The sequence below is a fragment of the Leptidea sinapis genome, chromosome 33, assembly GCF_905404315.1.
Source record: "Leptidea sinapis chromosome 33, ilLepSina1.1, whole genome shotgun sequence".
NCBI lineage: Eukaryota > Metazoa > Arthropoda > Insecta > Lepidoptera > Pieridae > Leptidea > Leptidea sinapis.
Window position 1 is genome coordinate 8,248,879 of NC_066297.1, and position 59,764 is coordinate 8,308,642.

The window sequence follows — 59,764 nt, forward strand, 5'->3', positions numbered from 1 at the left end:
TATTGTCAGATCTGGACCAATGGGACCACACGGAAAGCACCAGCTTTCAAATAAAAAATGAATTATCAAAATCGGTTCACCCAGTCGAAACTTTGAGGTAACAAACATAAAAAAAAGAGCATACCGACGAATTGAGAACCTCCTCCTTTTTTGAAGTCGGTTAAAAAACCCCAATTCTATTAATTTATTTAAATAAAACATACACGTGTTCATTATATTCATTTATTTAAAGTAAGTATAACAAAAATATCTTATAGAAATACAATAATTAAAACAATTTTAAATATTTACCTTAAAATGTAATTAATATTGGAATACGTTACATGGCATTTTGCCATTTGAGAGATAACTTAAAAACTAAAAATGTGTACGATATAAAAAGTGATACATAGCGCAGCTTCGCAGGTACATGAATGAAATGGGTGTGTGGGCGGGGAAAAAATAAAATGGCCGCAGGAAGAGGTGTCCAAGATTTTATAATTGGGTACGTAATTTCTACTTTTTTTCAATGTGCCTATGTCCTGAAAATCAATATTTATATGTTCTCACTGCTTGATATACGTTTTTTAACAGGATGTACAAACAACTTAAAATAGTCAAAAATTTCATTGTACGTGCGGGAATAAAGCTATTTCGAATAACTTTATAAGCACAACAATAATTGCTCATATTAAAAAACAATTGATAAAAAGTAAAAACATTTCTCCCTGCAAGATGGGAACACCTTAGATCATTTATCCGTCTAGAAAGACTGCGACAACTGGGAAAACGTCGAAAAACATTGAGGTTGACAGTTAACCTCTTTTTTGAGCTATGCTCACTAACACAAAGTGACATACAAATCGCGAGTGTAAGACGTGGCTTGTCACACACACTAAAATAATAAACCCTGCCCTGTTTTCACCGGTTGTCTATCAGCTAGAGGCTCTATCTAGATGTATAAATTATATAAGGGGTAAACTATAATGTTGACAATATAGACAGCGCCCACTCATTCAACACGTTTGCAAAGCGTTGGGAGTCCCACTGTCCCGACGGGACGAGACAGTCGGGAAAACTATTGACAATCTTGCAGTATCAGCAGGGATTTCTTGAATAAGTCTTGTTGGTTGCGTGCATGTTTTATTTCCAATTCGGCCAGATCAATCAAACTGCAACAAAACAAATAGAATATCACAAAAAAATTCAAACTTACGCAATACGCGAGGGAAATTTTAATATTTAAGAGTATCTATGAATAATTTTAAATATTTTACTTAAAAAATGGCTTTGTCGTACATTCTAATACACCACAGCTGAATATCTAAGCGATCGCACAGCCTGGGACTAGATTTTTTTATGACAATAAGGCACGAGACGAGCAGGACGTTCAGCTGATGGTAATTGATACGCCCTGCCCATTATAATGAAGTGCCGCTCAGGATTCTTGACAAAGCCGAAAATTCAGAGTGGCGCCACAATTACTCTCGTCTCCTTGAGACATACGATAAAGTCTCATTTGCCCAGTAATTTCACTAGCGCCCTGCAGACCGAAACACAATAATACTTACACATTACTGCTTCACGGCAGAAATAAACGCCGTTGTGGATAGTCTTGCCGACATCCTGTGCAAAGGAGCCTCCCACTGGTAAATATTGATTATTTTATAATATATATAGCAATACAATGACACTACAACATCGTATTTTTTTATTCAAAAGAGCGCAAAAAAAGAATGCTGGGAGTGTTTTTGCGCCTTTTCTTCTCTCTCAGAGCACCATTTGATCCATTGGCTGATCTGATAAATTAGCTAGAGTTAAGGGCTTCTTCAAATGTCTTGGTAATCAATTTAACAATAAAATACCAGATAGTATGCTAGGGCTCAATGAGCACAAATTCAAGAAATATATTAAATCTTCTTTCACAAAGAAAGCTTACTACAGTATAGTAAATTATTTAGAGGATAATGGTGCATGGTTCATGTCTGGTTCTGCGTAAGCCATCTAAAATTGTATAATATTATATTTAAGTAAGTAAGTAAGTAAGTAAGATCTTTATTTGTTGACGAGGGTAATACATTATGGATACATTATTTAAATACATTTTAGCTCTCCAAGTGGTGCCCGTTATTGATCATACAAATATTTGACATATAGATATTAAAATGAAATCATAATAATTATTATAAAACAAAATTTATTACATCATGAAATAAAGTTAAATTGAATTAATTGCATCATGAAGTTAAAAATAAGAGCGACCATATCATTATTAAGAAAAATTATTATAAATGTCATAGTTAAAATACTTATTTGTCAATGTTAATGTTAATGTTAAACAGGCTAAGTTGTTATATGATTAAAAAGATGGGCTGGGAGTTTATCAGTTCTTCTCTCCATGTCAAAGCCCCTTCACAAACTGATGTAGCTTTATGACGTATACCAATTGTTGTTGTGATATGTTATGTTATTGACACTCTCTATAATATTAATATAATATTGACACACTTTTTACACAAATTATCTTGCCCCAAATTAAGCATATAGAGCCTGTGTTATGGGTTACAAGACAACGATATATTTAATACAATATACATACTTACTTAAACATACATAAATATATTTAAACATCCATGACTCAGAAACAAACATCCATATCATATAAATGGTTGCACCTACCGGGATTTGAACCCGGAACCTCTAGCTAACCACTCGGCTATACAGATCGTCATGGTACATAATTTAATTTCTTTTTCTATTTCTATTTTTGGTAAGTTCTTCCGCGGTGATCACACATCATCAAGTCAGACGTATGTATCTATACATACTTGTTGGTCCTCCTCTTCCATATAAGCTGTCATCGTAGTTACCTTTTCTTGAAGGCAGCGACACGCCTGGTGCGGAAGTCTATCAGCTCTTCCCTGGCGCGAGCTGACAGCTGCTCGAAACGAGCGCACGCCTCCGTCTGAGCTTGTTCTGCCTACAAACCATTTATAAATTACATACGATCATCCATACACTTACAATATATGTACTAGAGTATAGGCGACTTGACAGCCCAATAATAATATCATTTATTTCAGGCTACATAATATAGCCTATATAATGTTAGTAAAATCTTATTCTAAGGTTACTAACACAGTAAATACCTTAATCATTTTTTTATTTTATTGACTTGACACGATGCTTCTTCATAAAATCACTAATAATCAAAGGGATACTTCATTATTACCAAAAATAAATTTCAATTGTAAAATCCCTAAACGTAGTTTGTACCAACAACATATTTAAAGATAGTCGTATCCGTACTAACCTAGCATATCACTCCTGCATCAATCGTATTTATCGCCAATTTAATACAGTTTCTAAAAATAATCAGCAACTCAATTTATTTAATTCCACATCAACCTGCTTTCGTCGTAATGTCATTGACTCCCTGCGTAAGGGAGCTAATTTGTAGAAATTACTATTATTTTTGTTACACTACTTTAAATAATCTGTATGTCTCTAAATCTTTAGTATATGCCAGTTATTGATATTTTTGCTATGTGTCTTTTCGTTTTAAGTCTCCTTGTTGATATTTTTACATTGTGCATAAATATTGTTGGTTTGTCGAATAAAGTAAAATATTAAAAAAAATATTTAGGAAAATCCTACAAACAAATTGTTAGTTTGAAACAAATTGTTAAAATTATTTGTACAATCCAACAGACAGTTTACGACTTGTCAATCAGAATCGGTTACAACAATAATGGATTCGCTTACCTTTTCTATCACTGCAACTCCGTTAGTCACTCGTTTTGTTGAAGTGAAACTTCTTTAGAAATTAGAATCTTTGTGATTTGAAAATCGATGAAACGAAAAAGCGAGACGATAGAGACACAGGTAAATGTTTAGTATTCAGCCAGCGAGAGAATGAGATAGATAACATTACACGTTCTCGGTCTCTGAGAACAAGTACTCACGATGCGACTGTATATTTTTTCAATACTTTTCAATGATTATTTTAAATCAGGAACTTTCCAGAAGTTTCACTTCTCCCGTCTCCCTATACGCTAGTAAGTAAGCTACTATAAGTCTATGGGACAACTTCTTATTTTTATAGAATTCTATAAATAAATAAATGTCACTGTATGTTCTATTCTCAATTATACCCTTATTATAATCCGTATAAATTATTATTTTAAACAAATTTAAAAAAATATTTACCTCTTGTACTTCCAACGGCTTGTTTGAACAAAAATTTATTTAACAATTAACTTAACTTATTATTCCACATGAAAACCTTATTCTTATAACAATTTCATTTTACGTAATTAAAAATACAAATCTATGAATAAGTACTATTCGAGCACACATTTACTGACCAAACCTGATTTCTTTAAGGCCATTAATATGCTATGGCCATTCTAGTTAGCCTATCGCTAATCACTGGCCAATCTATGTAGTACATCGTAGGATATGTGACTGGTCAAAGTATTTTATCTGAAAATAAATGATTGGCCAAACTAGTTTATCGTAGGATAGGTGACTGGCCAAACTAATTATTCATAAGATATGTGACTGGCCAAGCTAGTTTATCGTAAGATAGATATGTGACTAGTCTAAGTAGTTTATCTCAGGATATATCACTGGCCAAAATAGTTTATCCTAGGATATGTAACTGGCCAAACTAGTTTATCCTAGGATATGAGACTGGCCAAAATAGTTTGTTGTAAGATATGCGACTGGTGTAAGTGGTTTACCTAATCTCATGGTCACTCAGAGAGCAATGGAGGGCTATGCTCGAATTTCCCTGCGAGATAGAATCAGAAGGAGAACCAAAATCACCGACATGGCCCGGATGATTGCGAAACTGAAGTGACTGAAGGACAGATGACCGTCGGGGCAGTAAAGTCGTCGAATGACGACCGGGAAGACGCAGTGTTGGTAGGCCCCCCACAAGATGGACAGATGAACTGGTCTAGATGGCCTGAACAGATTGGAAGAGGGCAGCGCAGGACCGATCGCTACAGTCATCTTTGAGGGAGGCCTTTGTCCAGCGGTGGACATCTCTCAGCTAAAGTGATGATTAAAAACCAGTAAAAACTAATTCTAAGGTAGCCAAAAATCGGGTTGGCCTGTAATTATGTAATTCCTGTGTGTAATAATTCTATAGACTATACGTACAGCATGCACATCCTTGTTCTTGGCGCGTGCTTTTTCCAGGTTTTTGTTGGCCGTCTCGTACGCCGCGAGGCATCTAAACACACATGTTAATTGTTACTTAAGGGCTATATTTCACCGGGACACCGCGGTGGCGCATCCAGTCGCCGCTACCAACAAAATGTATACAGCTCTATAGGGAGTTCCTCACCTGGTGTCCTTTTTTTATGGAAAAAGGAGGACAAACGAGCGTACGGGTTACCTGGTGTTAAGTGATCACAGCCGCCCACATTCTCTTGCAACACCAGAGGAATCAGGAGCGTTGCAGGCCTTTAAGGTAGGTGAAGGTACCCATGTCGTATCGTCCCGGAAACACCGCACCAGGAAGCTCATCCACAGCTTTGTAGTTCGTGGAAGAAAGCTCCATAAAAAGCACACTGTGGAGGACCACCACACATCCGTTTGATAGCTTACGCAATCAGTCGCACCATCATGGTGTCCCGGTGAAATATAATAATAATATTGACACACTTATATAAATTATCTTGCTCTAAACTAGGCACTGTATTGTCTCAGTGAATCAAACCTGTGCAGATTGTGCTGCGAAGTCGCTGAAGACTCCATACACATCCTTCTGGAATGCGAAGCCATTGCCAGAATCAGGCTGGAGTGTCGTAAAATACCTTCACTTAAAGGACGTCCCCTGCCTGGATCCTCTGATTATCCTACGCCTTTTAAAAGTAATAGGTCTCGAGGATATAATTTAAATCTCGGCACAGTAACACGCTTCCTAGTTAGGAGCCTCGATTCTCTTCCTTAACTTTTCAGTTGAGGGTAGGCGCGCTAGCGCAAGCAGGAGGCACAATTGATCCTAGGATTTAAGTGCATTTTAATCCCCAAATCATAATTAAAAGAAAGTAAAACAAAGTGTACCTTTTAGATGCCGCTAGCAAACCTAGCGGCGTGAATGATCTAATACTAATAGTCATTTCTTTAACCTATATAAATAAAGTGGTTTTGATTTTATTTGCTTATTGTTTACGATTCATAAGAAACATAATAGTTTAATGGTTAAATGTATGCACTTTTATAATAAAGTCCCAGCCACTGTTTAGACATTATCTATAAATAAATTTAAATGTTTAATTAAAAAATGGCTCCGTCGTAAATACTAGTACTCTACAGGTGAATATCTAATTGAACGGACAACCTGGGATTATGAATATTTTATAGCAATAATAAAAATGACAGTACAATATTGTTTATTTTATTAAGAAAGAGCGCAAAAACAGAATGCTGGCAGAGTTCTTCTCAGAGCGCCATTTGTATCCGAAGCGGTGGTAGTGTTAGGAGTGACATCAAAAACAATTCTAAAGGAATAAATTTTGATAAAAATGACTTTTATACCTTTTTGACGTTCTATATAGGTACATATAAGAACATATCCTTCGTGGTCTGATAGCGGAACGACAAAAGTGTGTTTAAAGACAATGTAATCACACTTTTCTCCTTAGTCGTGTGTCAACTGTCACTGTCTGCATCAAATCTAACTAAATGAACTGAATAAATGTTTTACATTGCTGCTTATTGACCAAGAATATTTTAAACAACTGAAGTAAATGCAGCAATGTATTTATATAGCAGTCGAAGCTTATTATGATGTAATTTCTGGCATGTTCCATATTTCGGCTTTGTTTTTATATGACGCGTACGTGATTTGTCTATGTGTATGTATAGAACGTCTGTAGTGAATTTAATCCATATTATGTTATAATACTAACCCATATCTTACCCATTTAACACTACTAATATTAAAAGTTAGTCTGTGACTAATCAATGACATCCGAGTCTATGTTAAGTAGTTAATCGGTGGTTGACAGATGTCAGGGAATTGCCTATGTCGTGCTTTAAATAGTCGACTTCCAGGAGGTCTACTCGCAAAATCGACAAAGTTATATTCGGAACGATACGATAATACCCCGAATATATCGCACCTACCCTACTCTAACAAATGTTCATATTCCATATCGTTTATCGTAACAAAATCGTAACCATAGACAAATATTTTGATTCTTTTACGATGTTAGAGTGAATGAATTGTGCGCAAACCTTGAAAACCTAAATATTATGTGTGCTATGTCGCTGTTAAGTGTGAAAAGTCAAAACATAGTTTAGACGCTAAGGACCATGCCAGACTCTGCACCACCATTTTGGTAGACAGACCATAAAATTATTATGCTGTAATGTATGTATGCGTAATAAACAAACACTCTCCTCATCACGGCGAGGCTAAATTTAAAATGTTCATGTGTGCTAGTTTTACAGATGTGTTAGTGAGTTAGTGAAGTGCGTAGTATTTTGCTTTTGGTCAATCCCTATGACAAATATTGATAAACGGCGTCATATTCACGTACTTACACATTGTTTTATTTTCTAACACATACTTCCTTAAATGATTATAATCTTAAGTAAATAGAGTGCTTACTGCGTATATAAAATGTAATATTTAGTATTTTAGTGCATATGTTCTACGAAAATAAACATCACGAAAGTTGTATAGAAGTATCAGTATTTATCTGTGAAATTAAGATATAGAAAATGTAGAAAAAAAGACGATAGCAATAAGAATAATTATTTGAAATATGCAAGAACACTTAAATATTGTATTGCCACATCAAAAAAATTGAGTAATACCCATTATGTAGCAAACAGTAAAAACATATGCTATGCGACGTGGAGAATTATTAAAAATGAAACAAAAAGTAACAATAGTGACACTTGTATAGAATCAGTTATAGTAAATAATAATGAGATTAATAACACTAAAGATATAGCAAACAGTTTTAATGATTATTGGATAAATTTGACTAACAGCAGTGATAAATGTCTGACAAAGCGAAAGTTGAAACCTTGTATAAATCAAAATAAAACTGGAAGTAGTATTTTTCTCAATCCAGTAACGGAAAACGAAACATTAAAAATAATACAATTGTTGAGGAATACTAAAGCAGTAGGCTATGATGAAATTCTCACAAAAATTATTAAAATATGCAAAGATGAACTAGTACCAGTTATAACATACCTAATCAATTTGTCGTTTGAAACTGGTGAATTCCCAGACGCACTAAAATTATCGGTGGTCAAGCCACTACATAAAAAAGACGATAAAAAACAACTTAATAACTACCGCCCAATCGCACTCGTATCTATTTTTTCAAAAGTCTTTGAGAAAGCAATGTATGGTCGTTTAACAATTTTTTTTACAAAAAATAATATAATAAACAAGCAACAATTTGGCTTTCAAAAAAACAAGTCGACAACATTAGCTGCATTTAAACTGGTTAACAAAATAGCAGAAAATATAGATTCAAAAAAACCAACGTGTGTAATATTTTTTGATATGAGCAAGGCTTTTGACTTCGTATCACACACCATCTTGTTGGATAAGTTGGAGCAAAATGGCGTTAGAGGACCAGCTCTTAACTGGATGGAGTCCTACTTAAAAGACCGTAAGCAATGTGTGGAGATCAATTCTATCGACGAAAAGGCTACCATAATTGCCCAACAATCAAACTTTAAATTAAATAGATTTGGTGTTCCGCAAGGAAGCGTCCTTGGACCATTATTATTTTTAATTTATATTAATGACCTGCCTAGTGTGACAAAAAATGACTGTTATTTATTTGCCGATGATATATCAATAATTATGACATGTAATAATAAAAATGAGATTGATATTTATGAAAGTGAAATTAATAATGAAATTAATACAGTGGTAAATTGGCTAGAGGATAATAATCTTCAAGTTAATATTAAAAAAACCTCATTTATGCAATTTAGTTTAAGTAACCGCTCTAATAACTATAGCCTTAAGATAAATTATACAAATACCCAAATAGAAGAAGCTTTGCATGTTCAATTTTTAGGAGTACTTCTAGATAAAAATCTAAAATGGAAAGAGCATGTAGACATGGTATGCCAAAAAATTGATAGATATGTTTATGTGTTATATAGATTGCGTAAAACGGCTTTACAAAGTACAGTCCTGGCAGCTTATCATGGTTATGTCGCATCAGTACTTCGATATGGACTAATCTTGTGGGGAAACTCTAGCGAGGCTAATAGGGCTTTCATGGCCCAAAAGAGATGCTTAAGAGCTATGACAGGAGCTTTTTACTTTGATTCGTGTGAACCACTGTTTAAAGAATTACGTATTCTTCCATTTCCCTGTATGTATATATACGAAATATGTATCTTTGTCAAACAACATGACCATTTATTTACAAAAGCAAGAGATATTTATCCGAGAAATACAAGAAACGGTGACAGACTGGTGATTGCACACAAATTTCATAATGCATCCTACGGAAAATGTAGCTATGTCATGTGTATAAAAATATTTAATAAACTCCCTCCAAGCTTACGCGTATTACCCGTCCAACGATTTAAAAAGGATCTTTTTACATGGCTTATAGATAAATGTTTTTATTCCATAAATGAAATGTTGACACATTAGGTTAAATTAAATTGACTTTAAAATATATATTAATTCTAGTCTTTAAATAATGACATTTAAAATAATAATTATAATTTAAATTAACCTAAGTGCTTAAAATATAGAGTTTGTTAATCAATTATAATAATAACTAGAATTTTGTTAATAGTAATTTTGCATGCCAGAAATGGCCGATAACATTGATACATTAAAACTACTTACACCCATTGTTACATGTTTTCTAGCAAAATAAAGAATTTATTATTATTATTATTATTAATGTTTCTTTAGTTGGATTATTGCTTTAAGTAACAACACAATCTAATACAGAACGCGACACCATTATAGTAAAATACAGAACAATAAAATGAAAACGGTAAAAACACTAAAATTACAACGCGGTCCCATTTGTCAGGAGACTAATGGAGACTAAATTGTTTCAAAACGGTTTCATGGTCTTCATCTATTCCATCTCTTTTTTACACCTAGGTTTTTATGTAAGGATCTTAATATCTCACTATCACACAGGGTTCGTCTGTTACGGTAGTTTATGTTCCAGACTCAGAGGCGGGTAGCGCGGTCTTCGTATTCGTGTTCGCGTAGAGAACACTAATTAAGTTATTCAAGTCATACCTGAGTCTTCTAACAAGCACCGCCTTCGCCGCGTGGGTATCTCTCATGTAGTATCTGAGAGTATCGGCCAACTTCAAGTCCTGATCTGACGCCATGCGACCCTCGATTTTCTGCAAACATTCATAAGGTCATCACCTATAACGTTAGTTCCCAAAGTGGTCAAGATAGACCCTCAAGGACGGGACACTAGACACAAAAATTGGCATCTGTAGAGACTTTTGTTGTAGATAAAAGAGACAACTTAGAACTATTAGTATTGAAATTTGAAATTTAATAATGTTTAAAAACAATTAAATTACTAATTTCAATTTATTTTTTTTAAACTTATTTTCAATTATATACATAGGCTGCACTAAAAGTATCGGGAATGGAATATTTCCACTGTTCCTGTCATATTAAAATCTTTGTAATTGTAAACTCCTTAGTTTTAAAAATCGAATACCATTTATAAATTTAAAAAAAGATTCTCGGTCTTGTCACAAGGTCTTGTCAAACTTGTTTAGTCGTTGAGAAAATGGAATTGACTCGAGAAAATTCTAGAGCGATGATTTATTATGACTTTCGAAGTGGTTTAACACAAAAACAGTGTGTTGACCGGATGATTTCTGCATTTGGTGATGAAGTCCCATCCATAACCACAATTTATCGCTGGTTTGCTGAACTTCAAAGTGGACGTGTCAAGCTCAGTGATGATAACCGTCAAGGTCGTCCAAAAACTGCAGTCACCAAAGAAAACATTGATGCTGTGCGTAAGCTGATTGAGGAAGATCGACATGTGACATACCACGAAATTAAGGCAACTTTAGACATTGGCATGAGACAAATACAAATAATCTTGCATGAACAATTAGGTGTAAAAAAGTTGTTTTCCCGATGCATACCGCATTTGCTCTGTGAAGAGCAAAAAGCGGCTCGCGTTACTTAGTGCATCAGAACTCTCGAAAGATTCCACGCAGGATCCACAAATGCTGTATACAATATCGTATCAGGTGACGAATCCTGGATATACGCGTACGAACCCGAAACAAAAAACCAGTCACGAGTTTGGGTGTTCGAAAATAAGTTAAAGCCAACAAAATATGTTCGTTCACGGAGTGTTGCAAAAAAAATGGTGGCCACGTTTGTCTCCAAAAGCGGCCATGTTGCGACTATTCCTCTTGAGGGACAAAGAACGGTTAATGCAGAATGGTATGCTAGCATTTGTTTGCCACAGGTCGTTTCTGAACTCCGTAAAGAGAACTGCAACCGCCGCATCATCCTCCATCACGAGAATGCGAGTTCTCACACCGCGCACAGAACAAAAGTTTTAAGAGCAAGAAAACATAGAATTATTAGACCATCCGCCGTACAGCCCCGACCTAAGCCCTAATGATTTCTATACTTTCCCTAAAATAAAGAATAAATTGCGTGGTCAGAGATTTTTATCACCTGAAGAAGCTGTGGACGCCTACAATTTGGAGACCCCAACTTCCGAATAGAATAGTTGCTTCAATGATTAGTTCCATCGTATGGAAAAATGTGTCAAATTTTGCGAAGAATACTTCGTAAAGCAATAAATACATTTTTAAATAGTAATGTTGTGTCACTTCCTTGATTCCCGAAATGTTCAGTGCCGCCCTCGTATAAAGTGAACAAAAACACTATTTCAACAATGCACAGCATATACACAGCACTAAAGTCGCACAATACGTCAGCTGTATAACTACAGATATGCTGCTGTAAGCATTTCGGTGACGCGAACTCACAAGATTTTTCCCCTACAAAAAAATGCCCAACGCGGCTAAAGGAGTTTTCACTTCATAAATGGGGGGTTTACAATTAGTCAGCGGTAACACTTTTTAGCAGTCCCACGAGATAGTCGGACCAAATACGATCTGCTCTGAACATCAACTTCCATGATGCCCTTCATAAGGCTATGGATCGCAGCAGATTGAGGGGAGAAACTGATGCAGCGGGGGAGTCACGACCCTCGGTAATGAGGAAAACGACGCGAGGAGGAGGATCACTTTTTAGATTTTTATACATTTTGGCATCCACTCACAGCACAATCAATTAGTTAATTCACCAATCATTTCTCACTTCTTTTTAAACTATTAATTAGTGGTCGGAACTTAGAACTCAGCCGAAACGCAAATATTTATTTATTTATTTATTTATTAAAGCACACCACATCATATACAATACAATTTTCTTAATCTAATGTTACAATTAGTAGTTCTAAAGTATACGACAATTATGGTGAACATAAAAATTACCAAAAATACTCCCTAAATACTTCTGAAAAATAGAACTAATACTATCTAAACTATAATAAAAACAAAAAAATAAAAAATGAAAGTACAAATTATAACTTTAACTCATTAAAATAATGAAAATAATGAAGACGAAAAAAAAGAAAAACTACTTATTTGACAAATGCGATTGAGTACGAGCTAAGTGTTTAACAACACTTTCTTTAAACCTGACCAGCCCACCACCGAATATATCAAGTTCTGAATTGGTATCGTTTAACTTATTGTACTCGCGAAATAAAATTTTATAGTCCGACAACTTCGTGCGCGACCGTCTCACGGGCTGACAGACGGTGGGGGGACGGGGTACTAAGAAGTCAGCGGGTAACGGCAGTCTCACGCGTTGACGTGGCCCTCAATTGGTCCGGCAAAGCTAGAGAACTGGCTCCGGATAATTATTAATACTAAACGGCCACATTATCTTTGGACCTCGCTGGAACGTGAAGCCCGTTCGTCTTACACCCCCTCGCAGGCGTCCTGTTGCGTCAGTACAGTTTGCAGTTTAACTACCATTAGGTACATGTGATATTTTCGTGCTATGCTTTGTTTTTGAAGTTTTCATTGTTACGTTTTGACTTTTATCTACACCCATGCTTTAAATCCTCTATTAAAGTTTCTGAAACAGTTAGCTTATTGCCAACATTAAAACACCCAATGTTCTAATAAGCATTACATCATCCAAACGAGTGTTGTAATGTTGTACTGAATTTCATAACAACACTTCATTTTTTTTCGATCCCCTCATGCGCAAAGAGTTTCAACAGACAGCCACATTCTTATTGCTCGATGCGTGGTATCTGTATGAATTTCAAAAAAAGAACATTTTCATTTACGCGCGTTCCACACTACCAGAACGTCGCGCGCCGTAAAAAAAAAATAGGTTATTCGAATCCCCGCCATTTTTCTTCGATATATTTATTGTTTTGTTTACAAAAAATGAGCGATTCATTTTAAACGCTGCAAAAGAACATTATATTCGAGTGAATTTTAATTATTGCACTACACAAAATGTAAATTACTACTAAAATAAATAATTCTTTCATTAACACTTAGTTTATTTGTATATAATCAGTAATGAATGATATTAGGTTACTACTAGGACTGGCTGTTTTAATGTTTGCAGTAAGCTGTTTCAGAATCTTTTAGAGGATTCATATTCTGGGTGTAGATAAAGTCTTGTATGCAACTGTTGATAATTAGGTATTAAAACACTCACGTGATACTATTATCACACTCGGCTGCGCCTTGTGTTATAAACCCACATTCATGTTTTAATACCCCTTATTACACAACAGTTGCATAAATAACTATTATTTAATAGTTTTTTAGTATCTGTAGTTCTGTGTCGCTAGATTTTTTCATTGATTTTTTATCATTATAATAATAATAATACTCAGCATCATAACACAACACCTTAACATCAATCTGTAATTATGACAAAATAAATCATAGTTTATTTATTAATAATAATATCCTAGTGATGCTTGTTTTGCACACCGTAACAAAGTGACAATGTGACGTCGCCGCTTCTTCTCTCGCAGAGAGCCATTTGTTTCCGAAGCGGTAGTAGTATCTAGTATATTAGAACTGATATTAAAAAGAATTCTAAAGGAATCAATTTTGAGAAAATAAATGACTTTTATGCCTTTCAATGCAACGGGGTTGTAGTTGTGTGTTTGAGCCACTCACCCGACACTTGTCGAAGGTGTCTGCGGCTCTGGTGAGGAACCTCTCGGCAGATGGCGCCTCTCTCGTGGCCAGCTGAGTGATACACGACGACAGCTTAATATGAGCATCTGCTACTTCTGTTGACAAGTTCAAAAGGCGATAAAATTCCAACAACATACTTCTACACTTACGGCCGTTCCCAATATTCAGTCCCTCTCCGGTTGTGGCCTACTTGAGATAAAAATCGTTACTATCGTTGACTTTTCTGTCCCAATAAACTTCTCGATGGTAACTCACCTAATCCATACACGCTGTCTGTCAATGGGAGGACGTATAGCTTACCAACGGTAGAAGTCCCAATATAAGGCGATAAGAATGACTTATCGGGTATACTGGGACAGCTTCAGATTATTAACAGCTAATTACTGACAGTAGATGGTAATAATTTATCTCTATCTGTAGATAGTATATTAGGAATGTCCGTTAGATAATTTAAAAGTGACAACAGGCCAGGTTTATTTCTTTAGTGTGCATGACAACTACGTCTTACCCTAATCAGGAAATGTATACCATATTCCACTTCTTGCTTTGTGGAAAGCTTTACTCAGAGGAACTGCATCTTGTTCGATGACTGATCGCACCAGTGGGTTAGCCTTGTCTCTGGTGTATTATGTTAATCAGCATTGCATCCGAACAGCTTACATTTTTTATGATAATAAGGAATGAGACGAGCACGACGTTCAGCTGATGGTAATTGATACGCCCTGCCCATTACAATGCAATGCCGCTCAGGATTCTTGCAAAACCCAAAAATACTGAGTGGCACTACAATTGCGCTCGTCACCTTGAGTCTTAAGATGTTAAATCTCATTTGCTTAGTAATTTCACTAGCTACGGCGCCTTTCAGACCGAAACACAGCAATGCTTACATATTACTGCTTCACGGCTCTGGGCCTTCCCAAACATCTTTATTCCCCGGGCAAGCACAGGGCAAAAACCTACCTTTATGCTTCGCTGTCATTCGGTCAACCTTAGTGACTGCTTCTTTGAGATGCGAGTAGTACTCCTGCAGGAATGAGGTCTCTTGCTCAAAGAAATCATTCACATCCCGAACAGTTGCACCCAGAAATATTTCATCCGTCGTTGTGGTCATGGAACGAACCTGCAATGGTATAGAACCATAAATAATAAAAATAGACTATAATTGATATGATTTGTCAATGTGAGCGTTAGCTTATTGTTAGATAGTTTAATATTTAAAATACTAAGGAGATAATTCCAAGCGTACCTCGCAGTTCTCGGCTTGTATTGTCAAAATCGTTTACAATAACAATAGATTCGCTTTTCTTTTCTATCTTGCTGTATCTCCATTAAAGAATTTCACTCTCGCACCAGTTTACCAGTGGGAGGCTCCTTTGCACAGGATGCCGGCTAGATTATGAGTACAACAGCGCCTACTTCTGCCGTGAGGAAGTAATGTGTAAGCATTACTGTGTTTCGGTCTGATGGGCGCCGTAGCTAGTGAAATTACTGGGCAAATGAGACTTAACATCTTATGTCTCAAGGTGATGTGCGCAGTTGTAGTTTTTTGGTTTTGCAAGAATCCTGAGCGGCACTGAATTGTAATGGGCAGGGCATATCAATTACCATCAGCTGAACGTCCTGCTCGTCTCAATTTCATAAAAAAATACGCTTTGGTCTATGATACTGACAATACATATAGGTACCTCAGTTCCAAAAAGTATCAATTCAGAAATGGGTTCTAAAAGAAAACAACTCGAGTCGTTACTGTATGAAACGAAAATATCCGAGACTTATGAAGATATATACTCGAAGTACCGACTTAACTGCATTCACTTAACTCCTTGTTTCTTTGTGGTAATGGTGGGTTCAAATCAAAAAGAACTGATGAATGTCAAAAGTTTTCCTTTTTATATTTACCGCCACTTCGGCTAGGGTTGAGCTTTAATGAGAAGAAGTGGCACGAAACCCATTGCCACTCTTTTAAATCAACATTTTCAGCTCCATCTTTTTACAAATCATTTCTGTTATGTAAAGTGATGCATCAAAAATACTCAATGCCTTACACAAGTAAAAAAAACAACTGCAAAGTACGTAAAGTGTTAATGAGTACCCACAGTAGATACATCAATCCACACATACCGTAAATAAATATTAAAATTAGAATTTATGAAAATTTATTGAATTAGGCGTTACTTAGCGGGAAACCATAATTATACAAATGATTTAAGTTTTTAGTCTCGTGCCAGATTTTGGCGAGACAACACGTCCTGAGGATGATGAGGTGTCGAATTGTTTAAAAAACAAATATTGGCGGAATTAACACTAAAGAAAACTTAAATCATTTGTATAATTCGAACTTATATAAATGTATTATTAAGTATAATATAGTGTAGGCTGAAGAGTATATTATGACTAAGCAAAATTGTATTCAATAAATGTCAGCCTTTACTGAACATGTGCATGTAGATGCACGTCCGTTTATGTATAAATTTTTTATGTATAATAGATAACATTCTTAAATAAACTAACGAATCTTTCTTACCATGTCGCTAGATCAGATTTTGTTATCCTCGATTTGTTAATATGAATCTAATAACTATTTACTATGTAATTAGCTAGTAAATATCTGCGAAAACTTGTAATAGCCTTTTATGTAAATATTTTCCTAACTATTATTGTATTTAGATGTAAGTTTTCCAATTACAATAAAATAAAATAAATAAGTACCGCCATATCCCCAACATCTGGATATATGGTACTCCACATTACGGTGTTCAAGGAGCTTTCTTCCTCGTACTACAAAACTGTGGAATGAACTTCCTTGTGCGGTGTTTCCGGGATGGGTACCTTCCTTAAAGACCGGCAACGCTCGTGCGATTACTCTGGTGTTGCAAGAGATAGTGGGCGGCGGTGATCACCTAACACCAGGTGACACCCGTACGCTCGTTTGTCCTCCCTTTCCATAAAAAAAGGTGACCAACGCGGCTAAAGACGATTTCACTTCAAAAATGGTTGTTATACAATTAGTCAGCGTAATCACTTTTTTGATTCATTTATTTTTTGACATCCACTCACATAACAATTAGTTAATTAACTAATCAGTTCTCACTTTTAAATAAAACTATTAATTGGTGGATGGAACTTGAAACTCAGCCGCAACACAAAATAGATTTATAGTCCGACAACTTCGTGCGCGACCGTCCCACGGTGTGACAGACGGTGGGGGGACGGGGTACTAAGAAGTCAGCGAGTAACGAGGGTCTGTATAATGAGCTTCCTTGTGCGGTGTTTCCGGGACGATACGACATGGGTACCTTCAAAAAAAGCGCGTAGACCTTCCTTAAAGGCCGGCAACGCTCTTGTGATTGACAAAAAAAAATTACTTACCAGCCCACCAAGGAGGTCCATTTTCCCTCTGGGCTTCGCGCACAAGTCCTGCTCATACTCAAGAAACACGCGGAGGTGCGAATCTTGTTTGAACACCGGGTGTGTTGCCAAACGCTGAAGAAACACCTCGTGCATAGCCACTGTCTTCTTGAATGTCGCCAGGTATTCACTGCAACATCATTACCTGTTACCTACACTCTTACTTTTAAAGTCAAATAAACCTTTTTCAGTTAGGCTTTAACTTAAATAATCTATACTAATATTATAAAGCTGCAGTGTTTGTTTGTTTGTTTGAACGCGCTAATCTCTGGTACTACTAGTCCGATTTGAATGATTCTTTCAGTGTTGGGTAGTCCATTTATCGAGGAAGGCTATAGGCTATGTTTTTTTTTTCAAAATTAGGGATCCGTAATAAAATTGCTATTTTGTAACACAAGGTGTAAAATCGAAAACCTATTTTTTTTTGCGTGCGCTGCAAAAACTATTGACAATAGAACAAAATGATGTACAGGCTATAATATAGGCAATATTTTATTACTTATAAAACTATCGCGTGAATTATACTTTATATGGCAAAACAACGTTTGCCGGGTCAGCTAGTAATCTATATAATTATATAAAAATGAATTGCTGTTCGTTAGTCTCGCTAAAACTCGAGAACGGCTGGACCGATTTGACTAATTTTGGTCTTGAATTATTCATGGAAGTCCAGAGAAGGTTTAAAAGGTTAATAAATATGAAAATGCTCGAAAGTAAATAAAAATAACAAAAATTTTGATTTTCCTTTGATGTGAAGTGATACATAATTTCTATGAGAGAATTTATTGACGCACGGTGTGACAGTTCTGCTGTGAAACAATTTCATTATAACAACAGGGTGCATATTTTACGAAGTAATTCTTGATGTTATGATATTATATTATTGACAAATTCATAAAAAAACATTATTTTATTTATTATATACAGAACAACGTCTGTCGGGTCAGCTAGTCATAAATCTCGTGAGAAGAACATACAAGAAACTCAACGGCTCAACTCAACAACTTTCTTTTCAATCAAATAGAGTATTTTACAATGGCTGTAATATACATAATAAATTAGTTTGTAATTCTGTATTTGTTAAACTGACCCGACAGATGTTGTTCTGTACATAATAAATAAAATACTGATTTTCATGAATTTGTCATATATTTTATTTAAAATCAATAGAATGTCTTGAAACTTGTTATAATGAAATTGTTTTAAATAATATATTTTCTCATAGAAAATATGTCCATACGAAACAAATATTGAAAATAAAAATAATTATGGGTCCCAAATCGAAATAAACACTACCATCTCTCTCAAGTTGGACTAAACTGCACTCTATGAAGTAATCCCCATTAATATCCGTTCATTAATTTTGGAGTCCATCGCGGACAAACAACTTGTAAACATTAAGATAATAAAAATATAAATTGTATATATATAAAATATCCTATATTGGATGCAGCGACCTTTCAAACCCGTGGATTGGATCGTCTAAACAGCCGTTGGGTTTTTATTTTTGGTTACTTCCCCCTTCTCTTTTTCCATCTCACTGGTACCAGTTCTTCAGTCTATTTCCACTTACTACTGTTACAACATAATTTTCACAAAATCTGTTGCAGGAAAAAACTCACTCTTCCAACTCCTCCTTCATCTTCAGAAACTCTTCTCGTGTGAGAGCGCCCTCTCCTTCTCCCAGTCTCTGTAGTTTCTCCCTCGACGCGTCGAAGTCTGGTCGAGGTGGTGCGGGCGGTATCTGAAGTATTTAGATTAAATTAAAAAAATATGAAAATACCTGAAGTTGTGACAGTCGTCCTGTATTTCATACATCTACTATTTAAACCATTATTACATATTTTTTTTCAATGGAAAAGGAGGACAAACAAACGTACGGGTCACCTGGTGTTAAGTGATCACCGCCGCCCACATTGCAACACCAGAGGAATCACAGGAGCATTGCCGGCCTTTAAGGAAGGTGTACGCGCTTTTTTTGAAGGTACCCATGTCGTATCGTCCCGGAAACACCGCAAAAGGAAGCTCATTCCACTGCTTTGTAGTACGTGGAAGAAATCTCGAAAGTGAGGATGATATCTTAACTTGTGGCGTGTCGTGCGAAGATTGTATTCAGCGGCAGGAATCAGGTTAAACAGCTCTTCGAAACACAAACATTTGAGAGCTCAGACGGCATTGGACAGGACATATTACCGGAGACAGCAGAAAAAAACATAAATACATACAGACATAAATTGTAACAGAATGGCAACCACGAGATGGAAAAAAGAAACAGGGCAGACAAGACATGAGATGGGAAGATGATATATAGAAAATTACTGCTACTTGGACTAGAACAGCAAATTACACTTCTTCGCACGACACGCCACAAGTTAGCATATCATCCGCGCCATCTGGATGTGTCGCTGTCCTCCACAGTGCGGTTTTCAAGGAGCTTTCTTCCACGTACTACAAAACTGTGGAATGAACTTCCTTGTGCGGTGTTTCCGGGACGATACGACATGGGTACCTTCAAAAAAAGCGCGTACACCTTCCTTAAAGGCCAGCAAAGCTCCTGTGATTAATCTGGTGTTGCAAGATAATGTGGGCGGCGGTGATCACTTAACACCGGTGACCCGTACGCTCGTTTGTCCTCCTTATCCATAAAAAAAATGACAGTAAAATATGGAAGAAACTGGAGGAGGCCTTTGTGTCACAGGACACACTGTTAAATTAAAATATAGTAAATATATATATATTTACTATATTTATAAGTATATGTATACAAATATATTGTAAATAGCAGCAATAAAGGAATAATAATAAAATATTTAAGTCGAATTCGGTATGGAATGTGTAAACAAAAACAGCTGATGTCTCGGTCTGTCATTATGGACTGTTTAACAATAATCAGAAAATCAACAATCTTATCTATTCACTAGCTGACCCGGCAAACGTTCTTTTGCCATATAAAGTATAATTCACGGGATAGTTTTATAAGTAATAAAATATTGCCTATAGCCTGTACATCATTTTGTTCTATTGTCAATAGTTTTTGCAGCGCACGCAAAAATAGGTGTTCGATTTTACACCTTGTGTTACAAAATAGCAATTTTATTACGGATCCCTAATTTTGAAATTAAAAACATAGCCTATAGCCTTCCTCGATAAATGGACTACCCAACACTGAAAGAATCATTCAAATCGGACCAGTAGTACCAGAGATTAGCGCGTTCAAACAAACAAACAAACACTGCAGTTTATAATATTATTAGTATAGATGATTCATCTAGACTAGACTCTAGACAGTATATTGCTATTCGCCAGCAATTTACAGAAAATGACAACAAAATTTATATGTAACTTTTTCTTCTCAATCTATGACAATTTAATTGCTTTTTAGAAGGGAGGTAACATGAATATGTCTGCACAATGTCCGAACATAACACAACCCGAGACAACAAAATTATGGGTAGGTTGCTTTTAGTGCTCGGCCGACGGTCAGCGCTGACGTCGGTCAAGCGTAGCAATAGCAATGAAAACATATGAGCGCATACAGTCAAGTGCTGATGAAAATCATCGGTCCGGGCTATGGCGATAATATGCTGCAATTGTACACGCGCAATCAAATTTGCTGTCAGCTGAGCGCTAAACGCAACAGGGTCAGCGAGTACGGATACGCGCTACGTTCGACCGACGACGTAAGCAGTGACCGTGGGTCGAGCACTAAATGCAGCCTTTCAGGAAACTTACAATATAGCCAGCATACTCCTCATTCTCCTCGTATCTATCGTGTAGCCAGACAAATTCCTCATGCTGCCGTACAACCAGCAGCTCAGACTTCTGAAACTCTGGTAGTGTTGTCTTTGTGTGCACAGTGAATTTCACTTTTTCTTTTTCACTTAGAGCATCTGATATATCTACCTGTAAAGGAAAAAATATATATATTTTTAATTGCAGTTGTATTTTCTAAGGAATATACTATCTACGATAAAGAAAATGGTTGGTATTTTAGCCAACCCTTCGGATTATTCCAGTGCCTGTACCAATGTGATACTTCAGGGCATGGATTATCATATCAAGCTCTGTAGTACAGATTGGTGGCAGATGACACTCCTGATTCGCAATGTGAGTAAAAATAGCTGCTGAATGCAAAATACAGGCGTATGGAATCTGGGTTGTGGTCCTGGGCACAAAGGCTCCTAACTGCAAATTTTAAAGAGGAAATAAAACCATGCCTCAAGATTCTTTTCAGCCCTTGGTTCAGACTTCCAATGTACAGTGACAACAGGGATGAATGTCGGTTGGTTTCAGTTACTAAGAGAAGCTTTCGACAACACTCAGAAAAAGCATGTTTCGAAAGGCCCATTTAAAGCTTAAAGAATCTCGAGGCACATTTGAATCTTCTGTTCTTTGCAGTTAGCTGCAGCATTAAAGAACTCACAAAACCGTAATGTGGCATTGATAGGTACTACAGAGCTTGGTAAAAATATCAAAGCCCGGTAATATCAAATCGGCTACCACTCCAAAGTGATATTAAAAATAAATAATCATCAATTATTTATTTAAATTAGATTATATTAATATATAACATTGCATTTATTATTACAGAAATAAACATGTTAATCCCAATATTTACACATCAAAATCATTCCTTAACCATATAAGTATAGGTCTGACAATACTTAAAGTTAAGACTTCCTTAGAACTATTAAAGAATCTTTAGGTGATCATAGGAGTGAACATTTTTAATGCTAAGTACCTATTTAAGTATTCCTTATACAACTATGAGTATGGCAGTTAAGTCTTTAAATTTTAAAATGAAGGCACAAGGAAAATATACAATAAATAAGGAAAAATAAAGCTATGATATAATTAAATAATAGTAATAAAAACTATACAACTCTTAGGGCCATATTTCACAGGGACCCCACTGTGGTGCAACCAGTTGCCGCAACCAACATACATACCATTCTATAGAGAGTTACACAACTGGTGTCTTTTTTGTTACACAACCGATTTGGTGGCACAACCAGCTCTGACGCGTCATGACTCTGGTGTATAGTTTGGTAGCTTACAAGACCATGACTAGGGGATTCTGATGCACCTAAATCCAAGGATCTATTGTGCCCTATGGACACCACCCTGGCACAACTGTTTGCGCAACCGTGCTGTCCAGGTGAAATATAGCCTTAAAAGTCAATCTTACCACCAAACTATTGTCAGCCAGAGGCATGTTGTCTGTTGGTTTTTTCTTCTCCACATTGGAGTCTCCTGATGAGGTCGTCGAAACTTGGGCTGTGAGAGGATCATTGCTGCCATCTTCAATACAATCCTAGAGTACCCAAATAAGGCTATAATTATTTGAACTAAGTTTGATGACGGCGTTTAAAAATATGACGTAAGTTGGTCAAGTTGTTGGTGGTTGGTAAGAAAAAAGAAATAGAACGCCAGGTATTCAGCACAATGTTACAAAAAACAAAAACTACAAGTTATGGATAATATCCCCCTAATATGGATAATGTGGATCTAAGAGCTGTTACGCTCAATTTCACAAATTTAATATGGTATCGTCGGTATTTGTTTCAGTTTCTACAAAGTATAATAAAGTGTTACGCCCCCCGGTAAGTATGTAAATGATTTAATTAAAGATTTCTTACCATCATTTTCGTAGTGGGCTGTTGTAATAGGAAATCAAATAGTATACATATGACACAATTGTGTGGAAGAAAAATAGGAACAAGTATCAACGGAAATTCCACAATATTTTATAAACTACAACCACAAAATACAAAATATCTGAACTCACGATAACAAATAAAATTGGAAATCATCAACATCAATGATCAAAGAGAATTTAAACACTACGTTCAATCAAGTATCAACATCAAGCATCAATCAGAAATGTCAATTGACAATTTGACAGCATTAACAGTGATTGACAGAAAACTGTAGGGCAATTCTATCAAATAACTAGGAAATCTAGGAATAAATGACTGCTTGTCTTAGATGGAATGCTATTGACGTACACAGGTAGTGTTCCAATTAGAGCATAATACGACTCAGTGCCGCACAATGCAGAATTGTGCTGATACTTAATTGGAATATGAATTAGTTTTAAAATGCACTAGCAGAGTGCGTGTGTACTAAGTTCAGTGTTAAAAAAAATATTCATAGAGTTAGCAATCTAATAAGAAAATAAGATGTTGTCGTTTTCATTTTGATAAATATATTCATTTCCACGAAAACATTTAAGATGTCTGCTTCATTAAATGATTCAATCATGCCATTGCAATGTTAACAAAAGTATATTTCTGTTCAATAAATTTGTGTATACTTTAGAATTCTAAAATGAAATTGTATTCACATTCTAAATGTGGTATAAATATTATAAAGCTGCAGTGTTTGTTTGTTTGTTTGAACGCGCTAATCTCTGGTTCTACTGGTCGAAAAATCGAAAACCTATTTTTGCGTGCGCTGCAAATACTATTGACAATAGAACAAAATGATGTACAGGCAATAATATAGGCAATATTTTATTACTTATAAAACTATCGCGTGAATTATACTTTATATGGCAAAACAACGTTTGCCGGGTCAGCTAGTGTGGTATATAAAATTAAATAGTCAATGTTTGTACCTTCATTAGTTTCAGTTTTATTTATTTAGAGCATTGGTAACAAGATCATCAGCTCAAACCAAAATACAATAAACGAAGAATATTTAAATCATTTTTCGGTAAATTTGTACCTTTATCCTTACTTACATATTTTTTTAACACAGTCTGAATAGAGTTTTATTTTTTCTAAAAAACCACGGCGAAACGAAAGCTTTTTAAATTTTTTCAACAAAAAGAACAATAAACAATATACCCCAAAAAAAAGCGTAGCGTAGCGTAGCGTAGCGTAGCGTAGCGTAGCGTAGCGTAGCGTAGCGTGCCGCTCCCGCGGCACCCTCCTTCCTTTTTCCTTTTCTTTTCTTTTTTCCTTTTCTTTATTCCTTTTCTTTTTTCCTTTTTCAATGCCTTGCTTAGATTGTTGGTTAGTAATAATAAATAAAGTATCGATAAACTAGAATTGTGGGGTATGCCCTATTTACGACTTTATTTATTTTCGTCATTTTATATGTGTATTTGTAATTTTTTATTCAGTTTAACGCGAGCTTTCGGAATGTGTGTCCGATGTCTGGAGTGCTTTACGCAGCCCGCGATTGTTTCAAGTTATTGTTGGAAAAGTTAAAGTTGTATTTATTAAAGTTCAAGTGAAATGTTTCAATCAGTTTTCATTTCTTCGCTAATAATTATGTTATTGTTAAGAGTCCTATTACGAATCGTCAACGCTCGCTTATAGTGTCCGAGCGCTAGTGTTCGTTTGCAATACACTAAATTTCGTGCGGTGCGTTGATGGTTCACAAAACAATTTTGATACAAAATTAAAATTTTTGTAAGACATTTTTAACTTTATTTTTTAAAACGGCTTTGGGTATGAGATGGGACAAAATTGCGAACCCACTACAATCACCTCCAAATGGTCCGAAACTAGTCGGCACCCAAAACGATAAACCGTGAGTTAAGCCGTGTTAATTAAATAAAATTTTGATATTAGTCTGAATATGATAATATATATATTTTTTAATTCAGAGTCTGAACACTATTAGGCAGGCAATCAGGGGTAATAAATGAAAACACCCAAAAAGAGTCCACAAATTAAAAATACATATATATAATATAAAAAATATATAATTGTATATAACTATAAAAAAAATATCCTCTTATATAAAAAAAAAAATAAAGTCTGAGAAAAAAAATTACAAAAATATCTCTCGCAATGGCATTGATCGTGCTTTACGGGGATCAATCCACTTGGGAAGTACACAGTTATAGTAAACTGTTTTCAACTTCGGTAACATTTTGTCACGCCAAAATAAATCATTTTTACAAACTTTAACGACTTTCATCGGGTAGTCATCCCCAGTCCACACCGCGAACAAACAGACATTGTCATGATTCCGATCTAAAATAACTTCAGAGCGATCATTCAATTTGAAGCATTTCAGCTCCTTTTGTCGAATAGCTTCTTTAAAATCTAATCCAAACGCGGAGAAGGGGCACTTTATTTCCACCAAACCATCTTCAAACAATCCACCCGGAGTGGCTCCTACGAAAAAAGTTTCTTGTCAATGAACAATCCACACTTGTCAATAATAATGTTCTCTTGAATGCTTAGTTTTGCCAATGCTTTGGATTCATTTTCTTTTCCATGTTTCACTGCAGGTACGCGATCATGGCTATAACTGTTTAAAACATTCTTCACAAGAGGTGCAGAGTCCTGGTTTGGCCGTCTTTTGCAAATTTTACTAAATATTGACGCAGTTATAATACATCTACGCAATTCTAGCCATAAAGCAGTTTCGTCCTGCAAAATAGTGCTCCTTTCTATTTCTTGCCGGTTTAAAGCTTGTCGTTTCAAATGATCTAAGAAAATCCTTTTTGCTAGTTCATATTGGTCACTGTCCATATCTGGACGTTCACAGTTTTGACCGTAGTTTGAGACTGTACTAGCAAAATTAAGCTTTCTGCGATGATGGGACTTTGTCAGGTGTTTTAAATTTTGAGTATGTCTTGCTTCTTCAACGCATTTCAGATACTTTCCTGGACTTTGGTCGAAGACAGACTTATATAATGTGTACTGTCGTTTCCTAGTGTTGAAGGCTACTACTGCTGCATAACATCTCACACTATAGGAGTCTTTAAGAGAAAAATTTACTCTTTTGCCACCCACCATTTTGGCCACGATACTGTTGAACTGTTCAGCACGATTATTTGTGAAGGTGTGTAAAAGGCTTCATGAGTAGAAGGCAAGTTGAGAGACATTCTTTTGCAACTTTAACATCAAAGTCGCTGCCGTCGAGACATGATTTGGCTCTTGTTTTCGCTCTTCCTTACAGTAGTAGCTCTTACAAAGATTTTGGTCTCCAAACATACGCCGTGGACTGTTTAAAATGTCTTCTTGTAATTTTTTTATTTTATCTGATAAAGTGCCAACTTCCGATTTCCTATATTTGATAGCAGATCGTATTGCAGTTCGTAGTCTGGTCAGGCACTCTCCCGTCAACAGACATATCCTTCTGTAGCTACAAATTCCTGCCACTATAATTTCGTATGAGATCGTTAGTGCATTCTATTTTCTGAACGGGAATATCTGGATATGGCCTACTTTCTAAAATATTTTTATAAGTACTAGCGTCCCCATCAGTAATCAATGAGTTATATATCAGACCTCTTTTTTCCACCGACTGCTTAAAACCTTCTACTAATATAGCTGTGTTCCATAGAAGTCGACAAACCCGTATGATTTTTAGTGCACTTATGTGCTCGAAGTTCTTCTTTTTTCGCGTTAGCACGTGCGCAAATTAGACAATATTTGTTTCGAACTCCTACGTGTAAGTTTTACCTCTATGTTCGCCAATTATTGCCTCAACACCAGAAAGAGCCGAATAATTACTTTTATACGACCTCTTGCTCCAACAAGCATCTGCTTCCCCAGGTATCATACGAATACCCGCGTTGCTGATATCACCCCGTAATATGGCTGCATCCTTCTCTTCTTTGGCAGCGTCTTTCATCGTTTTTTCGGCACCAAATTTCCACATTTCAGATAGAGAATCATGTGTTTTGCTGAATATACGAAATGGTACTGTGGGCGATATATATATTTTTTTATTTATTCGTTTCCAATCAACATGTATTAAACTTTACAAAATTAACCTACTTAAAGTATATCATGATTAGCATATACAGCAATTAAATGGAAATACTTATGATGGCGTGATATATAACTTAAATATATGTAGAATTCTGCAATGAAAAAGTAGATTATTGTATGTTACTCTCACGACTTAGGCAAATACATGTAAGCGTGTTAACTAATAAAAAATATATTAAAAATTTAAAACACACATAAGATTATATCCTAAAATTATAACATAAAATGAGCCAAAACATTTATTTAATATGATGTAAAAAAATACTTAGGGGATCAAATTATTTCGATCGGAGTAAGTACACTAGTCGATAATAATAGCGATCTCCGGACGACTGCGCGCGAAAATTGCGTGGATCAAACCTCGACAAGCGCTCGCGCCAGACTGAGGAGCTAATTGAATTGATGCGGAATATATAGTACTTTAATTTTATTTATTGTAATTTTGTCTTATTATATTGACAAACGAAAACCAATTAAATATATTCAATAGAGATCGAAGTTTTATATTATATTAGTTTATTTGATAAAATTGTGTTTATTTGAAATATAATATATATATAATAGATTGACGCTGAATCAAGACATTTATGGCCTAGATTAGTTTCTCTTTATGATTTTTTCCTTGAAAACTCATGGAATTTAAAGAAATTCTAGAACTCCAATAAACAAGTAAAACATTCAACTTTTGATATAGTAATTATAGTTTTTATAAGAATTAAATGTTACGATGTGAATTAGAGCTTCAAAGTTCCATCGGCGGCGGTTTTTCTTGCAAACTGAGTTCTTAAAATATTTATAGTAGATTACATGAAAACAAAAATGAAAATGTGTAACTTACAAGAGGAAGAATCGTATTATCGTTATTCATAATCATATAATTAAAATATCTTACTGCTGCTGAGAATTACAGCGTCAAAAATCCTGACTCTTAAGAGCTTGTTTTCGAGAAGAGAAGTAACAGCCAATTCGCCGCCGGCCGTGAGCTACGTTATCGTTCCTCGGGGTCAAAGTACGTAGTCTAAACTGACTGTTTTCTTTTTCCTAATTCAATATTGATAATTATTTTCTTTGAAAATTTATTTTTTATTATTTAGGGATTTTAATTTAATTATTAATTTTACTATACTTCTGTGGACCAGTATGATTTGTATTTTCATTTATTTCATATAAGCTGTTTTCATACTGTATAATTGGAATACATTTTGTAATATTTGGGAAGTGATATTAAGTATTATGAAAGATAAGATATTTGATAATTTTTTAATGTTTAAATTGCATAAAAGTGATTCTAACGCGAATTAGTATAATATTAAGTCACGCCAGCACCTTGTTAAAGCCCCGACGACATATACTTTGTCGTGCAATCGTTTTCATAAAACACCAACCCTAAAAAATAGTAATTTTGACAAATTCACACACTTCATTAGTACCATAACACATAAACACAAACATACAACTTATGCACATTTGTATCATCGCACTCACCTGCAAACCTAAAGTCCAACGGACGAACAAGTTACTTATATTAAATTATTAATCATCTCGCCTTCCTAGCACGCAGTCTAGCCGGCCACATTATATCTGGACCTTGCTGAAACGTATCTCCTTAAGAATAATGTATAATAGGTAATAATGGTAAAAGCGAAATGGAAGTGTCATGTCCAATTTACTCCCTCGCGCTAATCCTGGTGTGTATGCTTGCAGTTTTATTACCAAGCGTTACATCAGGTGACCCGTACGCTCGTTTGTCCTCCTCTTCCATTAAAAAATACTATACGCCTCGTTGGTCAGAATTATCTTAGAATACTGTACCTATACCGTTTTGAACATCCATTCAGACAGGATTAGTCTGCTCAGCGCAGATTTATGTGATTGCAGCATAAAAATCTTTTTCGATATTATGTATTAAAGAGCCTACCCAGGTTCGGTGCTTGTCCCGCAGTAATTTATATTTACTAGTAAAATATCAGTCCTTTGTCAAACATGTAGTTTGTCTAGCATTGAGGCATCGCTCCGACGTAGCTGCTGATCGTGTACATATTTATCAAGTAGGTATGTAGGCAAGACAATTTATTAGTATAATTTATTGTGCATAGTAGTAAGTGGTTTACAGATTTGTGTATTATGTTAATTCTTAATTAAACCTGTCTGTATATGAAATATTATGTAAAACATTTAAAAAACTTATTTAAAGGGTGATGTTTAGTTAAAAACAACTAAAATTGTTAGCGGTCTAATTAAACAATTCTTCTTCAATTCAACTGATTTAGCTAGCCTATACATAAACTTGCATCCCTTTCCATTAAATGAAATAAAAAAGCACGAGTAATGTCATAAGAAGGTTACATTATTAAAATAAATTATTTTATTTTAAACTCTATGTGCGTCAAGTTAAGTTCCACTTTTATTTGAAAATTAAGCGACAATTCTAGAAAAAATCTGATGTTTTTAATATTGACCGGTAAAGTTGTTAACAATTTATTTACAATTAAAGCCGAACGATTTTTACTACATTTTACCAGGTATGTATGTGCTTTTTTTACTTTACTTTAAAAATTTTGAGATATTATTATTTAATCAAATATCATTGGTAATGTCAGTTTGTAATAATAAACTTCATCATCATCAGCCGGAAGACGTCCACTGCTGGACAAAGGCCTCCCCCAAAGATTTCCACGACGATCGGTCCTGCGCTGCCCTCATCCAACGTATTACGGCGATCTTGACCAGATCGTCGGTCCATCTTGTGGCGGGCCTACCAAAACTGCGTTTTCCGGTACGTGGTCGCCTTTCGAGGACTTTACTGCCCCAGCGGCCATCTGTCCGTCGAACTATGTGCCCTGCCTACTGCCACTTCTGTTTAACAATCGTTTGGACTATGTCGGTTACTTTGGTTCTCCTATGGATTTCCTCATTTCTGATTCGATCTCGCTGGGAAAGTCTGAGCACAGCCCTCTCCATTGCCCTCTGAGCGACCATGAGCTTTCTCATAAAGCCTATAGTTAGCGACCACAACTGCATACCATACTGGCAACTGGCAACACACACTGGTTGAAAAGCTTCTTCTTCAAACTTAGTCAGAATACCTTATGAACTTCATAATACACTTTTTGAATTCGGGCTACAGCTAAGGCTAAGCCTCAGGTGCATTTAAAGTTATATCAATAATAAATGATTATTTATAGTTCAGATTCATAATAGAGATTTCAACTGCAACCCTGTTTAATGTGCACATCAATCAGCAACCATCCTAATTTTTCGGTCTTTATAATTAGATCATTGTGGAATTTCATGAAAGTATCCCTTCAAAACATAGTAATTTAAATAATTAATAAACATAGTGCTTTGGAAGTCATTTGAAAATTTACTATACAAAATATGGTGTTTTTTATTAAAACATAATATTTTCAGGGAATAGTTTAAAACTTAGGTCCTCTAAATCCCACAATTGGTCTTTACTAGTTTTCCTACTAACGCAGCACAGAGTAGGGATGGATACATATGTATTAACTTCTACCAACCCACCTATAGTATTGTACAGCGGTTTTAATGCTAGCAGCGATCCTATATAGCACTTTTACACAAATATGCTCATATATTTTAGTTAAAATAATAAAAATTGTGGTAAACATTAGTTTTAAATATGAAATTATGTACTAAATATCCATAATTGATTCTAAAATGTTAAAAAAATGCAATAACACATAACCACAAATACTATTGGACAGCTGTTTTAATGCCGCGACACTAGATGGCGCTTTTACAAAAAATATGCTCATATTTAGTTAAAATAATTAAAACTGTTGTTAATTATCGTAAACATTAGTTTTAAATGTAAAATTATGTACTACATATTCATAATTGTTTCTTAAATATTAAAAAAAAATCAATAACAGAAAGGATTTGGTCAGAAACGTGACGATTTCTGAATCGCGCTAACAATGTTTATCGCTGTGATAAGTATATATTCTTTACTCACTATTACTTTAGTGTACTAGCTTCGGCAGTACATATACTAAAATTGGAACGATACAGAGAAGATTAGCATGGCCCCTGCGCAAGGATGACACGCAAAATCGTGAAGCGTTCCACATTTTTTTGACAAATTTACCTTAAATATCCAAAATATTATTAAAATAATAATTATTACCTAATGTTGAGCTCCTATTGAATACTGCAGTACCATTCGTCTTTGCATCTTTATGATTGAATACCCTGGTAATAGTTATAAAAATCCTTCGATCATTTAATACGTCTAAATAGACTATGACAGCTGTGGAATCGTCAAAAAAATTGTGTCTAGAACTCACCTCTATTTACAGCAATTCACGCAGACTAACATAAAGTGTCATACAAAAAGGTTGAGCTTTAAACTAAACTCATTGCCATTCTTCTTTTCTTAAAACAATATATACAGCGTCGTACTTTAACAAATAATTTAATTACAATCCATGTAAAACTGATGCAGTAAAAATTCTCAAGGACTTACATGAGTCACTTAAAGAAATAAATATAAATGTATATAAAAAACACAAGATTTATCAAGTATAGTAGATTTTTCTTTATGAAAATAAGGGACGAGACGAGGAGGACGTTCAGCTGATGGTAATTGATACGCCCTACCCATTACAATGCAGTGCCACTCCGTATTCTTGAAAAACCCAAGCGGCACTACAATTGCGCTCGTCACCTTGAGACAGAAGATGTTAAGTCTCATTTGCCCAGTAAATTCACTAGCTACGGCGCCGTTCAGACCGAAACACAGTAATGTTTACACATTACTACTTAACGGCAGAAATAGACGCCGTTGTGGTACCCATAATCTAGCCGGCTTCCTGTGCAAAGGAGCCTTCCACTGGTAAAATAACAAGATGCATCTAAAACAACAAGAAGTTTTACACAAGGCAAGAAAAAACTTGCCAAATTATCCTCTATATTTATGATGAAAAACAGATAAATTTTTAATTATTAGATACTACTTCTGACAAAATAATTTTCAGATATTACTCATCAAAAATGTCGAAATCGGCTCTAGTCATTTTGGCACAAGGTGCAGAAGAAATGGAGACGGTCATTACAGTGGATATGTTGCGTAGAGGAGGTGTAAGTACCTAGTTAATCATAATATTTAAAACTTGATGTATGGATAGATTTTAATGGGATAGATTTTTGGGTGCAATGACATTGTACAATTTTTGTCACACTATATTTGATTGCATAGAACAATAAACTTAATTACGCAGTCCCACACCATAGCACATAGGCGGGCGGTCACGCCCCACTACACAGATTGGTCTACACACATGACAGACTTTTTAATGACCTTGACATTTTCTTTTCAACAAAACCAAAATAAAAAAGCAAGTAAATGACATTTTAAGTGAACAGGATTAATATATATACTAGTGGACCCAACAGACGTTGTCCTGTACACACGTCTTAAATTTGAAAAATCGGTCTAGCCGTTAGGAGGAGTTCACTAACATACACATGAGCAGGAGAATTATATTATATGGACGGAATCGAGAATCTAAACCAATCTCAAATTCACTGAAACAAACAAAAAAATCATCAAAATCGGTCCAGCCGTTTAGGAGGTAGTTTAATTGTGAATCATAACCATTCACGAATCCACCTGAAGACACACACCAATCTCAAATTCACTGGAACACACAAAAATATCATCAAAATCGGTCCAGCCGTTTAAGAGGTAGTTCAATTGTGAATCTAAACCATCCTCGAATCCCCTTGAACTCACACAAAAAATTTCATCAAAATCGGTCCAGCCGTCTAGGAGGAGTTCAGTGACTTTTTATATAAAATCCCATTAGGTAACTCTTTTGTTTAAATGTAATGTTTTTTTGTAAATAACTTAGTTTTAAGACATCTGATTTTATATTTCTTTCCTCTTTTTGTATGTAAATATTACTTTAATTAATGTTAAACTTTGTTATTCATCATGTAAAGATACTAGTAACTATTAAATTAACCCGTGGATACCGGTATGGGTTCTCACTAAAATTAATTTTATATCTACTATACTTTGAAATTGTAAAATGTATTGTGTGAATTGTTTGTTGTCCCAAAGAAATAAAATAAATAAAAATAAAAAAATTACATAACTATGGATAGATAAGATCTTGTCGTTAAACGGTGATAGCAGTATATCCGTAACTAGAGACACGTTATTGAAAACGGCCGTAAGTTCCATTATTAGTTAAAGTCCAATGTTATCTGTCGATAGTTTATTGAAATGTAAGTAAGCGTAAAAGGATAGATTTGTCTATCTCTAGTAAACTTAGTGAGGATAGACAGGTTATTGAAAACGGCCGTTAAGGTATCAGGATCATCAAGCTCAACATGGTTTACTTTTTTTTATTACCTAGATGTGGGAAAAAAATAGATGCAGTGTGTCTTTTAGTTCTAATGTAGGCCATACACGCTACGGTCTACCGGAGAGGTCAGGTCTATTCCCACACACATTCCGGTCTACCTGCGCAGGCATAACCTGCACAGATTACCTCTCCGGTAGACCGTAGCGTGTATGGCCTACATAAAACGAAACATTAATACGGACGTTTGGGCGCGGGCTCTAGCCATGCTGAGCGTCAGATTTTAGCGTTACTCGAAACCGTCAGATTTAGTACCGTTACACGATTTATACAAATATATATGTATAGGTATATAGTATACTTAAACGTAAACAGTTTTCAGTATAGAATGACGGTTTGGAGAACTATGAGTTCAAGTTCTAAAGGCTGATGCATCGAATATACGATAATTTATATTTATACAGTTAATTCTTTTTTACTTTTTATGAAATAATATTATTTAAACACGTCTCATATTACTGTATGCAGCATATTATGTATATTACAACCATTGTTAAATACTGTATTTGATTGATAAGAGTGACCGTTGAGAATCTTATATGTTCTTCTCACGAGATATTTATTAATATATTATGGTAAATTCAGTCATTTAACGAAATATTAACTGTGACGAAAAGCGCTTATTTTAAGCACAATAAAGAATAAATTTTATATGACTTTGACTATTTATTGTATAAAACTTTATTTTTACATAGATTACTTAAAATCTTAGTGTTTCTTATTTATTGACAATAGTTTTTTACCACGCCTTCTTGCGTTCTAGTGTTAGCTGTGATAGCAGACTGCAAGTGTTGTCGTACCGCTAGAAGCGTCGCTTATTACTGATACAATTTCAAATTTGGAGCTCCTCCGGTTTATCTTAATATATATATATATAAATTACGTGACACGTTGTTTGTCCGCGATGGACTCCTAAACTAATGAATGGATTTTAATGGGGATTACTTCATGGAGTGCAGTTTGGTCCAACTTCAGAGATAGGATAGTTTTTATTTCGATTTGGGACCAATAATTATTTTTATTTCTAATATTTGTTTTGTATAGAGATATTTTCTATGAGAGAATTTATTGACGCACGATTTGACAGTTTTGCTGTGAAACAATTTCATTATAGCAACAGGGAGCATATCTTACGAAATAATTCTTGATGTTACGCAATTATTTACAAATTCATAAAAAAGATTATTTTATACAAAGAACAACGTCTGCCGAGTCAGCAAGTATTATTATAAAGCTTAGCTTCTTTCGGGCGTCCTTTTAACGGCACTGATGGCGCGCTAACATATTACCCTAAAATTTTTAAATGGTTCTTTACAAAAAATGCGTTTGACGTAGTGCTGGGATTAAGTGATTTTGCTGTGAACTCATCAATTTCCAGTGGCTATAGAAAAATTAATAAAAATATACCAGTCCTAAAAATAATATTTGTCACAAAATTTGTTGAAACTAACAAGCCTACAGATAACGCGCGAGTTGATTGCAGAGTTCAAGAATGCGATAGTGTTTTGACCTAATTATAATTGATGGCTATGATCATGTGTCGATAAATTTATACAATGTTTCAAGTTTAGCATTTTAACCTATTAAACTAAATCGCTAATTTTTGTTCTGCCTTTCATCAACACATGTCTAAAACATTTTTCGCCATTTATCTTGGCGATTAATAAAACTCGTTATTTTTGGTACGGAACCTGATGGGCTCGAATCAGCGATTATTAAAAGTTCGCTGGGATGCTGGGATGGTTTGGACATGTCGCGAGAATGAATGAAGAACGATTGACGAAGAAAGTGTATAAGGCCAGTGTGAATGAAAGTGTTGGAAGGGGTAGACCTAGGCGGACGTTTCAAGATCAAATCAGGGACGTCTTGAAAAAAGGCCAGGTCAAGAGTTCCCTAAACCGGAGAGCATGTATGAAAGGAATAATGAAAGTGGGCGAAGCGAAACAAGTATGTAAGGATCGTAGCAAGTGGAAAGAAGTGGTCTTCGCTTACCCCTACGGGAAAGAGGCGTGATTTTATGTATGTATGTAAAAGTTCGCAATTTTAGTATTAACGCGATAACACGGTAAGCGACGGCTACGGCAAAGCACTACATTGCAGGCGCGTGAGGCGAGACGTGTGTAAAGCGGGGGAGATGCTCGCGCTCTCTACCCCAGGGCCCGACTGCATTCAACTCGCGCGCTAACTGTATAATATAGAAGCATTTTTGTAGAACGATCAACAATATATATATATAAAAATGAATTGCTGTTCTGTACATAATTTCTATGAGAGAATTTATTGACGCACGGTTTGACAGTTCTGCTGTGAATCAATTTCATTACGACAGCAGGGTGCATATTTTACGAAGTAATTGTTGATGTTATGATATATTATTGACAAATTCATATAAAAACATTATTTTATTTATTATATACAGTACAACGTCTGTCGGGTCAGCTAGTTATTTATATTTTCAGGTGGCTGTGACATTGGCTGGATTGGATGGCAACTCTCCCGTGCTCTGCTCGAGACAAGTCACCTTAGTCCCCGATAAGTCACTCTCTGATGCCTTAGCTGATACACCACAGTATGATGCAGTCAGTAATTTGCAGACATTTTATTACTTAAGTTAAAATTAGAGGAGTTTATTAGCAGTACATATAAATATTATCCATAGACTACACTTATTTACACTTCATATCTATGCTAATATAACGAGGTAAAGTTTGTAAGGTTTTAGGTGGTGATCTCTGGATCTGCTGAGCCTATTTATAATTAGAAATCCACTTTATGTGTGACACACACCTAATGTGGATTTTTTTATATATATTTTCCCAAAAACTGGACAGTCATATTCGTGGTAATTAGATTTGTAAAGCCATAGTTAGAATGGTCGAACGAAAATGTTTCCTACGAATGCTGCCTCAACAATGAGAGACGTCTTATTAACATTCTTTAATTTATTTAAAGCATTGGTAACAAGACCATTAGCTCAAACCAAAATAAAATAAAATTATTTAACACAGATTGACGCCAAAATGAGGAAACACAATGAATATTTATAGAAAAATAACAGGTTCCAAATTTAAACAATATAATTGATCTGGGAAAGTCTTTTCGCATAGGTATACGTAAGTATATGTATAATAAGTAAAAACTGGTAATAAGATCTCTTCAGCTGTTCTATTTATCTGGCTGGATTTGATGACCTTAACCTTCTAAGGTTAACTTTTCAAAAAAATAAACATAAAATTAATAAAATATTGTCGCGTAGCAACGCTTCCCCGTATATGACGAGAGTTGCCAAACGTCATATCGTGCAGCAACGTACATGACGAGAGTTGTCAAACTTCAACACATTGATAATTTCAACAGCTCCGTCAGCAATACTCGTAGCTCTAGCGTAAAAGTGTTTACTTTAGACGCTGTAGACCCAAGTTCGATACACCTACCAGTGTATGGAATTTTTTGGGTTTTGTTAAGTTAATGGAAATTTCTAGTAAGTTCAGGATCAAATCGAACAGAAAAAAAGGGATGAAAAATGTGTAAGCAGGATAAAAATAGTTAAAAGAATTTTCTAGTACAATTTAAATTAAAAGATGGAATGGGAGAATCATTTTGAAAATAGAACAAATCCGGGGGTATATTAGCCGTACTAAGCGTGGCCTACGGCAGTTCTAGGTCTGTAGTTGTATTATTTCCAATCCCTGACCCACTCTCGTGTCAATATTGTTTCAATCTATTTTTCATTTGTTTTCTGTTTCCGTCAAAATGAGTGAATCTTATAAAGAAATTCGATACGTTTTAAAATTATATTACAAAAAAGGATAAAATACAAGGCAAGTCAAAAGAAAAAACTTATGTAAGTCTTAGGCGTTTTTGATCCGATAGTTTGGATGTCTAAGATGCACCTCGATCTGGTTACGGATAAAATGGACGCCGTAAGTTCTCAGAATATCATAGTTGAAGACCTAGGAATTGATCAGAATACAGTTTTTCCATATTTGAATCAAGCCTTTAAATGTATGATTTAAATCACCTTACAATAAATTTGCAGGTTATATTGCCCGGAGGTCTGGAAGGATCTGACCGTTTATCCAAATCAACAGTTGTTGGATCTCTGCTGAAAGAGCATGAAAAGTCGGGAAAAATTGTGGCTGCTATCTGTGCCGGTGAATATATATTATACTAGCTTTTCGTGCGCGTGCAATATTTACTTTGGGCACCATTTTTATTTCTAACCGACTTCAAAAAAGGAGAAGGTTCTCAATACGTCGGTATGTTCTTTTGTTTTAATATACTCACTTTGCAAATAATACACTACAAATGGCTGTGGTTAAAACATTTTTATAAGCTACGAAATATAAAACTATGAATGTGTGGGGATGAAGAAGGGCTTTCATAGCCCTTCTTCATCCCCACACTAAGGTCAAGGTCATTCAGGTCTAAATTTTAAAAATGCTTGAACAAATATTTATTTATTTCTTATGCTGTGCCTAAATACAAATTTTATAGTGTTATCTTCGATAATAATGAACTTCCACCCCTATTTCAACTCCGCCAAGCCTTTGATTCGCGATAAAAGGTAACCTATGTCATTTCTCAAATCTCTGTACTAAATTTCATCAAAATCGGTTAAGTGGTTTAGGCGTGAAAGCGTAACAAACAAACTTACATTCACATTAATTATAATATTAGTAGGGATTAATTAATCTATAGCTTTGCCAGCATTTTTTTGCTAGGTGTCTTTGAGGATCGCTGTCATATACGCGGCTACTTCACCCCAGTTTTCCGTGCGAGTGTTGTCTTACTGTCCTAGTCCTCACATTCGTGTATTATCGTTTGTGATGTTTTAATCGAACAAGTTTTAATTATAAATCAATATTTCTAGCTCCTACTGCGTTCGTCGCGCACGGCGTCGGTAAGGGTAAGAAAATAACGTCTTATCCGACAACTAAGGACCAAATAACGGGAGATTATCAGTACATTGAGGGGGAGAGAGTCGTCGTTGATGGCAACATTGTGACAAGCAGGGTAAGTTGTAGAGTTGCAAGGAAACACTTTTATAATATTTTGTTTAGCTTGCCCATACCATTGTATGGGACAGTCGCTGAAATGAAACTACTAAAAATGTTTTTATTCATTATGGTATAAAATAGTAAATATTAGCATTGTTTAAATTTATCGACACACTCATGATTATCGTCATCAATTGTAATTAGGTCACATCACTATCGCATTCCTGAACTCTGCATTCAACTCGCGCGTTATCTGTACATTATTAAATGTAGAAAATTTATTGAAGTAGCCGTTACTTTGCGGAAATCCATAACTATACAAATGATTTGAGTTTTCTTTAGTGTTAGTTCCGCCAATATTTGTCTTTAAACAATTCGACACGTGTTTCGCCACACTTCCTACACGAGGCATCCTCAGGACGTGTTGTCTCGCCGAAATCTGGCACGAGGTCTCGTGTAGAGGCGAAACACGTGTCGATTTGTTAAAAGACAAATATTGGCGGAATTAACAGTTAAGAAAACTCAAATCATTTGTATAATTATTAACTGTGTATCCATTAGTTAGGTGGGGTTTTTATCTAAGCTATGTTTTAATTTTGCGTAAGTTATGGGTGAAGTGGTACATTATAAAAATATGTGAAGTATTATTGTTTTTTTTTTCAGGGCCCCGGTACAGCATATTGGTTTGGTTTGAAGTTGATAGAGATGCTGTCGGGCAAATCTTCAGCTGACCAGGTCGAAAAGGGCATGATTATATCCGGATACTAAATATTAATCTCGTTGTTATCAATAAGTAAAGCATAATGTTATGTGGAATTAAATTTCATATTAAGAGTTAGTGTTTTTTTGCACTCATCTGACACACAGTCAATAAATAATTTTGTATTCTTTATATTGTGGCTTTTGAAAAAAATTTAACACAATTTAGCCAATGTCAGGTTGAGGTAGGCTACAAAGTAATGAGTAATGGTACGGTTTTGAAGAGTATTCCACCTTTAACAGATATGACCAGTGCAGGGGTGCTCAAGCTTGAACTGCTGGCGATCTACCTCAAAATTGTTAGACTACGAACGATCGGCTCTGAGAGGCTTCAAGTATGTGTGATGAAGGATTGTCGTCTAGGTAGAGTGTCACGATGACATAGATATTAGTTTTGCGCAAAATATGCATTTTTTTTGCTCTTAAATGTCAATGAAAAACCTCATAATTATTATTCATAATTGCGAGTTTATTGGTTCTTACAAAACAAACACGTTCTAAAGTTCTAAGCTTAACTAAATAGTGACTTTGGATGTTGAAGCGTGACACTGCATGTCCTGAGCATACTTTTCATAAGATGGTACGTAATTACCGATTTTAGTTTATTATACCGGATTTTTTTCTCGAGATCGACTCAAAAAGCACTCGCGATCGACCGTTTGAGCACCCCTGGACCAGTGTATATACTTAGTCTGGCCATAAATACTGAAACAAAGAAAGAAAATCTATTGCAAATAACTTTTATAACTTACCAGTTATCAATAGAACTAATAGAAGCACGCACTCTTTCCATGGGAAAATTCTTCACTGTCAATCGTACGGATTTAGGTACTCCAAATTATCATGGCAAATAGAGTAAGCCGTACCTAATCTCTAAAACTGACCATAAATTATAATCCAGCGGATTAAGATCGGGACTAGACGAAGGCCAGTCTTCAGGTCTAATGAAGACTGGTCGTAAGACTGCGTAGACCAAGCTTTATGACCCGGCGCCGAGTCTTGCTGGAAGGACCATTCTTGGTTACTGAACATGGTGTTGTTAAGGGGCTTCACTACCTTCTCAAGAATGGTATCTTGATACACTTGTGCCGATGTTTTGATACCTTTTTCACAAAGGAATGGCTCAGGTGTAATTTGTCCGCGCCATAAAACCATATTCCTTATATTCTTCTGATACCTATCCTTCCCTACACGACCTAGTTCATCTTGTGGAGGGCTGGCCAGAGAATCTCCTCCGGCGCAAGACTCAGCTAGTTTTGACCACTCGCGTGAACACACTGCCTGTCTGTCTACGTTGACACACGAAGAAGACACCGCTAATATCAAGTTATTCGCGACCTAGTGAACATACCTACCGCACCGCGAGTGAATTAAGTCATTCGACAATACAGCTTGTGCCGTGATCAAAATACAGTCCACACCAACACCGCTTTCAAGAATAGAACAGAGAAATACCAGATAGGTCGTTCCTTACATGTCCTTTAATTCCCTTCTTAACACAAAACCGCTCCGCCATCACGTGGTAATCGCCACAGCCTCAATACATGCGCATACATACCACATTGTGGTACACGATATTTACTACACAATATACATCGTTTTTTTTTATTTTTATTCTAAACTATGAAATTATCATACATGTGTTGTTCAATAAGAAAATGTCACACGGATTATACTAATGTTAGTGTTAGGGTGTAACTTAAAACTTAATCTCTTTTTTCCTAATATATTTGCATAAAATATTTACAAATGGAGTACCAACCAAGGGAAAGGAGATACTTAAAGAATGTTGGACTGGGAATTTCATGTGTTATAAAATTGTAAACGAAAGAATGCATTGAACAACTAAAGAATATATGTTCAATATTTCCCTCATCTAGGCCACAAACACCTACACACATCATCCGAATCCTAAGTTTTGCCATTGAAACATTATATTCAATTGAATATATAACAGTAACTATTTAGATTTGAAAGGGCGATATCTCAAGTCAATTTCCTAATATGCAAATATTTAGGTTGAGCAGGTTATCAACTGTAAAGTAGATCCTGTAGATGAAGTCACAACCTGAGAAATGAACACACACACACACACACACACATACTCACGCCTTGTTCCCGTCGGGGTAGGCAGAGACAATAGAATGCCATTTGCTTCTATCCTTACAAACCTCACGCGCTTCCTCTACATTCATTACTCTTTTCATACATGCTCGCCGGTTGCAGGTGCTTCGGACCTCTCCTTTTCTCAAAACGTCCCCAATTTGATCGACGAATGTTCTACGAGGTCTCCCGCGACCGGCTTGCCCACACACACTTGCCTTATATATTTGCTGCGTCATTCTTTCTTCACTCATTCGCTCCACGTGTCCAAACCATTTAAGCATTCCTTTTTCAGTCCTTGTCACAACATCCTCTTTCAAACCACAGCGCGCTCGTATTACCGCATTCGGAATTCTATCAGTCAGTCTTACCCCACACATACTACGCAGTGATCGCATCTCAACTGCGTTAATTCTGCTTTTATGCTTCTTCTGCCATACCCAACTCTCACTTCCATACATTAACGTGGCGACAAGCACTCCATTATGTAGAAGTAGAAATGAACAAAGACAAAGATTTCTGAATATACCGTCAATCGAACGGTAGGCTCAGTGGAAGAGCCCTAGCATGGCACGCGAGAGGTCGCGGGTTCTTGTCCTGCATCGTTCATTTTGTTTTCAAATTTAACTTGAGTAATCAATCCTAGAAGTGAGGGTTATCATTTCAAAAAAATAACAAATTGTTTAACAATATTAATTATGTTATTTTCATTTCTGGTACAAATACCAATATTTTGCCATAATATATCTACTTGAATACCAACTCCTTTTGAAATATTAATGAAACAAAATAAATAAAAATGAGTACATTTTATTTGGATACACAATCACTGTATGTTCATAAATTAAGTCTACAACAAAAATAAATGCAAAAACAAGAGATTCATAGAGATACCAGTAACTGAAAAGTAATATACTTATGTATCTAAGGTAAATTATACATCTAGATAGAGATAGACAACCGATGAAAACAGGCCAGGTTTATTATTTTAGTGTGCGTGACAAGCAACGTCTTACACTCGCGATTTGTATGTCACTTTGTGTACATTGCTCAAAATAGAGGTTAACGGTCAACCCCATTTTTTTTTCGACGTTTCCACAGGTGTCGTCACAGTCTCGTATAAACGATCTAAGATATTTATTGTTAAACCATTTTCTCATCACTCCTTAATCTCAATAATATAGAAAGAAAACATTATTTGATTATTTATTTGTTCAATACTAAAGAGATCTAAATATTATAAACGCTTGTAATTCTTATTTACCATAATATAATAATAATATAATATTGACACACTTTTTACACAAATTATCTTGCTCCAAGTTAAGCATTTTATGTAGCCTGTTTTATGGGTTACAAGACAACGATATATTTAATACAATATACTTACTTAAACATACATATATTCATATAAACATACATAAATATATTTAAAAATCCATGACTCGGAAACAAACATCCATATTCATCATATAAATGCTTGCACCTACCGGGATTCGAACCCGGGACCTCTAGCTTAGTAGGTAGGATCGCTAACCACTCGGCTATACAGGTTGTACTGTAATATATTTTGGAAAATTACGAAACGCTATTATATCCCGACGTTTCGCTAAATTTACAGTAGCATGGTCACGGGAATCGTCGGAAATAACGTTTAAATTCAGTTATTACAAGGTTTTAATAATTTTAAATATTTTATATGCAAAAGGCGTAGTACTTTTCTTATGACTGTAAATATGAGTATAATCCATTTTTTTTTATGTCTACTTAAATTAAGCGAAATTCATAAATTATAAAATACTCATTATAATGACTTCTATACAACCAGTAAAAATAATAACTTTAGCACTACAATTATATAATATTGCTGAGAGATTGCCACATACATAATATCATAGTACCTGGACGACCGAGCTTTGCTCGGCTTTTTAAGAAAGTACAAAATTTTAACAAAAAACAAACTAATAGAATATCTTGATTCTCGAACCGGGGTCTTCTACTTTCCGGTTCGCCCAGCTATTATAGTCTGGAATATAGTGGCGAAATTTACCATTGTATTCTAATATTATTGTAGCAGTTTCTCATTAAAACACGGATAAAACATTTTTTTTTTAAATTGAAACCTTGCTAGATCGATTCGAAACTTCCGGTATACTAAATTTCATTAAAATCGTTGGAGCCGTTTCCGAGATTCAAATTATATATATACAAGAATTGCTCGTTTAAAGATATAAGATAATACGCGATTTATGCTGAAAAGTATCGATTCCTTTTATGACTTTGACCACATAAAATATCTGATTAGAGGGAAAATACAATGTAAAATACACTTAGATTAAGGATTGGTCTCCGCTGCGCTAAATCTAGATACCGAACGCACTATTAGATATTTGTGTGTGTGTGACACTCAATGGCATCTTTCAAATTTTGTAACATGTGCTTGGTGTTATTTTACATTGAAATAAATAAATAAAATCAAAATCAGTTTATTCTCACGTAGGTCACGGAAATGACACTTATTGTCAGAAAAAAATAAAATATTTTTCTCATCTACCGCTACTTCGTAGAGGGTTGAGCTAATGAGAAGAAGTAGCAAGAAACTCACTCTTTTATATCAAGATTTACATTTACATCGATTTACAAATCATTTACAATATAATATGTAAAATGTAAAATGATGCAACAAACACACTCAAACGTCAAATAGTCAATGTCTTACACGAGTAAGTCAAAAAAGTTAATGTAAATGAATACAAGAGTTGAGTACAGTAGCTGCATCATCCACATACACCATAAATAAGTAAAGGTATTCTGTGAGCATTTTATAAGCGATTATAAATAAATAAATATGTATATATCCATACATATATATACACACAATAACTTTTAAGAATCTGAAACCGAGTCTCCGGCAACAGGATCATCCTGCCACCACAAGCAGCGCCCGTTCACCTGATGAGCCAGTCATCGCCTCCCTCAACCATATTTTAGGGAAGGGGACGACCCGTCCCATGTACAATAAAATACTTACTGATGATATGTGATCCCAGTGTCTTTCTTATTTCTTTTAATATTATTTTAACAATTTACTACGCAACCCAGCATTTCAGTTTCAAGTAGGGGAGCGGGGGGCACGTTGTTACAGGGGTAAGAAGTTACACGCATTTTTTACCGGGATTTTCAACTCTTTGGTAGACGTAAGTGGACTCATTTGTTTCCTTATAACATCGTGCGTTGCAAAAAAACAATCAGTGACCCGCCGAGCGGCAAACTGTTAGGTTGTGTGCACGTGTCTCGATTTCCATCAAGTACGTAACAAAATCTTTTACGAAATTTTTGATTCCTGCCGTCTATATTTGTTATTCTCTAAATTCTTTTCACCTCGAACGTTCATAATGTATCGAGTTTTAATTTGTAATAGCGTTTTATTCTGCTATTGATATCCATTAATGGCGGCTTTAATTTTAATTAAAAAACACACCATGGGGCAGGTTGTTACAATTTTTCGGGGTAGGTTGTTACATGTAACAACTTGCCTCAGACCTTGTATTACCGTTCATCTCATTGACTATCATTTAGAAATTACTACGCTGTACTTAAAAATTAGAATAAATGGAAAGAAATTGAAGCTTTCGTTCCGACGGGCGCATTCTTGCTTTTTAAAACAATGGTTCATCTTTCAATTATTTTTTAAATTCTAAATACTCATTGTTTTTTTTTTAGAATGAGAAACTATAAAAGAAAAACGGAAAGAGGTACAACTAGTCAAGAAGTTTATGAATCTGCTGCGGCAGAAGTACTGCAGAATAAAACGAGCATTCGTAAAGCAAGCAAAATGTTTAATTTGTGTCCGATGTCCTTATCCAGGTATGTCAGAAAAAACAAAAACAACGAATCTTGTTCATTGGGTTACGTTAAACCTAAATTGGTATTCTCACAAGAAGCCGAACATAAATTAGCTTCTTATCTAATCAAAAGTTCAGAAATATATTTTGGTTTACTACCAACTGAAGTCCGAAAACTAGCTTATCAATGTGCAGTAAAACTCGAATTAAAAAATATTCCCCCCAGTTGGATCCAAAATAATATGGCTGGGCCGGACTGGTTTAAAAGTTTTATGCACAGAAATCCTCAACTATCTCTGAGAACACCAGAAGCTACATCTTTGAGTAGAGCAACGTCATTCAACAGAACCAACGTTAAAGACTTTTTTGACAAACTGCAATTGTTATTCCAAAAATATGAATTCACTGCTTCGCGCATATGGAACGTTGATGAAACAGGTGTCACAACGGTACAGAAGCCTAAAAAAATAGTTGCTGCTCGTGGTCAAAAACAGGTCGGTGCGATCACATCTGCAGAAAGAGGAGTACTTGTAACGCTCACATGTGCCATAAATGCTGCTGGAAATTCAGTCCCGCCGATGTTCGTTTTTCCCAGAATGAGATACACTGATCTATTTCTTCGTGCTGGACCATCAGAAGCGATAGGAGCAGGCAATTCTTCAGGATGGATGACAGAAGTAGAATTTTTAAAATTCTTGGATCATTTCATTCAACATGTCAAACCTTCCATTGAACAGCCCGTCCTCCTCCTGCTGGATAACCACAACTCACATGTAAATTTTCACGTCGTGGAGAAAGCCAAAGTAAACAACATAATCATGCTGTCGTTTCCCCCGCACTGCTCTCACAATTTACAACCATTAGATGTAGGCGTTTATGGCCCATTTAAAAACCACCTTAATCGAGCACAGACGGCCTGGATGTATAATCATCCAGGAAAAACAATGACGATTCATGATCTCCCAGGCGTGGTGAAAGATTCACTGCCATTGGCCCTAAATCCTGTAAATATCATGAGCGGATTTCGATCAACCGGGATATGGCCTTTTAATCCTGATATCTTTCAAGACAGTGATTATGCACCTTCTTATGTCACTGATCGCCCCAATCCAGAAACGAATCATCCCACTGCCTCGCAGAACACCTCCAATTTGACACTGGACCTGGAAAATCCGGAATTGCTAGATTCTGCGCCTCAACTGAACATAAGCACAAATGAAATCATACAGGCAATCGAAACAGCAACCAATCTATTACCTGACACTATTAACAATATTACTGTTTCACCTTCTCCAAATCCAGCTTGTTCGCAAGATATAGAATGTTTAACAACATTACCGAGTGCAGATTCGTCAAGTTTTAAAAATAAAATTGAATTAGCGATACCAGGTTCATCTGGTATACAAAGTACATTTGAAAATTTTTCGCCTTCAAAGATAAGATCCTTTCCCAAGGCAGAGGCTCGAAAACAATCCAACCATAACCGTCGTAAACGTAAATCCGCTGTATTAACCGACACACCTGAAAAAGACTCATTACAAAAGGAGTATGAAGAAAAACTGGCCAAGACCAAAAAAGCGTGCGACCAAAATAAAGGAAAAGGTAAAGGAAAAGGGAAATCTGCGAAAACGAGTAAAGTAGGAAAAGAAAAGGTGAAGAAAAAAATTTTGGTTTCTGATTCAGATTCTGATACTGAAGAATGGTTTTGTTTAGTGTGTAGCGAAAGTTACAGTACTTCTAAAAAAGAAGATTGGGTAGAATGTTTAGAATGCAAAATGTGGGCCCATGTCAAATGTGTAACAGGAAACGTTCAATTATTCATTTGTATTAATTGTAATTCTGATGAAGACTAATGTAATATAAATATGTGATATTGTTACCTACAATAAAGGTGAAGGTTGACCTTGAGGTCGCCTTTATTGCTTGCCTGGTGCAACTGTTACTCGTGATATGCTGTCGACTGTTTATACAGTATTGTATACGTAACTATAAATTTTATTGCAATATAAGTGTATTGAAAATGTTAGATTTTAGTTTAACTGAAGTGCCAAGTTAAAAAAGTATAAATAATTTATTACATGTTGGTATTTACTGACGAAATTTTCTAATTCAGTAATGAAAATGTGTTTTATATAAGATTTAAGAAAGTTCCTGCCAAAGTTATGTGATTATTACTGTTAAAAAGTTGGAAAATTACGATATAGATAGTATAATTGCTCATAAATGTTATAAGACTGTTCAAAATAGTCTCTTTTATTCATAACGTTTTGAAACAATAAAAAATAAATGATTTATTATTGTTCATTTTGTTTATTTACCTACTGTAACATCGTGCCCCGAAGCTGTAACAACTAGCCCCAAGTCAGGGGTAAGTTGTTATAATCGACTTATTTCATTAATTCTCTATTACGGGAAAAATTACGTAAACTTTAATATTTTTCCAATGCTATTCTACTAGCTGAATAGACACACTAATGGTAAAAGCAATCAAATGTATACATTATTTGATAGCTTTTGTGATATTAATAATTATCTAAAAATTGTAACAACGTGCCCCCCGCTCCCCTATTAGCAAAGTTTATCAGACACATTGTTCAAGACTGGCTCGAGCACGCCTACTATGGCGTGTTAGTATCTAGTTGGAGCGCAGCGGAGACCAATTCTTAATCTAAGCTCATACAATTTTAATATTATAAGTGGCTACCTACCTAGGTACTCTTGAATATTGATTTTTATCGAAATAGGTCGGAGGGAGAAAGTGCTCGCGTAATGGTTCGTCACAGGAAAATACAATGTTTATAGAGATATTGATTCTTATAGTAACCACAGAGTACATATTGTATATAGGAAATAAAGACCAATCTCTTTCGTCAAGCTGGGAAGGTCTAGAGGCGCCATCTGTTAGTTAAGTAGGTACTATAAATAACTATAGAAACTGGATTTTAGCGATACTTATACCATTAATGTAGATCGGATGATCATTCACATTAAACAAGCATTTACAAGACTAAGTCTATAGTATGTAACCGCTATCTCTATTCGTATGTGGGGAATTAAAATTGTCTACCCAGTATCAATGTTCTAAGATTGAATGTCCGAGAGTAACAAAAAATATGACTTAACTCTAGTAGGCATATAATATGCACAACAGTTTTATATGCCAAAAAATTAATAAACGCAGACGAAACCACGAGGCGCATATAGTTAATAAATAAAATCTATGAGAGGCCATCAGTGATGAACCACGCGCAGTACATCGACTGTGATGGCAATAAATGGCGCGGGTAGCGATTGACTGACATTGGTTTCGCATACAAAGAAGCGACCAGAGTTACCAGTTATCCAAAAAGTCGTAACCAGTCTTTGGTACAGTCGTTTCAGTCAGCGTTTCGGTGGAGTGGAATTCGGTTCCCGACGAGGTCAGACTCGACAGTAGCCCGCGGTTTTCCTCTGAGATATCTGGAAGGAATGTTGATCTATTTATTTATTAGGCACTTCAACACAATACATTTAGAAATATAAACTTATATATGCAACTGTTGTGTAATAAGGGGTATTAAAACAGGAATGTTGGTTTAAAAATAAAATCATTAGTCCTTTACCAGTGGGAGGCTCCTCTGCACGGGATACCGGCTAGATTATGGGATCCACAACGGCGCCTATTTCTGTTGTGAAGCAGTAATGTGTAAAAATATTGTGTTTCGGTCTGAAGGGCGTCGTAGCTAGTGAATGAGACTTAATATAATATGTCTCAAGGTGACGAGCTAAATTGGAATCAAAGTTGCACCTTTACCTAGCTGTTTTATTATATAAACTTGGTTAATTTGTAGTAGACTTCGAAGGAAATAAATGCTTTTTTTATTTTATATTTTAGCAACTAACCGTATTTACCGTGACTAAACGTTTATTCAGTTTTTGCCAACATTAGAACACAAAAACGCGGAACTTAGTTGTATCTACAAGACCTTGGTGAAGATAACGGGGACAAAAAGACATTCAACAAATCGTCGACATTAAGTTTGAAAAGTAGCAGAAGGCCGTAGAATTAATTGCCTTGCGAAAAAATATAAATAGATATAAATAAATTTATTACCATAGGGAGTGACAATAACATAATATTGCAAAAACACTAATGAAGCTACATCAGTTCGTAAAGGGGCTTTGACATGGGGAGAAGAACTGATAAGAAACTCCCAGCCCATCTTTTAAATCGTATAAAAACTTAGCCTATTTAATATAATATTATACGATTTCAGGTGGCCTGCGCAGAATCAGATAATAATTATGCATCATTTGTTACAAATATTAAAACAATAAGTCTACTCTACTTTAATTCCATAGACAGTGTTGGTTCTCTCTAATCTGCCTCCTGACAACTTAACCTCCTCTTTGTTCAGTAAGCTGTCAATCGGTTACTAACGTTTTTAACACAAACGATCAGCAAGCCAGTCGAGCTTCAAGTTTCAACAGTCGCCTGGCATGGTTGCCTTCTAATACCATATTTGTACATTAAGTGAAGTCATATGATTAAGAAGTTATTGTAAATTCTAATAAACCACTTATTGTAAAGACGACGTTTTACTAGATCGACCTTAAAACATTATCCTCTAAATAATACTATTTACTTATTTTAACATCAGGAATAATTTTGCGCGGCGGCTATCTTGTATTTCAATAATGATCTCAAATTCGTTCTCTTCACTCGAACTTTTGTTTCATCGAGTTTCAAATCACATCGATTCTAAAGAAGTTCCACTTCAAAAATATTTTAGGTAGGTAGCATAACTTATAATGACAATTGTTCTTTCCAAACAATGACCTAATGACTGTGTATTGTTTAATTTTGTCTTATCTAATGATAACTAACAATGGCGTGTTAGGTTAAACAATAGATCATACGTGACTAACGAGTTGAATCATACAGCTCTTTAAGGACCAGTACATACATCTTACACTCAATCATATACTGGCTCTTTTGCCTCGTTAACTTTTCTCTTGCCTTTGTGCCACTATTACCTAAACAAAACGATACTACGGTTGAAGCTCGATAGCATACCTCTTCTATACCCTACGCAGTTTTTTCTTGGCATGGTTGGGTATGAAAAACTGGAAACTAGGAGGGACGTACTTTTGGCTTTATATTTATGGAAAATTTACATGGTATGGTGAGTCATGCAGTCCTACTGGAGCGATTAAGTCTGTGGGTACCGGATCGACTCGCTACAAGGCGAAGACGACAGCAGCTGCTCGTATTCCGCGCGCGAGAACCAATCTTCTGCGAGACACGCCTTTTACAGTCGCATTGAAATATCTAAACGAACTTTCATATAGGATTGTAGGATGTTAAATAATCATAAAACCAAATATATTAAATTCACCGCGCCAAATGTCAAAAATGTAGATGCGAATACTTTATTAAATGGAGAGGTGGTAAAACCAGTGGAATCTGCTATATTTCTTGGCATTACTCTTGATTCCAAATTGCAGTGGGGCCCCCATATTGAAGGATTGGCGAATAGGCTTAGTTCTGCAGCATATGCGGTTAAGAAAATCAGACGGTTAACTGACATAGATACGGCGAGATTAGTATACTTTAGTTATTTTATGTCCTATGGTATATTGTTATGGGGCAGTGCGGCCGATATTAATACTATCTTTGTGCTGCAGAAGAGGGCTATTCGCGCGATTTATAACCTAGGTCCTAAAGAATCATTAAGAGAAAAATTTAAAGAAATAAACATTTTGACTGTTGCTTCTCAATACATTTTTGATAATGTTTTGTATGTTCATAAGCACATTGAGGAATTTTCTAGAAACTGTGACATTCATAATGTTAACACGAGGAACAAACATAAACTTGTTATGCCTACTACTCGGTTGGGTCGAGTTAGTAAGTCTTTTGTTGGGCGATGTATATGCTTCTACAATATGATCCCAGAAAATGTACAAAACAAATGTGTTACGAAATTTAAAAGAATTGTTAAAAAACGTTTGTGTGGGAAAGGTTATTATAGCATAAACGATTTTCTTAATGACACCACGGACTGGGATTAAAGCGAACACCCTCAGGCTCTTTAATTATTAATGTTTATTGTACGATATTACATTGTAATCCATATTTTATATAAAAAAAAAAGCTGAGTTTCTTGCGCCCATTCTTCTCAGGTCTGAGGCAGTCTCTTTTGAATGGGTGGTAGATTTTGACGTTCAATAAGTGATTATAAATCCTATTTTGAATCAAAATATTTGAATTTGAATTGATTTATTTAATTGCTTACTGAATGAGTTATTTATGGCAGTTTTAGTAATTCTAAGATTTATGGTTTTAAAAGATAATTTAAATGACTTATTTCGCGTGCGATCGCCCGGGCCGCCAGGCCGACTAGATAACTGGTTTTGTTTGTTTATAATCCAATTCACTTGAGTCAATAACTTCTTTACTTTTAGTTTTTAATATTGTTTTGTATAACTGGAAATGAGCGATTCTCTCCTAACATAGATTATCTAAATCTACCAGGAGAGTTTCATATGTGATTGTAAATGACTGTGTACAAATAAAAAAAATTTTGAATTTTGAAATTGAATAAGTTCCTCTGTAAGGATAGGGGCTTTATTGTTTAAATAAATAAATAAAGCATTAAATCATATGTTGCATAAAAAGCATAAAAATACTCACCGGTATTGGACTTGACAAAACTGCTTCGATAGTCTTTCTCGATCTTCATATCACTACTAGGGCTCTTGTAATTGGTCCTGAAGAAGTTATCAGAAGAAGCAACAACCTGTGACTGTGCCGCTGACGGTACCAGACACTCCCTTTCTTCATCACGGGCCTTGAAGCCGATAAACTTACTTATAAAGCTAGTCGGTGAGACAACCTCCTTATCTTTCTCTTTAAATGTACTCTTAAGTACATCATGGGACTTTAAGGCATTCTTCAATTCATTCACAACCTTTGAGTGCGAGAGAGCCAGCTCTGACATTACCGGAGGAGGTGACATAGATTCAGCTTTTGCCTTTATTTCTTCATTTAAAATACATAAATTGAGTTGACTTCTTGTTTGAAATAAGAATGGTGCTGAGTATTCATCCCTATATGATCCATGTTCATCTTGTACAATTCGCTGACTGTGTTCCCGGCCAAAGAAGGACATAAGATCATCTTTGTGTACTGGAGGGTCGTTGAGATCAAAATCCAATGTGTCTAATAAAGCATACTTAATAACTACATCTGGCTTTATTATCGATTCGTTTATTATTTCAGCCTGTAAACAATGTTTATTTATATATTTATTAGGCACTTCAACAGAATACAAATTAATACATTTACAAATATAAAGTTGATGTTGTTTTTTACCGTCGATAAGTTTATTGGGACAGAAAAGTCAACGGTAGAGACGAAGAGATAGACTGAATATTGGGAACGGCCCTAAATGTATTATGAATAAGTACTTTTTATGCGGATATCTCGAAGTTACGGTGAAAGATATTTTATGAAATAATTCGGTATTGATGACATAATTGTTAAGTATTTTGGATATAAATAAAATATCGAACATTTTGCGGCGCGTGTTTTGGGACATTATCTGAAAGAAGAGAAAGAAGGCACTGTGTGTAAGGACATCTATGGCTTAATTAATTAATTTCACTTGCTGAAAAGGCAGTTTTCAATGCGCTGCGAATGTAGTTATGTGAAAAGAGAAAATTTTAATTACAGTAAACACGCAATATTTAAAGTTACACTAGAAATATTGGGGCAATTTCTCTAGTATTATACATTCATACGAATAGCTGTGGATTGCGTGTGTGATTATCGCAGAGAGCAAACGTAGTGCACAACGCACTACGTTTGCTCTGTCTGCGATTAACCTTTGCAATAACAGGGTGCAGAAAAAAAAATTCTCTCTTCTAGGTAGTCCTTTCTGCTTTCAACTTGTCTTTGGACAACCATAGAAAGTCACCTCTGGTAGTTCCACGGTGAGAGCTCTATTTATACCTAAATATGTATAGTTCAGATCAGAATATGCTGAATAAGTCTTATTTTTACGTATTTATTTATATTTACTTTTATCGACTTACTCGTTTGACGTTTGAGTACTTTGTTGAATCACTTTACGTTATATTATATCAAATCAAATCAAAATCAGTTTATTCACGTAGGTCACGGAAATGACACTTATGAATGTCAAAAAAAAAATTTTTTCTTATTGAATCTACCGCTACTTCGTAAAGGGTTGAGCTAATGAGAAGAAGTAGCAAGAAACTCATTCATATCAAGACTTACATTTAAGTACATCGATTTACAAATCATTTCAAATTACAATATAATATGTAAAATATTGTAACTGAAATGATATGTAAAAAGATGAAGCTGTAAATGTTGATTTAAAAGAGTGGCTATCAGTCTCTTGCTGCTTCTTCTCAACTCTTTGCGACGTGGCGGTAAAATAAAAAAGAAAAGAAAGCTATTGAGATTCATAAGTGCCATTTCCTTGACCTACATGAAAAAAGTGAAAATCTTGACGAAATAACTCTTACTTGAAAGGTGTTTTATGGGGTGTTGACTCTATGAAAATCAGTCAGTCATACCGATACCCAAAATTGTAAGTGTAAAGCGAGCTCTGTTTTCATTGGATGTTAAGATGAAAATTCGTAATGCTATTAATCCTAGTGAATCTGTATCTGATTGTCAGAATTATTGATTTATCAATCAAGGGATCTAATATTACAAATATACTGCGCTAAATAAAGTTGTATGACGAAATAAAAAACATTAAAAACTAAGGTGACCTTGCCGGGTGGTATTTCATCAGTTGACCTCAGAACCGGTGCCCCTGAATTGACTTCGATGTAAACACAATTAGACCAGCACTCCTACATAAAGAGCGTAGGGTATAGTAGGCCTTCCAATTATCATAAATGATACCTAGTTTCTTTATCATAATAGAACAATAACTCTGAGCTACCATCTTATAAGCTTTCGGAGAGTTTCAACAGCTTGCTCCTGGGGCGCATCTTAGGTTGTTGTTGATTGATTAGATCATTAGACCTTAGACTTGGGAATGGGCTCATCTTTTCAAAAGTAGTTATCTAGTGCACTATTTCTTCTACTTTCTATTAATTATGATAAATGAGATTTATTCATTAAACACATGGTTTTGGAAAATCATGACTTCTTAATAAATAGTATAATATCAAAACTAGTATTTCATATAAAGCAATCCTAAATAATATAGCTGGATACACAATTGAGCAGGAAAATTTATAAAAACAATATATTATAAGGAAAAATATGAATATAACTTGCAATAAATGAGTACTCAAACCCAAAACATATGAAGCCTACAAGAAATTCTGCATCAAGTGGTCCCATATTAATATGTTCAGTAGTTTTTGTGTGATTGCACCTCTTAAACCGAAAATTAAGTACTTTTATTTCTAGTAAAGTGTGTACAACTTATGAATCGCAAACCATCAAAGATAGGCATGCAACAATGAAATTGACGTTCCTGACTCATATTTAAAGAAGGAGTCTCCAGGTGCCAGAAATTTTAAAGTTATTGCTAATTTGTTTTACAAGAATTAACTGGTCTGTCTAACCGCCTGGCAGTCACCTTCTACTAAATTCATATCAACATATTCTCAGTTAAAATATGGGCTCACGGACTGAGACGGAGTAGACACCTTAAATACCTAATGAGTTTATAATAATAATCCATAGAAAGCTTTGCTGTTAGCCTGGTTTCAATCCTAACAATAATTGGACGTAATTCCAGAAAAATGTTCAAAGCCACAATCATGTCGAAATTGAGTTAAAAACACAAAACTGGTCATGTGATTCATATAAACAGACTGACAAAAAATGGCGGTCCTACTGTCATTCTTAAAATGATATCATGACTAAGTAGCCCAACCCAGATGTATTGAATACACTAATATTTATTAAACTTTAAATGTGAATTCCTTAAAATGTGATGTTTGTGGCTTGGAACGTTTTTCAGGAACTACATCCAATTATAGTAGTTAATGCTTATAAATTAAAGAAATTAAATCTTATCCAATTTAGAATACAATTATTAGGAAATTAAAAGCAGATAGCCAATACTTGGAAGATATATGGGTTGCTTCGTAGTGTGATGAAGGATAAGGAAATGCTAATTAAGGAAAAAAAAAGCACAATATGTGTATTATTGCTTCACCTATGACTGCTAGACATAATAATAATATCAACACACTTACACAAATTATTTTGCCCCAAATTAGGCATATAAGCCGGTGTTATGGGTTGCAAGACAACAATATATTTAATACAATATACTTACTTAAACATACACAAATACATACATAATTACATTTAAACATACATAAATACGTATAAACATCCATGACTCGGAAACAAACATCAATATTCATCATATAAATGCTTGCACCTACCGGGATTCGAACCCAGGACCTATAGCTTAGTAGGTAGGATCGCTAACCACTCAGCTATACAGACATGAGCACTACAAGTAAATAACCAATAAAATAAACAAAAATTTCTGTCAGAAGAACAAAGTCAAAAGAAACGATAAAGTAAGATTGAACAAATAAAATGTAAAACAAATTCAAAGATGTAAAATTAATTATGTCATATAGATCACTGAAATGGTAGGACATATTATGTTATGAAGAAACTGGACTAAGATAATAATCCATTGGTATCTAAGGGGAGGAAGCAGAAAAAAAAGTGTGACTAATAAAATGTTAGGCAGATTTAGTCAAAAGAGCTGCTGAGCCAAAATGGATCAATAGTAGAGCACAGAAAACTGTGGAAATGAGAAGGCCTAGATCAAAATAATCTGATTTAATCATAACAATCTCATGTAACACTTAAACATTTTTTTTAATAGTTAAGATTATAGTAACAATTGGATAATAGATAATTCAAAGGTGTTTTTCTAAAACTACTGACTTCGATCGAATTAATTCCTATAAAATATTCTAATAAATCACATAAGAAAGGTATACATAATGAAAATATTTACCTTTTGTTTTTCGGTAAGGGAGTCCCAAATATTTTCGTAAGAACTCTTAGCTTCCTGTATATCTTCGTGTATTTTAGCAGCAATTGGGTTTAATGAACTGAAATATTCCTCGGCAACTGATCTCAAAGCCATGGCTATTTGATTTGAATACTGATTGCTTTATACTATACAAGAATATTTTAACTAATTGCACACGTTATTTAATATACATTTCAACGAATTAATCTCGTCTCCAGCATTTTTATACACAACAATCTGCTACAATCAAAGAATAATATATTTATTCCAACACAGAACTATAATGGGTCGACAGTCAACACTACATTACATCAACATTCTACAATACTGATTACTGAGTACTTGAGCAGTATGCTATTAAATTAAATACATATTACCTATTACTATTAGGTAATTAGATATAATTGAGTACATAGTACATACAAATTACAAATCCCTACGAAAATTGAACCATTAAATTTGAACGTTCTGCCAATTGTCAATTGCTAAGCAATAATTAAGATTACCTATATGAAAAAGACCGATAAAGACTGTCAAGATGACAACAGCCAGATGTCAGCTGTGAGTTAGTCTTATTTATATAAAGCATTGGTAAGAAGACTATTAGCAAACCAAAATATATCATACTTTAAAGTAATAAGAAAGAAACGTTTTCAAGAATAGCTACAATACATAAAGAACCAACCATCTGTAATTTTAGACTTGGGCATTGATAAGTATACTATGGAAGCCGATAAAATTTTCACTCATATAATGCATTCACATTTTCAAAATTATCATAAGATCTTCACTGATGCTTCAAAAACAGACCTGAGTCCTGTTGGTATTGCAATTTGGACTACCTCTACTAGAATTATACTCAATTATCGCTGCCCATCTGTCACTTCTGTTTTTACTGGGGAATCAATTGCCATACTCGAAGTTATTTTATTTGTTAAGTCTCATGGCTTGAACAATTCTATTATAATTTCAGACTCTAAAAGTTGTCTTCAATCAATACTATCAAATCCATTTAAGTCAAAAAGTCAATTTCCAATTATACTTAGAATAAGAGAATGTTTGAAAGAGTGCTACGACCTTATTATCAACATAGTTGTAGCATGGATTCCAGGTCATTCAGGTATCCTTGCTAATGAAAATGCGAATTCCTGAGCTAGGTCAGCTGCTCAAACGGGTTCTCTCCAATATTCAGAAATTTTCTCTCATGATTTGCGCACCATCCTGAAACCCAAGATGCATGAGACTTGTTCCAACATATGGCAAGTGTCCAAAACTTCTAAGGGTAAATTTTATGGAGAACTGAACTGAGAGCTGAAGTACCCCGTCCAACTTTCTTTAAATGTCTCCTCTCCCTAGTTTTCACTCCTTTTGTATATACTTTGTGTAAATATATTAAAATAAATAAGATTAAGTTGTACTAGCACTAAGTACTTATATTAAATAATTTAAGTAATTATATTTGTGTATGTCCTTTATAGTCCTGTAGCTGTACCTACAACCAATAATATCAATTAATACAAATGTCTAATACCAAACTTGTAACGAAGCATTATAGATCGTAGAAATAGTAATCGTGCATAATAATAAGCGTATGCCGAAAGATTCGTTCTGATAAGAACATTTTATTTTATATAACGTAATATTAGCTCTGACAAGAACATTTTATTTTATATAACGTAATATTAGCTCTGATAAGAACCATTTCATAATGCTGTACATCAACTCATAGAATCATACAGAACACCAGTAGTCAGCTCAGTGAAGTTTCAAGCATCGTACTTTCTCTCGACGATCGCAGACATACTCACGTGATCAGTCATATGCACCGCGTTTCACAACCGCACAGCAAGGCCGAGCGGACTCGACTGACGAGTGAAGCGTCGGGACTCGATCGCTATTCATGCAATTTTAATCAATGGGCGACAACGTAGGTGCGGAATGCTCATTGACATCGTATGATCGAGGGCCGACGCGAGTTTACACAAACTGCGATAGCATTAGTTTTAGAGCGAGATAGAACATATAATATTTACAGTTTTACTATTGGTTAAAATGTAAGCTTTAGTATTGGTGTGTTTTTTCTGAACTTGTAAATATTTTTTAAGCAACGATTGTAATTGGGTAACTAGTTTTAAGGATTTTGTATATATATCGTGTAACCTTTTAATAAATCATATCTTCCATATATCTTCCACATATTCCTCACAGTCAAGCAGTTGTTTTATTTAATCGCGAAACGCGCAGTCTCTAAAGTCCTAACAGCATGTATATTCGTTTCAGGTATAAGAAAATAAAACTTGTTTCAATCTTAAGCATCGATCACTACCATTAAAATTAGTAAAAGAATACTCTAAGCTTGGTGGTCTACCTTAACGTGACATTGGAAAACTTGTGGTACACCTTCCACCATAGTAGGAAGAATAGAATAGAATAGGTAGCAAGACTATTAGCAAACCAAAATATATCACACTTTATAATAATAAGAAAGAAACGTTTAATTTCAAGGATAGCTACAATACATAAAGAACGTTGCGTTAACGGCATGCGCGTGCGAGACATCCTCATGGCTTGTCAGTTCTTCCCTGATTGCCTGTTTGGCGCTTGATCTCGACCGCATTCGCACCGCACGCCGATTACATCCGAGCTAAGACAAGTACCGAAACATCTTCGTACACGCTCGTGGCTTGACGTTCTTAACTACAACACGGCCATTCTGACCAGTCAGGCATCCTCGTATGATGTATGTACGAAAGTAGTTTAACCGTTTGGCCTTCGTGTCACATACATTGGCTTTTCAAAATAAATGACCAACAAAGCGCAGAAAAATTTAACAAATCTAACTACTACATGACTCTTGATTAAGATCATAACCAGACTGACATTAAATCAATCAGAAGAGAGTTAAATGATAATTATTACTGCCTATATATATATTGACCATGGGAAATGGATTCTCTAGATTCAGACCACAAACTACCAAGAATTGGCCTTGAGATTTGTTAATGGTCATGGCGAATGCAAGACGGATCGGAAATTAAAGATTTGCGGGCTAACTCGACATGCAAAATATTCATGAAGTAGTTGCTGCAGATCATGAAGAATTGCTATTACTCCCTATATCTCCCTACTTATTTTGATAACTTGTTTTTAATAATTAAAATCAATCCAGATACTGAAGGAATAATTGTAATTATTCGACCAAAACAGTACCCGGAT

General features: G+C 35.1%; 3 protein-coding genes and 1 non-coding gene across 5 annotated transcripts; 2 read left to right on the top strand and 2 right to left on the bottom strand.

The window, feature by feature from the left end:
- Positions 1–208: 208 nt before the first annotated feature.
- On the bottom strand, positions 209–23,495 carry LOC126974723 (sorting nexin-32). Of its 2 annotated transcripts, XM_050822326.1 has the most exons (12): positions 23,301–23,495; positions 22,850–22,975; positions 21,394–21,564; positions 19,284–19,405; positions 17,623–17,791; positions 15,214–15,373; positions 14,233–14,348; positions 10,253–10,362; positions 5,149–5,221; positions 4,189–4,206; positions 2,850–2,959; positions 209–1,151 (listed from the first exon to the last, which is right to left on the bottom strand). In XM_050822326.1, the coding sequence occupies exons 1-12, from the start codon at positions 23,304–23,306 to the stop codon at positions 1,058–1,060; spliced, it is 1,275 nt and encodes a 424-aa protein (XP_050678283.1). In that variant the 5' UTR covers positions 23,307–23,495; the 3' UTR covers positions 209–1,057. The 2 variants fall into 2 exon arrangements, with proteins under 2 accessions (XP_050678283.1, XP_050678284.1); XM_050822327.1 differs by lacking the exon at positions 4,189–4,206 and having other exon boundaries at positions 23,301–23,493.
- Positions 23,496–29,758: 6,263 nt separating this feature from the next.
- LOC126974743 (protein dj-1beta-like) lies at positions 29,759–39,630 on the top strand. Its single transcript, XM_050822355.1, has 6 exons — positions 29,759–29,926; positions 32,405–32,507; positions 36,256–36,375; positions 37,836–37,950; positions 38,670–38,812; positions 39,460–39,630. Exons 1-6 carry the CDS (start codon positions 29,847–29,849, stop codon positions 39,562–39,564), a joined length of 666 nt encoding a protein of 221 aa, XP_050678312.1. The 5' UTR covers positions 29,759–29,846; the 3' UTR covers positions 39,565–39,630.
- LOC126974812 (U6 spliceosomal RNA) lies at positions 31,396–31,502 on the top strand. The gene has a single exon (XR_007731585.1). It is a non-coding gene; the product is annotated as a U6 spliceosomal RNA (small nuclear RNA).
- A 2,822-nt stretch (positions 39,631–42,452) lies between the features above and the next one.
- On the bottom strand, positions 42,453–56,944 carry LOC126974738 (uncharacterized protein C1orf198 homolog). Its single transcript, XM_050822349.1, has 3 exons — positions 56,531–56,944; positions 52,180–52,768; positions 42,453–48,962 (listed from the first exon to the last, which is right to left on the bottom strand). The coding sequence occupies exons 1-3, from the start codon at positions 56,660–56,662 to the stop codon at positions 48,835–48,837; spliced, it is 849 nt and encodes a 282-aa protein (XP_050678306.1). The 5' UTR covers positions 56,663–56,944; the 3' UTR covers positions 42,453–48,834.
- Positions 56,945–59,764: the final 2,820 nt, after the last annotated feature.

Coding starts and splice junctions, on each gene's coding strand:
- LOC126974738 (XM_050822349.1), bottom strand. CDS start 56,662: ATGGCTTTGAGATCAGTTGCCGAGGAATATTTCAGTTCATTAAACCCA. Junction 52,769..56,530: donor CCCTTACCGAAAAACAAAAG/GTAAATATTTTC, acceptor CATTGTTTACAG/GCTGAAATAATAAACGAATC. Junction 48,963..52,179: donor TTTTGTCAAGTCCAATACCG/GTGAGTATTTTT, acceptor CATTCCTTCCAG/ATATCTCAGAGGAAAACCGC.
- LOC126974723 (XM_050822326.1), bottom strand. Junction 19,406..21,393: donor AGGAGTATGCTGGCTATATT/GTAAGTTTCCTG, acceptor TAAATACTTCAG/ATACCGCCCGCACCACCTCG. Junction 14,349..15,213: donor AATGACAGCGAAGCATAAAG/GTAGGTTTTTGC, acceptor ACTTGTCAACAG/AAGTAGCAGATGCTCATATT.
- LOC126974743 (XM_050822355.1), top strand. CDS start 29,847: ATGTTTTTAATATTGACCGGTAAAGTTGTTAACAATTTATTTACAATT. Junction 37,951..38,669: donor TGTGGCTGCTATCTGTGCCG/GTGAATATATAT, acceptor CAATATTTCTAG/CTCCTACTGCGTTCGTCGCG. Junction 38,813..39,459: donor GCAACATTGTGACAAGCAGG/GTAAGTTGTAGA, acceptor TTTTTTTTTCAG/GGCCCCGGTACAGCATATTG.